At 37.5% G+C, this 72,089-nt stretch overlaps 1 long non-coding RNA gene across 1 annotated transcript; it reads left to right on the plus strand.

Moving 5' to 3' along the window:
- Window positions 1–16,397: 16,397 nt before the first annotated feature.
- LOC131075514 (uncharacterized) lies at window positions 16,398–24,538 on the plus strand. Its single transcript, XR_009113216.2, has 3 exons — window positions 16,398–18,017; window positions 18,211–18,349; window positions 18,734–24,538. It is a non-coding gene; the product is annotated as an uncharacterized LOC131075514 (long non-coding RNA).
- Window positions 24,539–72,089: the final 47,551 nt, after the last annotated feature.

The following is a 72,089-nucleotide window of genomic DNA, read 5'->3' on the forward strand; positions in this document are numbered from 1 at the left end:
GCATGAATACACATAGCCTGGCAGACACCAATTGTCATAAGAAGATATCATATCTGCCAAATTGAAGACTACACCCGAGCTGCCCAGAGCATACTAAACACAGATACCCTGCAGTGGAGTGTAAACCTGCATGTGCCAAAACATGAATAACCGGCACCAACCAAACTCCTTTCAATACTCCTGAAACACCCCTTTACCCACAAACAGGGACAGGAGAGGAGAGGATGATACATGCATGTGTGAAGGTTTGAATAAGGATATCGCTGAGTTAGTTTTTGAGCATATATACACAAACTCATATATATATATAGTATCTGTATATATATATATATGCATATTTGTGTGTGTGAAATAGTATGAATATCTATTTACACCCACCCACATACACACACACACATATATATATATATATGAATATGTATATTTGTTAGATTGTATATATATTCAAATATATGCAACATCACTGATAACTAAAACCAAGAAAAGTCCCAAACCACTGCTTTACCATTATACATGCAACAGCAACTAGTTCTAACTGTCCCCGATATAACACAGGGCTATCAGCCGGTGCAAAGAATCAAGAATGTCAGACAATAAAGATCTAGAAATCCATAGCTTGAATACACCTGGCACGGCAGACTCAATAATTGTCATAAAAGTCATCAAATCTGCCAAAGCAGACAATACCCACGCTGCCCAGGGCGTTCTAAACAATATTTAACATGCATTGGAGGGGAGACCAGCATGTGCCAGAACAAGAATAACCGATAACAACCAAACACCTTGCAATACTCCCGAAACACCCCTTTTCAGGTGAGGAGAGAAAGATACTAGCTTATATGAGTTAGTTTTTGAACATGTATACACAAACTCATATATATATAATATCTGAATTTATATATATGTATATATGTGAGAGTGTAAGTGAATGAGTATCTATTTACACCCACACACATACACACACACACACACACACACACACACACACACATATATATATATATATATATATGAGTATGTATATATATGTTTATCAATATGATTGTATATATATACATGTATCTATATATATGGATATATATATATATATATGTATGTATGTATTTGTATTAATATGAGTCTACAAATATATACATATATATATATATATATATATGTGATCATATATATATATATATATATATATATATATCTGTATATATACCAATAAATATTTGTCTGAAGCTTAGACTACAAAAATGCTGTAATAAGGATACCCTGACCGCATTTCCTAGGATATATACAAGAGGGCCAAGGAGAGGACTTGGAGAGGAGTGAAGTGAGATGTTGACATGGTCAGCGCCAAAGTATTAATCCCAGGGAGAATCCTTCCTAAAGACTGACGAGTTACCATCTGCCCCTAGATTAGCTAACTTGTCAGCTAGAGAGTTACCTTCCCGATAGATATGCTTAACCGAAGTTTCCTCAAAAAATTTGATCAGATCCAGAATACTTTTTAATTCCGATTTCAATCTCCAGTTAGTAACTTCCCTAGTCCTGACTGCATTTATAGTTAATGACGAATCACCTTCAATTTCCAGATATTTAATCTTGAGTGATTTAGCTATAATCAGACCCTCCTGCAATGCTAAAAACTCAGCCATGTTATTGGAAGCCACACCTATGGGCTTATTTATGCTAGCTATAAGATCACCGTTGTCTTGATGGATAGCACACCCAATGCCTGCTACACCCGGGTTCCCACGGGACGCACCATCAAAGTTAAGCTTAGCCCAGCCCTTTCTGGGAGGAGCCCATTTTGTTAGCTTCCTATCCATCTCAGCCTGTTTCCCACCTTTCCCAATAAACGGGGGAATTATCAGACCCAACCATTTAGATCGAAGGACCTCATCCCATCTGGATAAGCTAATGGACTTTTCCTGTGTATATCTAAGTTTATTATTGATTTTTTCCACAATTGTTGCTTCGATCTTATTTAGAAGGGATTCTACCCTCAATTTTGATTCTTTGAAGATCCGCCTGTTTCTCTCCTTCCAAATTTCCCAAATGAGGATTGCCGGGGAAATTAACCACACTGAGTGATATATATCCTTTGTGTGAGGAGGTTGCCAACTAAGCAGCCATTCTGAAATGTCCCTAGGTCTCGGCGTCAGCCATCCAAGGCTTGAGCAGAGCCAATCCCAACATCTCTGACTGAAACTGCAATTGAGAAGCAGGTGATCCGCATTTTCTTCCTCAGATTCGCAGAGAGGACATCTCGAAGGACCCAGGAAACCTAATTTTGAGAACCAGTCTGAGGTAAGAATTCTTTTTTGGAAAGCTGCCCATGAGAAGATACCAGCTTTAGGAAGACCAATGTTATTCCAGCATAGGCTAATCGGTATATTAGGATAGGTTGCAGCTCGACTGAGTTTTAAAAGTGAGTATCCTTCTTTGGCTTTGTGAATGCCAGACGAGCTACCCGCCCATATTATCCTGTATTTCCCAGAATGTAATGAAAATTGCCTATGCCTCAAATTATTCCAGAGGATCTCCTTATCAGAATTTGACAAATTCATCTCATCAAGGGGTTTCCACTCCCAACCCAAGGCGGGATCATTGGAAATAAGCTTGATATAATCCTTAACAAACCTACCCCTGATAGCTTTGCAATGTTCAATACCTTCTAGGCTAATACCAGTTTTGTCTAAAGCTGGATAGCCCCCCCAAGAGTCTTCCCAGAACAGAGCCTCAGATCCATCCGCGATATCCCAAGAAAGATAATCCCTGATCACCTTTCTACATTCCATCATAAAATTCCAAACTTTGGATCCTTTGGGTACTATTTCCGTCCTCAAAATGCTATCAGGGTTGGAATTGGTAAGATATTTAGCTTTGAGGATCCTTACCCATTTAAGATTAGGATCCGAGTACATTTTCCAGACTAATTTCGCCCCCAGAGCCAAGTTTTGTGCCCCCAAATCTTTGATGCCAACTCCCCCAAAACTGATAGGTTGGCTAATTTTGTCCCAAGAAATTAATGCGAATTTCTTTTTGTCTGAATCCATATTCCAAAAGAACTTCCTCATCTTTTTTATCATATCGAGCCGAGCTCCTTTAGGTAGCTGCTGGCAGGACATTTGATATATCGGAATAGCCGCCAAAACAGCTTTAAGTAAAGTAATCCTCCCAGCCGAAGAGAGACATTTATTCTTCCAAGAATTCAACCTGAGATCCATCTTGTCAAGGATACCTTTCCATAATGAAATTAAATTGTTTCCCTTATCCAACGGTATCCCTAAATATTTACAGGGCAGTTTCCCTCGATCAAACCCAAAAATATTACGTATATCTGTTTCTAAGTTCTGCGAAGTATGGAAGAAAAAGATTTCCGATTTATTCTTGTTTACTTCCTGACCCGAGGCTAAAGCATAAATGTCAAGAATCCTTTTGAAAGCCATGGCTTCCGACCTATTCGCACATCCCATCAGCATTGTGTCATCCGCAAACTGCTGGTGAGTAATAGCCTCCAATCCATTAGTGATTTTAATGCCTTTAATAATCTGGTTCATGCGAGCACATGAAATGATTCTCCCAAGGCCCTCTACCATTATGATGAATAAGAAAGGGGATAAAGGATCCCCTTGTCTAATCCCTCTAGATATCTAGAAGAAGCCTGCAGGAGAACCATTAATGAGTAATGATATCCTGGGAGATGAGATGCATTCGAATATTAAATTGATCCATTGTTTAGAAAACCCAAAGGATTCTAAACATTTACACAAAAATCTCCAGTCGACTTTGTCATATGCCTTTTTGATGTCTAATTTGATCATCATAGCCGCTGAACGATTTAGATGTAACGAGTGCATGACTTCTTGCGCCACAATAATACCATCAAATATGGATCTGCCTGGAACAAATCCTGTCTGTTCCTCAGAAATTATGCAAGGGAGAATGCCCTTCAATCTATTCGCTAAAATTTTTGTAAAAAGCTTGTAGATTGTGTTGCATAAGGAAATAGGTCGGAATTCATCAAAGTTTCTTGATTCCTCTTTCTTAGGAATCAAAGTTATGAAAGTATTGTTGATCTCCCTTAAAATACTTCCAGAATTTCTTACGGCTTCCAAAGCATCCACCACCTCCTTACCAATAATGTGCCAGCATTTTTGGAAAAAGCAAGCTGGAAAACCATCGGGACCGGGAGCTTTATCCGGGTTAAGTTGCCCCAATGCTAATTTTACTTCAGATTCCGAAAGTTTGTTGCAAAGTGCTTTGTTTTGATTTTCAGTTACGATCTTAGGAATATTCCTAAGCAAAGCTAAATTGGCGTCTTTAGGAGAAGATTCCGAACTGAATAAAGTTTTGAAATGGTTCACCGCTTCTGTAGCAATGTCCTTTTGATCTTCTAGAAGGATGCCATTATTGCTCATGATCTTGTGAATACTATTGGTGATCCTCCTGTTTTTTGTACTGTTGTGGAAGAACTTAGTATTCCTATCCCCATTTTGAAGCCAATTCTCTCTAGATTTTTGTTTCCAAAAAATTTCTTCTTTTGTTAGCGTATCCTCATATTTCCCGAGAAGCTCCTTTTCCTTGAGGAAGCTCTCCTGATCCATTCCAAGTCTAAACACCTTTTCATTAAGGTCTGCAATTTCTTTTTCTAATGAAATTTTGGTTTCAAAAATATTACCGAAGACTTCATTATTCCATTTCAATAACTTGCTTTTAAGATGTTTTGGTTTATTTACAAGGCAAAACATTTTTGAACCCTGAAAATTAACCTCCGACCACCACCTGGCAACGAGATCATAGAAATCCGGATTTTGCATCCACATTTTTTCAAACTTAAAGGGGCAGCACCTTGGTGTAGCCTCTCCCTCAATATTGAGGATGACAAGATAGTGATCAGATCCTGACGAAGGGAGTAACGAAGCTGAGAGGTTAATTGCTAGATCGTTCATATTTCCTTTAAAAAGGAATCTATCTAATCTCTCAGCAATTTGAGTAAAGCCTGATCTTCTATTGTACCAGGTATACATACCATTACTAGTTTCTATATCAATCAGATTGTTCAGATCTACCCACTCTCTAAAGTCTTTTAAAGATTGTGGTTCCCTGCGAATACCACCCTTTTTCTCTGATAAATTTAGGATAGCATTGAAGTCTCCTCCTAGAATAACAGGGGAAGAGGGATCTATTTCCATCATAAACGAGATTTCCGACCAAACTTTGTGTTTCCCAGCATCTGGAATCGGGCCATAGATGTTTATAAGGGTAAATGAGAGCTTACTGTGTTTGCTTGTAACCTTTCCCAATAGCCAGTTTCTGTTTCCTGCTAATGGACAGAATAATATACTACGCGGATTCCAAATGATACCTAATCCACCAGAGGCACCCCTGGCTTCCACAAATTCCCAGCTTAGAAGACCTAATTTCCTTTTAAAAGCCTCAGCTTCTACCTGGGCTAATTTAGTTTCTTGAAGGAGAACGATGTCATGTTTCCATTTTATGATGTTGCGTCTAATAAGACGCTGTTTGTTAGGGGCATTCATGCCCCTAACATTCCACGAGGAGATTTTCATTGGACCGAGGGAAGGCCCTTCCCCTTCCCAGCATCAAAGAAGGCAGTTAATTTGCCTTGATCTTTTGCATTTCCATCCTGCAACCTTAATTCGCTTAAAGATTTTCTGCCTCTACTTCTAGCTTCTCTAGCGCAGTCAGGGGTGTTTTTCCCGTCATATATGTTTGTTATTCCTAAGGGTAGTTGGGGAATTGTCACTCCTTCTCCGTCATCCTCTCCCAGTTGGGACTGAGCTGCTGTGTAGTCATTGACAGGGAGAGGGGTGATATCTCCTTCCCTATTCTCATTATTATCTCCCACATCCAAAGAGGCCAGAAGTTCCTGAATTAGAAACCTCTTCTCAGCTTCTTCTTCCGGGGAAAGATTTTCAACTTCATTATTATTAAATACCTCTAGAACAGCAGCCATTCTAGAAGACATTTCTTCTTGATCAGCCTCATTTTCTTGCCCCATGTTTACAACTGATTTTGTTTCAGAAGGAGATTTCAATGAATCCACCGAATCGGAGATTCTTTTTGACATCTCCACTAAGGCTTCTTCTTTAATGGAATTTGCCTCATCTATTATCTTATCAAGGTCATTAATATTACTAAGATTGTTTTGGTTATTTTCATCTGTATTAGTCACAGGAGGGCAGATAGCATTTTCATGGATAGAATTTAATGTGATTTTATCATTCTGTTCTGAAATAGGGTTTTCCTTGTGATCGATACTTTTAACCAGTGCCGGGCTTGATTTCAGCCAAATATCAGATTCATTTATGACCCCATCATAGAAGGTGGGATGAATGTTCCATTCCCCCCTTTTTGTTACTAGCTTGGTGGGTTCCAAGACCCGGGAGTTACAATCAAATTCAACTAAGATTTTGGTGTTTTTGTTTGAAACCATTTTTTCTAACCCTTCGCAGCCCAAAAAGGACCCGAACTGTTCCCCTAAGAATTCCAAAATTTTAAAATCCAAATATTCGATAGGTAAAGAGCCCAGATTAATCCATCTTGGGTATTTGTTTATATTCTGTGAATGTGGATCAAAATTCGGCATCCATTCACATCGAAAAAAACCAAAACCTCTATACAATTTAGCCTTACCATGCAAAATGTCATCCTTTGTTTTTTGATTATTACACAAAATAGCAAGAAAATTATTTTCCAGGATAGTAATACTTACCTGTCCCGGATATAGGGCCAGCCACCAGTCGACAATCCTTTCTATATCATCACCGAATCCAGTCCATTTTACAAAAACCCCATAGTTGTTATATGAATTGAATTGGGGTTCCATCAAATAATCCGGTATCTTGCATATACGCCTCTGCCTAATATTAGGTTTTGGCTCAAAAATTCGAACTTTCCCGAGTGGCTCCAAATTAGCCCCTGTTGCCGGAGAAAGCTTTGAAACTTTGTGTGTGCCCTTATCCATTTTTAAAGCTATATCTTTATTAATGCCCATCTTTTTCCTGGTTCTTTTCGAATGATACACTTGCCATCTTCCGTCGGAGGGAAGCGACAGGGTTTTGGCGTTTTTAGCCCTAAATTCATTATTTATCCCAAAGTCGCCCAATCTGGAGACCGAATCCTTCCTTTCATATGACACCGTTGTTTTTTTTGCAGGGATTCTCTTACAAGGCGGACTGAAAACCGAGATGCTCTTTGGGCAAGAAGCGAAAACCTGCCTGCTCCCCCCCGTCGAAAAACCTGACAAATGCGTTGGATGTCTATTTCGCATTTTCGCCTGTTCGCAGAGCAACAAATTTTTTTTTAGGAATTCATGTTTTATTAGGTTGAATATTTAATGTGGATTTTATTCTTGATGGAATATTGATTTGAAAATTGAATAGATGTGAATGTCGTAAAAGAGTGTTTTATTTAATTTTCCATCAATGAATTTGCAAGTGTTTATGATGTTGATCTTCTCAAAGATTGTCCGAGTGCAGACTTAGTGAAATTAGCTTTCCTTGCAAAGAGTTATATTGTGTTATTTCTCATCTTTGGTTTAGTCATCCTATTGTGGCGTATTTGGTACCTTTGACCAAGTGATATATGATGACTTCGTTGTCTTAACCATGTATTGTCTTTGCCTTATGGTTAACCAAGAGTCAGTATGTCCTTGCTTTGACCACTTGTTTTGGATAGTGGTGTTATGGTTGTCTACTTCGCCATAGTGTCTTCGTGGAGTGACCATGTTTTCTTAGTGTCCTTTGAGAGAGTGGCTTTCGAGTGGGGGCCATGCCCAAAGTGGTTGGCAGGATTACCCATTGAAAGTCAGATAATAAGTGATAATCTAATTATTAGGTGGGTAGTTCATAACATTAAATAAGATATTGTACCTCGCGCACAGGTGAGTGCTTATATAGGGCTCATAATGTAGTGAGAAGGTTTGGAATGGAAAAACGACCACCTTGTCTTCATGAAAGGCTGGAAGGGTCCACATGAGACTTAGTTGGAGCTAGAGGTTTGGGAAAGGTTACCAAGATAAACCTAGGATGGGGGCCGAGACCTATGGAGGCCGACCATGGTAACCATCATAAGCTATGAGATGACACTCTCTCTTTAGGTTCACTTGTGTTTTTTGATATCGAGTCACTTGTGTATTTATGACGTTGTCACCTGGAATATTATGGAGTCGTATTGTGTTGTCATGGAGTTGTATTGTTTTTTCGACCATGTCATGCTTTTGCTTGCTTGAGGGTCTTCTGCTATCTCCTAGCACGGTGGGGTTTTCCAGTTTGGGATCACATGGTCGGGTGGTAGTGCCACTTCCCATCGGATGTTCTTGTTCGTACCTTTATGCAAGGATTGGCTTCGCAAGTGTTCTTGTGGTTCGTGGCTCATGCTTTATCTCATGTTTTGGAGATTATTGTTATTTGGAGACCTATGTGGTTAATTGTATCAATGAACTTTTGTAACCTTGTTTTCGGTTAAGTTGTATCTTTATATGTATATTGAGAGCTATGTATTGGAGGATCAAGTAATCCTAGTTTGGATGTATTTATCAGCTTTCTTTATGGTTGTGTAAATGCTTATTGAAGAGAAATTATATTGTATCCTTTCAATCTTCCAATGGTGTAATCTGTTATTGCATATGGCTTAAAATGTTTTATGAGTTTTGATGGATTATTCGACTAACCTTAATTGTGGAATTTAAATTTTGATTCTATTCTTTGTTGGTAGCCCTTAATGAATTCTGGTGTAAGTCTTCCGCTTGTGTTATTATCATGCATGTTGTGTTTTATGTACTTAATATGTTTATACTTTAAAAAAAAAATTGTTTCACCCTTGTTGTGGGTATTCCTTTGGGGTTCCTGGCGGGGCATTACACATTAGACATATAAATTCACCATTAGAGCTATTCTGAAGCCTTTATTATTGAACACAACATCATATATCTTATGCAACTATAACCCACACACCCCAAAATGTATAAATCTTTAACTATTGACTCAACCTTTGGATCTAATTAAGGAAAATCTAAAACCTTGGGAACCCATTTTGCCATAAAAGTAGGCTGTAGGCTTGAAACACTTCATAGAGGACACGACTTCCTATGCATAAACACAAATGCATTTAGTGGACAATAGCATGTTATATAGGAAAAGAGCACACCATTTAAGACATGAACACATATTTAAAGACATCACTGATTATCGTTAATATAGAAACTTTAAAACCATGTTTTCATTTGAGACCTCCTTCAATAAACTTGCAATCAACTTCAACAGTCACAACTAGTAAATCAAATATATTTATTCAACTGAAACATATTTCTTTTCCTAATTTTTTTTTTGGCAAAAGCGTAAAAACTTTATTGAGAATCAGAAACAAGCATTACAAAAAGAATCAGAGCCCCGAGGCCCCCGAGAAGGACAACCAGCCCAATCAAAAATCAACTAGCTTCAAGGCTACCCATGTCCTCAGTGAGAATCATCTACAATTCCTGACAGTAATCCCCAGAGAGATGCTCCCAGCCTTCCACTTTCCACTCATTATCATGTTCCGATGCCCACTTGGCCAAACAGTCCGCCACACCATTCCATTCACAAGGAATATGGATGAAGGACACCTGCTCCATTAAAGAGATAATTTGAAGAATCTGCTAAACAATCCCTACCAACTACCACTGTATCCCACTCACTTTCTGATCAGACAACAAGTTAACAACAATTTGTGAATCTGATTCACAAATCACCTTCCTAAAACCCCTCGCCAAAGCCCGCTCAAGTGCATAAAGAATTGCAAAACCCTCCAAAAAAATTAGACTGATACCCTTTATGCACCGAAAAGAGGAAAACAACCTCCCCTCTGCTATTCCTGCCAACACACCCAACACCAGCAGGGCCTGGGTTGCCCCTAGATGAGCCGTCAGTGTTGATCTTGATATACTCATCCTGAGGGGGTGTCCACCTTCCAACCCTTCGCACCTTCCTCATAGCCTATCTACCTTTCCTGACACAAGCAGAGTCAGGAGACAACTCCTGCAATCCAAGCCTACTCACAATATCCGCCTCATCTCTACCCAACGGGAAATTCACCTCACATTTAGCTTCCACTATCTCCCGAATCATGACAATGATCCTATTCCAAACTTGTTGAACAAACAATTTGGCCTCCTGAAAGATCCTCCTATTCCTTTTGAGCCAGATATGCCACAGAATGAAAATGGGCCCAATATACCAGACCTTCTGGAGGAAGGAGGATGAAATAGGAGGTTTGCCCAAACTGCTCCAAAACTCCACCAGAGAATCCGCATGGACACAAGGATGCTTCCACACCCCCCACCAATAGGGCCAAATCAGCATAGAGAAGGGGCATCTGAAAAACAGGTGTGAGGAATCTTCCTCTCCGTTACCACATAAAACACAGATAGAAGGCCCCAAAAATCCCCGCTTGTGGATATTGTCCCAAGTTAGACATCTATTCCAAGCCAAAGTCTAGGCAAAGCAGTTACACTTCTGCCAAGAAGCATTATTCCACACCTATTTCCACCAGTTCACTTCTCCTCTCTCCAGTCTTTGACTCAACAATTCCTAACCACTAGCCATAGAAAAAACGCCCTTAGGATTTGGAGACCAAGCAAGCCAATCCCTACCCTTTAGGGAGCTACAGTGTCTATTCGCCAAAATGCCCTGCAACTCTGCACACTCTTCCTTCATCCCAACCACCGACCATTCATTGGGAGTCTTCCATCGCTCCAATTCTAGCCGACCACACTTGTAGATAGCCTTAAAGTCACTCACCCTTGACCATCCAGCTTCCAAGAACCTCTGGCCTAGGTTTCCAAGATTAGGAAACTGATCAAGAATGGGAGGGTATCCATCCCATGAATCATTCCAGAAAAGAACCTCTTCCCCCCTTCTGCAGATCCAGAACAACCCTGCCTTAATGAGAGAAGCCCCCCTCTCGAGAGTGTACCAGATCGATGAGCCCTTTCCTTCAAGAGGATATCTGGGGATTTCCTCCATCGGGATCCTCTACATATACTTGTTGGCCAAAATCCTGGCCCAGCCTCGGTCTTGCTCAACACACCACCTCCAGTACAATTTAGCAGCAAGTGCTTCCCCAAAAAGAATAGACTGCCTTAACCCGAGCCCCCAACCTGCTTTGGCCTACACACTAGGTCCCAATTGACTAGACTCCATTTGGAGGAGGTGAGATTACCAGCCCATAAGAATTTCCTTGCCAAAGAGTCCAAACCCTTCAAGAACCACTTAGGAGCCACCTGAAGCATACATCGATAGGTCGGCAAAGCCTGAACCACCGACTAAATTAGAAGAACCCTCCCTGCAAAGGATAACCATCTATGAGTCCAGTGTTCAACCTTGGAGCGGAATTCGTCCAAGATCCCCTGCCACGACTCCCTAGGGGGGTTGCTAGGAGAAATAGGAATACCCAAATACGTCAGGGGTAGGGAGCCAACTTGGAATCTCAAGATAAGAGAAATCCTCCTCTGAATAGACTCAGGAGTGTTAAAAAATAGGATGGAAGATTTATCCTCATTGATCATCTGGCCAGATGCTGCAAGATAAACATCCAGGACCTTACGCAGATTTGAAGCTTCGTTGATCCGAGCAAGCCCCATCAGGGCTGTATCATCCACAAACTGCAGGTGAGACTACAGCTGCAATTCATTCCCCCATCTCCAACCCTGAATAGAACCCCGACCCACATTATGCTTAATCAGCCTCCCCAGACCCTCAGCAAGAAGAATGAATAAATAAGGGGAGAGAGGATCTCCCTGGCAAAGACCCCTAGAAGCACCAAACAGCTTAGTATGGTCTCCATTGATGAGCACAGAGAAAGAGGTGGACGTAACACAACTCAATACCCATTGGATCCATTCATCTGCAAAACCAAAAGCCCTGAGGATCTTTTGAAGGAAGGACCACCGAACTCTATCGTACACCTTAGCCATATCCAGCTTGATAAACATAGCTTTTTCCTTGGATGTTGCCATAGAATGAATGGTCTCTGTAGCAATGACCACCCCATCTAGAATTTGGTGCCCTTCCACAAACCCACTCTGCTCCTCATAAATAATCTTCCCCAAGCACTTCTTCAATCTATTTGCTATCAGCTTAGAGATGATCTTATAAATCACATTGCAGAGGGAGATCGAGCGGAATTGGCCTAACCGATCGACCCCTTCGCACTTGGGGATTAGGGCAATGAATGTCGCATTCAATGCCCTAAGCATCTGTTTATTCCTCTGGGACTCATGGACTACTTCCAATAAATCCAGCTTAATTATATCCCAAAACTCTTGAAAGAACTCAACCGGGAACCCATCCAGTCCAGAAGCCTTTCCTTTCCTCATGTGGAAGACAATCCTCTCAAGTTCTTCCAGTAAAATAGGACACAAAAGCTGCTCATTCATCTCCCTCAAGACAAGAGAAGGGATATAATCTAGAACCTGATTCTCCTCCATTGTTTCCCCCTAAGAGTCCTCTCTAAAGAGGGACTGGAAAAACTAGAGAGACTCCCTCGACATCTCTTGCAAGGACAAGCATTGCTCACCTCTATCATTAACCAGTACAGGAATGGAGTTTCCATGTCTTCTTGCTTTCACTGAGTTGAAGAAGAAAACAATGTTCTTGTCCCCCTCCTTTAGCTAGTCAATACGAGCTCTTTGCTTCCAATATATTTCTTCCCGAAGCTCCCATTCCTCAACCACCTTGACAACCTTGTCTTCCTCTCTAAGCAGTTCCTCAGACAACCCATGCTCCCTAATTTTAGTAGTGATCTCATTCAGCGCAACTTGAGCAGCTTTCTTCTCATGAAAAATGTTCCCGAAACCTTGACGGTTCCACTGTTTAAGCTGAAGCTTAACAAATTGCAGCTTCTTGGCAAAAGAGTACATGGTAGTGCCAAAGGCTAGTCTCCCTTTCCTCCACCAATTCGCAACAAGAACCTGCAACGACGGGTCCTGAAGCCACATAAGTTGGAATTTGAATGAAGGCGAACAGGCAACCCGAGCCGAAGACGAAACCAGCTTGATGGGCCAGTGATCCGACCCTCTCCAGTAAAGAATCTCAGAACTTGTGGACCACCCCCCGCCGATCCAAAAATAGGAAACCAGAAAATGATCCAATCGTTTAGCAATCCAATTCTCTCCCACCCTCCCATTGTTCCAAGTGAACAAACCATTGCTAGGCTTGACGTCAACAAGTTGCAGCAAGGTAATACTATCCTAGAAAAGGAAAGAAGAAGGTTCCAACCGCATTACACCCCCCTTCTTTTCACTCAACTCCAGGATGGCATTGAAGTCTCTTGCCATAATCCAAGGATGAAGAGGGGCCAACCTTTGCATACCTGACACATGTGACCATAAGCTTTGCTTACCCTGAAAATCAGTGGGAGCATAGATATTCGAAAACAAGATGAATTCCCCAGTCTCAAGACTAGCCAGCACCCCAGATAAAGAGGATCTGGAAGCAACCCACCAGATAGGGCGGAACCTTAAAGGGTTCCAAAGACAGGCCACCCCTCCCGAGGAACCAGCTGCCCCAACACAATGACACTCGCCTCGCCCCCACAACTTTGGTATGAGACCCATCATACTATCCACAATAAGTTTAGTTTCTTGCAAGAAAAGGACATCAGGTGAGTGATTCCTAATCATATCCCGAACAACTTTTTGTCTAGGGTCGTTGTTCAAGCCCCTTACATTCCATGAGAGCACAATCATTTAGGAGGGTTGGAAAAGTGCGAGTCCAAAGTCTTCACTGACCCTGACTCAACCAAATTCTCACCCATCAATTTGATCTTCTCCAGATCCTTCTTTCTGCCAACCTTTGAGCTCTTCTCTGAAGCACTTTTCTTAATATCTCTTTGATGTAGACCCAGGTGAACGGCTGACTTATTACTTTTAGCCCCAACCAGATCCAATTTCGAAGCTATCGGAGAACCCTCCCCCTTAGCTAAGTTCCCCTCAATAATAGGAGCCAGGCCCACCTGAGCCCCAACTGTCTGTTCCATCTCCATCTGCTGGCTTCCAACCACTAGCAAGGCCTGGGAAGATTCCTCCATCACACTTTCCAGCACCCCTCCTGACGCATCCTAATCTAGAGAGGTAAACCCCTGGTTAACTTCTTGATGGCTCAGGTCATCTAGGGCCTCAAATCTGTTAAAGGTATCCTCGTCACGTCTCTCCTGTAAGGGTCTCTTTTGTCCTCTGTTCCTGTTCTTTGTCTTAACTGGGACAAAACCATCAGCACCCTCTACCACACCCGACATGACAACTTTCCCTTTCTTAGCCCTATCAAGGCTCGGTTCTGACTGCTGAGGTTGTCTCACTACCGGTTTGTATCTAGGGCACTTACGCTGTAAATGACCATACTCATGACACAGACGACAGCGAAATGGTAAAGTCTCGTAATCTAGCTGTTGAACCCATGAATAAGATCCTACACACATATCTATAGCATATGGCAAGGGTTTACTAAGATCTATTTCAACACAGATATGTGCATAGGTCATTACCTTTCTCCCTAGAGTTTGCGCCGAGGATCCCACTGGCCTCCCAAGTAGAGCCGCTAGCATCCGTAGCACATCCTCTCGATAGCATTCCACTGGAAGACATGGCAACCGAACCCACACCAGAACTCTATTTGGGAGCTCCTTTGAAGGATTAAACCCCACATGCCAAGGTTTGATGAATAATCCCACCTGGTTGTAAAAATATGGACCTCCTTCAAAGACCCTATTGCGATCCTCCATGTAGTTGAACATAACCATGAAATAGTTATTTGCCAGCAGCATAATCTCCATTTCCCCTTCCGGTGCCCATGTCCGCTGCGCCTAGTTTTCCAAAAACTGCAATGAAACCCTCATTCCCAATAACTTGTAGTATAGCGAGTGATTTGAAAAGTATTCAATGTCATCAGCTATGATCTTCGGAGGGATGATCAACTTCGGCTTCTCACTGCATCTCTCCAAGCAACCATTAATTTTCACCATGCGTGAGCTACTAGCACTCCCAGAGCCCGAATCAGAAGAGAATAGGTTATTGTTAAACGTCTTTACATTCTGAAATGGGGGTTTTGAGCCCACCGCAGCACATAAATCCATAGCTAGAACCATCTGCGAGGCTTCCCCACCCAAAGTCACCATCGGGGCACACAAAAATTAAAAAAACCAAGGATACGATTGAGGGCCCACACCCCAAGGTCTCCCCACAGGGCTCAGCACCCAAGACCCCTCCCCTCACCCGCACCACCAAGGAACGACCCACCTCAAACCCCAAACCCCGAGGAAAGCTTCGGCCGCAGCAACAGACCCCCACCCCCGCACAGCCCTCCCACCTCTCGGTGACCACCCCCACAGCCACCACCGATCCCTCGCACCTCCTTCCTCCTCCGTCTTCCCCCGAAACCCAACACTTCCCCCCCCGCAAACCCACACCAGCACTGCTTGCAGCTAGGGCTGCGAAACCCTAGCTCGACCTCCTGCGCAGACCCGCGTGAACGCCATATAATGCTAATCTTCATTTCTTTTCCTAATTTTAATACAAATTTATCTCTAAGATTTAATTATGATATTATAAAATCTAAAATATGCTTAAAATTATATATATTTAATAAGACCAGATTTAACATACAAAAAAATACACATTAGTAATTAAATTTAAACCATATCTTTATAATTATTATTCACTCCTTGCCCACCCAACCCTCAATTACTAACCACAAAGAAATAAAAAATATGATAACTAAAAGCCCATTGATAAATTTCACATGTACCAAAAACCTCCCAGTTGTATCCCAGTAGTTAGAATTTGTTGACTTTAATTGAAGGAGTTGTGCCACTTTAGTAGTACCTGTAGCACAACTACTTGGACATTTGTGCACAAGTATTGACAATTTTTGAAGTGGTTTTAGTGCATGGTTATTGAGGCATCTTTAAGTAGGTATCAAACGACACTTAAAAATGACCATTTCTTGACCCTTCACGCATAATGGATCTCACATGGTGCGTCGTTAGTATCCAAAAGCAAGAACAATAGCTATAAGCAGTTACACATTTAGAAACAATAGAAAAAAATCGTCAAAATCTAATGTATCATTGAAGATCTATAGATACACGAAGTTAGCTATAACAACAACTCTCCCTAATTGAAACCAAACCTTGCTACCTATTCTCTATTGTTGGAATGGATCTCTTGACTTTATTTAGCTGTGCTTTTGACTTTTGCCTAAAAACAACCATTTAAGTTGAAAATAAGAAAGAGAGAAACAAAATATCATTTTGAATTGGAAAACACATAAAATGGGCCCCACTTAGTGCGTTGCAGGCTTGGTTTTGCCTCCAGTGGTCTGTTGCTTGTCTGTTTCCTTGTCGTTGCCAGGCATTAACATCCATGCAAGTGGATCGTTTCGTTGCAATATTTTATACAAATATCTTTAGATCACATGGCTAATAAATAAGCATACCATACTGTGTTTAGAATCGTTGTTTTCCCTGTTGAATTCTGTGATCAAACCCTTGCGTGATCGGAACCCTAGTTCTCAACAGATCGAATTCAAGAACTTTCTTGATTCCCATGAGATGGAATCTAGGGGCTTATTTTCTTTTTCTCGTACCATCTTCTCTCTGTGGATTCGGGTTATTGCATTCTCAAAGAGAGATGCAGAGTCCCCTTTATGTTTAAGGGGGTTGGCTTCCAAGGTCAAGAGTATGCCTGTTTTTTATGACGTGACGCCATTCGATCTCAGCTGCCGATTGAAGTGAGTGTTTACATTCAATCCATTATGGTGTAGAGGGTATGAGGATCTGGTTGGGAACTTTCTCAAATAGTGTACTGGTTTACCTCTGTCTCTCAATTTAAAATTAATGAATGGAAGCATATCGGAGAGATCTAGAACTGAGAAGACACTTCTTATTTCCAAAGACAAATGCCTTGTTGAACTCAACAATGAATAAAAACGGATCCATATAGTTCAAATGGTACAAGATAAGTGCCTAGTTGAACTGTAAAGATGGGTGTGTGCAAATAAGTGTCTTGTTGAAATGTGAAGTGGGAAAATATCTTCTTCATGGATATTGCTTGTTTTTTTAAAACAAGCAAGATAATTTTCATGGATATTGCTTGTTTTTTTAAAACAAGCAAGATAATTTTCATGGATATTGCTTGTTTTTTTAAAAACAAGTAAGATAACTTTCATGGATATTGCATGTTTTTTTAAACAAGATGAGGACATGTTCAATAAGATTAGATTGTAAAGCTAGCAAATCTAACATTCAAAGATATTGAATGTTTTTTAAAGCAAACAAGATAAATGTCTTGTTGATTTGTAAAGTGAACAAATCCAATCTTCATGGATATTGTATGTTTTTCTAATTAAAGATTAAAATAACCTGGTTTTCACAGGTTTTCATGGGTGGATATTTCATATTTGGAATGAAAGAATAAATGGTCATAAGAGGAATTTTCATGGATATTGCATGGTTTTCGTTAAGAAATAGATATTGCATAATTTTAAAGGCAGATTTTGCATGTTTTTCAATTGGAGAATGAAAGGCCTGGTTATCAGAGGAATCTTCGTGGATATAACATTTTTTAACTTAAGGAATGATGAGTATAATGGTTTTGGACACTCTACACCACAAATATTGTGCTTAACTGGGAGCAAGTAAAAACAGATCTTCATGGACCCTTTTTGTTATTATTTAAATGAATGAGAGAAGTTGAGAGTATGACTGCATTGAGATTTGAGGAAGCATGCCTTTATTCCTCTCCTCCATATAATAAAGGAATCTTTTTGAAGCTTGCCTTTATTCCTCTGATCCGTATTATGATATTCACAATTTTACATTTTACTGGAAGTTCATTTTTTTTCGCTTGAACATATTATTTTTTATTGCAGCAACAATTAGATACACTCGCCAGTACCGATGGCCTTCGGTTTGAGGCATTTTGATTCAATTGACGCTTGAAGAGATTGTAGCATAACGCTGCAGAGGTATTTTGTTCTTCCCTACAGAAACTTAAGTCTCCCTATACTCAAGGAGGGAGTTTATGCTATGTAGTTTGGTATATTAGCTTTGGTTAAGAATGTTTATCATTTTGGTATTTTGTTGAGGTCACTTGGATACAATTAGTATTAAGTGGATTACTGATGCAGGGGCATATTTGGCATAATGTTCCTTTTTCAGCTGTCTGCAGTAGTGGGGCTGTCGGCCTTTTATTTTTGGCAAGGATTCTCTGTATTTAGAAGATACTGGGTTTGTTCCCACCAAAGTCTGAATGCTTTTTGGGCATTTTTCCCCTCTTTGATTGAGGCAGCTAGTAGAGGTTGGTAACTGCTGCCTGTTTTTAGGAATCAGCTCCTTTAAAAGGATCATGCCATGCTCAAGTTAAAAAAGGCAGAGCTGAAAAGTATCAAGGGGAGTCGGATTGGTTTTCTGGGTATTGAGAAGAGTATTCTTGTTAGTTATGACATTTGTTTTTCTGGTATTATCTTGATCGCTGTAGATGTGTGTGGTTTCTTATGTTCAGTTATGTGATACTTTGTTGCTGTGTCTTTGAGTTTATTATCATGTAATGGTGACTTTCTGTAATGAACATTTGCTGGTTTTTGATAAAAATCTCAGTCGTTATCTGCAATCTGATTTTGTTTTCATTTGAGTTCCTTAAGCTGCCGTAGTCAACCACTCTTCATTGGGTCCTTGACTGCAGGTCTGCATCAAAAGTGGTATTAGAGCAAAAGAACCCTTGGATTGGGAAGTTCTGTAAGTGTTTGAAGAAATAGTGGATACAAATGGATTTTAGATGGGTCACTGGTAAATGGTGTGGAAGAGTTGAAGCATCCAGAACTGCAGAAATAGCTCAAGGAATGAAGGAGGTTCTAGCAAGGTTAGCTGCAATAGGGACTGCCCAAAGGAGGGGAATTTATCTTGAAGATTGTAAGTGATGAAGAGGAAGAAGTGTTACAGGAAACTCAAGGCCATGAAGAAGAAGAAGTGGATGCTGCTGCTGAAAGTAGACTTCTTAGAGCCATGACGAAGATTGGGAATACACCTAAGTTAGATACACCGTGTTACAATAGGAGCTTGAATGGTGAGGAACTCATAGACTGGATTACAGAGATGGAAAGATATTTTGATTATGAATCAACAAAAGAATCCAAGAAGGTAAAACTTAGCCTAGAAAAGGTCATGCAGCCATATGGTGGGACTATGTACAAACTGAAAGGCAGAGGAAATGGAAGGAAAACATTAAAAACTGGAATAATATGGTGCCAAAAATAAAGGCTAAATTCTTACCTTAAGATTATTAGGTGAGCATATTCAAGAAATTGCAGAATTTGATACAAAAGGATATGGATGTAAATGAGTACATCGAAGAGTTCTATAAACTCACCATAAGAGCTGGACACAGAGAATATGATCCAGAAAAGATAGCAAGGTATGTAAATGGACTACAATTAAATATCCAAGACTTAATTAGTTTGTTCAACTTTAAAAGCATAGAAGAAGCTTATCAATGCACCTTAAGGGTAGAAAAGAAATTGTACAGAAGACAATCAGTTAGCTCTAGAGGAAGAGGAAGATTATCAAGGGGAAGCGGTCGATTCATTGAAAATAAGAGACAACAGAATAATGAAAGGGATTCAAGCATTTCTCACAATGAATAACATACTCCAAAAATTAGCGGTAGAGGAAGTACCTTAAGAGGGAGAGGAAGGAATTTCACCTATTATCGGTGTGGAGAGGAATCATTACTTGATTATGAGTGTCCTTGAGAATCATTTGATTATGGAAGGAACCATCTTGCCGAAGCTAATGAAGTATTACCATCACAATATAGTAGAACCCAAATATGGAGAAACCCTCGTGCTAAAAAGAATACTGACGAAGACAGAGAAGGAAGAACTTGAACCAACACAAAGAAGAAATTTGTTTCGAACTATTTGTACATCTCAAGTTAAATGTTACAGAATTTTGGTGGATAGTGGAAGCACTGATAATTTGGTATCTATAGAGATGGTAGAAAAGTTAAGATTACAAAGACTCAAACATCCAAGGCCCCACTAGATATCATGGTTACAGAAAGAGCATCCATTAACGGTAAATGAGCAATGTTTAGTTAATTTTCATATTTGGACTTATCAAGATGAAATCTTGTGTGATATAATGCCTATGGATGCTTGTTACATTTTACGTGGAAGATCATGGCAATATGATAGGAAAGCTATTCATGATGGTGACAAGAACAATTATACCATCACCAAGGATGGGAAGGAGTATATCTTACAACCACTAAAGGATAGAGAGGAAGAAGAAGCAAGGGACAAAAGGTATATCTTATTCTATGGAAGCAATTTTTAAATGGAGTAAAGGATGAAAAGGTTTGTTTTGCTATAACTTCTAAGTTTGCAAGGAAGGGGGCAGCAGCCGAGAAGAAAAAAAGAAACTCCTGTAGAAGTTCAAAAATTACTTGAAGAATATGCTGAAATCATTTCACATGAATTGCACGAAGGTCTTCCTCAAATGAGAAGCATTAGTCACCATATAGATCTAATCCCTGGAGCAAGTTTACTTAATAAGGCTGCATATAGGATGATCCCAGAATAAAACGAAGTAAAAAGACAAGTTCAGGAATTATTAGATAAGGGGTTGATCAGAGAAAGCATGAGTCCATGTGTTGTTCCAGCAGTGTTGGCACCAAAAAGGAGTGGAGGATGGCGAATGTGCATAGATCCTTGGGCCATAAATAAAATCACCATCAAATATCGGTTTCCATTGCCACAAATGGATAACCTAATGGATTGTTTGAGTGGAGCAAGGTATTTCACGAAGATTGATTTGAAAAGTCATCAAATTCGAATAAGGGAAGGTGATGAATGGAAGACAGCCTTCAAGATCAAAGATGGGTTGTAAAAATGGTTGGTCCTGCCATTTGGGCTAACCAATGCACCAAGTACATTTATGAATTGATGAATGAAGTGCTCAAACCATATGTTGGTAAGTTCGTGATCATTTATCTTGGTGAAATTTTGATTTTTAGTAAAACAAAAGAGGATCATATGAAACATTTGCAATTGGTTTTACAAAGGTTAAAGCAGGAAAAGTTGCAGATTAACTTGAAGAAATGTAGATTTATAAAGGAGGAGCTGGTATATTTAAGCTTTGTGATCTCTTCAAAGGACTAAAAATGGACCCAGAAAAGGTTAAAGCCATTGTAGAATGGCCATCACCCAAAAGCACATTTATCCATGAAAGGAAAAAGAACTGATTTAAAATGGACAGCAGCAGCAGAAAGGAGTTTTCCGCTTCTCAAGGAAAAAGTAACAGGCCAACCTTTATTGGCCTTGCCAGACTTTAACAAAGGTGTTTCAAGTAGACTGTAATGCAAGCAATGTAGCCATTGGTGGGTTCTAAGCCAAGAGGGAAAACCTATTGCCTACTTCAGTGAAAAGCTAAATGAAGCCAAAAGGAAATATTCAGTTTATAATCAAGAATTCTACGCTATTATTCAGGCATTGAAGAAATGGAGACACTATTTGCTGCCTAAGGAGTTTGTCCTATACACTGCTCATCATGCTCTACAATAGATTAATAGCCAAGGTAAGCTCAGTCAGAGGCACATGAAATGGGTTGAATTTTTACAAAGTCATTTTTTTGTCTTAAAACATAAGTTGGAAGACTAATCGAGTAGTAGATGTTTTGAGTAGAAGAATTTTCTTGTTGACTGAAATGAAAATTGAATTGAATTTATTGGATTTGAAGCAATCAAATATCTATATGAGGAAGATGCAGATTCCAAAGAAGCTTAGAGCTGCATGTAAACACCCAATGGGTCAAGATAAACCCCATGGTTGGAGTATTTTGTTCAAGAAGGTTTGCTTTTCAAAGGCAAATGTTTGTGCATACCCCGTGGATCCATGAAAATTTAATAAGAGGAAAACATAGTGGCCGTTTGGCTGGTTATTTTGGTGTAAACAAAACCTTGACACACATAGAAGAAAAATATTATTGGCCTAGAATGAACAGGGATGTTCAACACTTGGTTCAACGATGTCGAGTCTGCCAACTTGCCAAAGGAAGAAGTCAGAATACTGGATTGTGTCAGTTTTTGCCTATTCTTGAAAGGCCATGGGAAGAAGTAAGCATGGATTTTGTTTCCTTGGGTTACCAAGGACCCCAAGAGGTAATGACTCTATCTTTATTGTAGTTGATCAATTTTCCAAAATGCCTCACTTTATTCCCTGCAAAGAGACAAATGATGTTTCTTGCAAATTTATTATGCAAGGAAATAGTGAGGCTTCATGGTCTACCAAAAAGTATAGTTTTATATCGTATTACGAAGTTCGTAAGTCATTTTTGGACAACATTGTGGAAGAAGTGGGAAACTAAGTTAAATTTCAGTTCAGCCTATCACCCAGAAACAGAAGTTGGAAAGAGGCCTACCCAATGGGATTTAGTGTTAGCACACGTGAAATTCTCAATAGAAGTACAAAAAGGACTCCCTTTTAGATTGTTTATAGATATCATCCAAGGGAGGTAGATACCTTGCGAAGTACTGTTGAAGTTAGCAAAACAAGTGCAGCAGTTGAAGATTTTGTAAAATACATATATCAATTGTAGCAAGAAGTTAGAAAGAATCTGGAGAAGAGTACACAAAGATACAAGGAAGACGCTGATCACCACCAAATAAACCAAGAATTTCAGATTGGGGAATTCATGCTTGTATACTTAAGAAAGGAGAGATTTCCTCAAGGGACTTATAACAAGTTAAAGTGGGAGAAGATTGGACCATGCAAGGTCCTGAGAAAATTTTCAGCTAATGCCTATGAGGTAAAACTTCCAAAAGGCATTGATATTTCTCCAATTTTTAACGTTGCAGATTTATTGCCTTGTCATCAAGAGTCAAACCAAGACGAATGCATTGAGGATCAGCAAACGGAGTGGCTAGAGCAATTTCCTAGAAAAGAAGAGGAAGAATTCAAAGTTGTGATTTATTTCTGAACAAGCAAAAGGACACGGATTAAAGAGTATTGAAAATACTTGGTTAAATGGAAAGACTGATCAATAGAGGAGGTTACCTGGATGAAAGAATCAGAAATGGTCAAGGAATGAATACCAATTCCTGAACACCTAAAAGTTCACGAGTCTTTCAATTCATGAACGTTTCTACAAATTGGGGCACCTGATGCAGGGGCAAATTTGGCATAATTTTCTTTTTAAGCTATGTCTGTAAAGTCCAAATGTTTTTTGACATTTTTCCCCTTGTTGATGGAGGCAGCTAGTGTAGGTTGGCAATGGCTGCTGTTTGTAGGAATCAGCTCCTTTAAAAGGATCATGCCATGCTCAAGTGAAAAAAGGCAGAGCTGAAAAGTAATCAAGGGGAGTCGAGCAGGTATTCTGGGTATTGGGAAGAGTATTGGTGTTATTTATGACATTTTGTTTTTCCAGTATTATCTTGATTGCTGTAGATGTGTGTGTGGTTTCTTATTCTCAGTTATGTGATAGTTTGTTGCTGTGTCTCTGAGTTTATGATCATGTAATGGTGATTTTCTGTAATAAACATTTGCTGGTTTTAGAAAAATCTCAGTTGTTATCTGCAAGCTGATTTTGTTTTCATCCGAGTTCCTTAAGCTGCCATAGTCAACCACCTTCATTGGGTCCTTGACTGCTGGTCTGCATCAATTGCTTAGTCATGAGAAATGAGTTCCTGTGAATACTGGAGCAATGAAATTTGACTCAAAGCTAAACATAATCTCAATAAATCATTACACCATACTTGCCATAGTTAAATAGCTAACATAAAAAAATTAACTGCAAATTTCAGGTTCAATTCCAGTTGAAATAGATAGCTTTTCATGAAATCTCATTACAGGAGGCTACAAATTCACAAGAAATATTAAATTGTTTGAGAAGTACATCCCAAAAAATGTCATTTGATGGGAGTTATTTATCAGAATCCCTAGAAAACTCACCTATCCCAGAAGCTTAGGTTTGAGTAATTTCATGTTAGGTGGAAAAGTGGCTTTAACCAATAGTGACCGTAGTGGAGAGTCAAACAACTTTCGAGTCCACATGACTGTCCTTGAAACCATTAAGACAAGTTACATAAAACATGCAAATAAGGTCTGAATTAACAGGGAAAATTGTGCCAGCTTTGAGTTTCTCTACCTTCAGCGCATTGAAAATCAAATTGAAGTGGATTTAACACTAATAAAAACTCACAGTTGTCTTTGGCTAAATGGGTTTAACACTGATAACAACACGGTTGTTTTTGGCTAAGGTTCTGTAGGAAATTGAAACATGTGTATAGGTCCTGATGATATGTCAAATCTTGTAAATTTAGACATACTCAAAGCCGTTAGGAGCTTGAAGAGTTGCCAAGTACACTGCACATCCAGTTGCTTGGAGAGAATTATTTTTGAATAATTGCAGGATATAATCAGCAACGAAGAGTTGAAGAATTTCAGTATAAGAAATTTCAGTTTTTCATTAAGGCATTTACCATATTCATAATATGGTTATGTTATGAAACATTAAAAATTTAAAACTGATCTGAAAATTCACGAGTTGACATAATATGATGGAGATGTTTGTAAAACTGTAGTGCCAGCAGCTGAAAGTAATTGCTTTCTACTGGGGAAAAGTTGAGGGCAATTCTGGTAGTTATGAGAAAATCTGGGTACCCTCTTGTCATATCAGCATGCAGGGTATTACCCAGCCTTCAAGCAGAGAAGACACCTTCCAGGATCTTCGTTTGAATGACAGTCGTACGAGCACTGAGAACATGGATAATGGATCAGATGTAGTTGGTGGAACTAACGAGCTCCTAGAATCTTACAAGCCTAAGTTAGTGCAACATGAGGAAACTAATATAAATGATCCCATTGAAGGCTAAAGTAGAGTTAGGTAAGCTTTAACGTATAATACACTTAGCAAAGACGTTAATGGAAATCTGAAATGGTATCTCCAGAATATTCAGAGAAAGTAAACTGATGGACAGTTAATGATAGGGACAGAAAAGATAATTTTTTAGTGGAAAGACAGGATGCCGTCTGAAGGAAATTTTCAGAAACTTGTAAATCTCTCTGATGCATTCGATGCAGCACTATGTTACCAGAAACGAGAAACGTGAAACATGACGGCAACGGCAATGCAACGAAAAACGGAATTTAGAAAGGTTGCGCATAAGAAACGGTATTATATATATAATTCTTTTATAAAATCAAAATATAAAAAGAAATAAAAATTAAAAAATTCAAGATACAAACAAATGCTAAGTAGATATTAAATACTTTATAGAAATAAACTCATAAATCTCTAAAATACCCTAGGGCGAGGACCTCATCTGTCTGTCCAATGCTCTGCATAATCTACCAAAGAAGGGTTGTAAAAATCTATAGTGTTTGTTTGCTTAGTTCAGTTGAAAATCAACACATCATCCGCTACTTAAAAATATATTAAATCTATATGCATGACAAACTGCTGGTTAACTCGTGTAAGTGGTGAGTTAATAGCCTAAAAGGACGCAGCAGACAGTGGCAAGCGCAAAAAACTAGCAGATATTTTTGCTACAAACTCCTTCACAGCCTACTGGAACGGTCAGATGGCTTAGAAACGGCCGTTTCAGACGGGAAACCGTTTCTGCCATCGAAACGCAAAACGGGGCTTTCCCGTCGCGTTTCTGGTAACTAGGATGCAGCATCGACTGTAATGAGTTGTGTTCCAGTGGAGGATGAGGTCAAAAAATATAGAGGATGTGTCCCTGGGATACATAGATTTATACTACCAAGTGGAGATAGTTGATGGAGCTATTTGAAATGTTAAAATAAAACTTTTTTCCAATGTGAATGGTTCCCGCTGCAAATGCAATTAATGAAGTTCATATAAATGGATATCATGAGCTTAAGGCATCACAAAAAATGTCATAGTTGCCAAATGAAATCATCGTATGCAATTTGGCTCAAATTTCCTTAGATGGGAAAGCAGATTGATTCCTCTTTTTCTGAAAGAGGAAAGAGAAGAATGGATGCTAATGATATAAATAGATTATGTGTAATATTATTTTGCTGAATCATTAGCATCTGATTGTAAGGAAAAGAAATGTGTTTATGGTGACTATGTAACAGAAGCGAAGAATGGAAATTTCTACACATTCAAAATTGTTGTTGGTCAACTGTATCAATGGATGCCACATTGCACAAGGATCACTTTCACTTATTGCCTTTGACCTAAGGTTACCTTAATGGTCTTTCATGTGAAGAAGATCATGAGCATAGTAGTCTTGATTGTAATTAAATTACTTTTAATATTACCTTTCTAATACTATAACATATAGATTTTCATATAGTGTCCTATATACATACATATAAATGGAGAACTAAATCCTCAAACAGGAATATGCCAATACCCTGGTGCAACTAGAGCAGGCTTGGAATTTTTAGAGCATGTAGATTTGCAATAAGCCTACGTCAAAGGGACCTACAAATAAGACAAAAAGCAAGGCCAAATGGCAAATCAGTGGAAAGAGTTGTAACAGATATTTTGAAGTGGGCAGACTCAGAGCTCAAGAGATCAAGCAAATAAACAGAAACTGAGCAAGAAAGGAAGTTGACGAAGAAATAGACGGAACAGAAAAATATGTTAAGACCAAAGTAAGTTCTATACACAATAACGGTGCAGGTCTAACAAAACATGCAAGTCATTTGGAAACACAAATTCACAGGGAAGTGTAAATCTGTAAAGGCACAGTGGAGATAAGTCCCTTAGAGCATTACATTGTGATTTGTGGATTTTTGAGAACCGTTAGCAAGCATCCAACAAAACAGAGTAGGCTGAAATGGCCTTCACAGCGATCTCATAAGGCTCAGAACTAATTTGCATCTTCTAAGGGCAAACGTGTTCTTGAAAATAAATCTTACTGTAAAAAATTCTCTATAGACATTTCATAACACGTATCTTCTTAAACCCTTAGAGAATCCAAGGACATCAACAGGGCAACAAGTGCTTTCAAGCTAAAAATATGATGGTTGCCTACAGTAATAGGATTTACAAGTTCAGCAGCTTACCAAATATTTTGATTCATAGTCATGATTTTGAGCCAAATTTCTGATTTAACAGCTTATCTATTCTTTAAGGGCTACGTATATGGTATCTTGTAAAAAAAGTATACTCGTCATCCTTTTAAAGGACACAAAAATCTCGATCGGCATGACTTGTCTTCTTGAACAATTGAACTCTCGTTCAATCATTTTATTGCTATTAAATGTTCGAACAAGTTATCTTAAGCCTTGAGTGGCTGCCAGCACATTCTAATTCATATTAAGCCTCACCTTCAGTGGTTTATTTTGGCTAAGCATCACAACTCTTATCTCCACATGGATACACACAACACATAAAGTGATGGGAGATGTTAGTATATCTAACAGCAATTCTACTACCAACTAATAAGATATAAAGCAGAGTGGCAATGTGCAAACGATTTTCATCATTTGTGTAGGGGTTTCATGGGATGCATTGATTTGTCCAAAAGCTGTAGCCTGACTCACTCCCCTTTCAAGTGGGACAAAGTAGAACTTTCTCCTACTTTACATCAAGTAACTTTATATACATCTATTCGAATTGAGAATGAAATATGTTTTCCTCTAAAAGTTCATGCAGTTGTTCTTTTTTAAATGCAGTTGAATCCATGCTCTCTCATTACCTGGATGCAGTTGAGTCCATGCTCTTTTTGTATCTCCCGTTGCTTGTATAAAATTTTTTCACGACTACTTCCTTTCCACCTGCTAGTGAACTATATATATTTGCGACTTCTACATATGTTGAAAAGTACTGTGCATTAAATGTCGAAAATTATTCTACAGTGTGTTCCATGAATTTACTATTAGATTTGAATGGAAAGAGAGTACAATATCAAATCAACATATCGTATTGTAATAATATGATCTGTATTATGATGATTGGAAATCATTAAAAAAAATTACAATTTCATGTGACTACAATAATATATAGTTTTTTCTTCCCCTTATATATCCTAGTGATGTTTAAGGTCCAACTTTGCATAATTAGTTGCCGATCAACATTTGAACTAGGAGCTAATGACTCCCATCATTAGCCATGATATTATCCAATCCAATGCCTCCTACTTCAACTTCTATTGTACCCGCCTCTACTTGCTTTCAAAATCAATGATCTTATATTTTGTATGCACGGAGTCCCCATCCTTGGTAGTCTAATTGCTATTTGGATCATTGGCATCCAAGTCATTCACCTCATAATTATATGAGTCTTGTTGCGACCTTTTACACACATCGCCCCACTGCAAATGGGGACTCCCTGTTTTTGTTTTTTAGGGTTTTGTTTTCGTGTCGCAATTGCTAATCACCAATCTTTTTGCAATGAGGAGTTAAGAGTTTTTAGACGGTCATCCAAATTAGTTAAGCAAATCATGCTCTGAATAGTGTTTAGACACCATCAAAGTGCTCAGAAAGCCCGAAGGATGAAAAACACAACTGCATAGGTTTGGGATTCCACTTTTTTTCTTTTTTGCTTTTTGGCACTTTGGGACCAATCTAGGAAGCAGTTTTTTCACCTTTTTTTTGCTTTTTTGAAAGTTGACCTGGGATTGGGTCGCTCTGGCCTTGGCAATAGGGTTCTTGTCTTCGAAATAAAAAAATTGTATCTCCAAGTATGAAAAGCAAAGAAAATCTCTAGACAAGGCATTGATCCAAAAGTTCCAAACAAACATGAATTGTTGAGCAAGAAAACCCACTAAGTGTCTGTGCCACAGAGAAAAGTTTCTAAATGGAGATAGCAAGGTCTCAAGCCAGTACCAAGTCCACCAAGGAGGGAGATGGCAATGTCTTGGACAAGTTCAAAGTCCGCCAAGGAAGGAGATGGCAATGTCTTGGACAAGTGCAAAATTTGCCATGCATCATGAGAGGAATGTCCTAACAACACACGAACTCTGCCCATCATGGAAAGAACAATGTTCTGAGACATGTTAAAGTCTGCCCAAGAAGAGGATAAGAAAGTTGGCTAAGTGTTGATACCTTGGGGAGAAAAAATTCAAAAAATTGGCTGAGTGTTGATACCTTGGAGAATAAAATTTCAAAATTTAGTTAAGTGTCAAGGAAATTCCCTAAGCAAGAAGCAAATCTGCCCAAGGAAGATGAAGGAAAATTTGGCTAAGTGTTGGTGGATTGAAAGAAAAGTTGAAATTAGGTGCCAAGTCTGGTCAAAATGGCTTGCCAAAGGGTGAAGTCCACCATGATGGAAATGGCAATGTCTTGTGCCATCCTAAAGTCTGCCCACCTTCCTAGCAAAAATGGCTTAAGGAAGAGTAAACTCCGCCCATAGTAGAGAAAGAAACGGCTTAAGAAAGGCTAAAGTCCGCTCAAGAAAGGTACAATTTGGCCTAACTTGTGACAAGGTCCACCCCATCCAAAAAGAAATGTCTTGACTAAGTGCCAAGTCCGCTATGATGGAGATGTCACATCCCATTTAATTAGACTAGTTTAATTATTGAATTTTGTGTATTAATTGTTAAGTGAACTAAAGAGAACTAAAGACACTCTCATAGGTTGGAGAGAGAGTATCATCAAGGAAAAGGTTCTAGCTAGTGAAGGTAACCTGTCATGATGGGATCTATTCACACTCACTTAGACTCGTGTATTTAGGTTGCATGTGTGTGATTAGAGTTTAAGTTTTGGGTTTCCGCAAAGGATTAGTGGTATTACCTTGTAAATGGTGTGTATATATATTTATATAAATTTTGAGAATGAAATCTCTTAATATAATTCTAGGTTAATTAAATAATTAAGACAACTCATGCGAGTATTTCTTCTATCGGTATGAGAATAAAAATAGCATTTCCTTTTATTTAAATACTATTATACTAAAAATAATTTAAAGATAATATCATAAAAAAAATATATTATATTTAGTGAGGACATTATAACCTATTTTTATTTTAATTAAAAAAAAAAAAAAAGTAAATAAACAAATTATAAAAAAAAAGATATAAAAAGCATGTACCAAACTTATGATTAAGGAAATAAACATTGATTAAGAATATAAACATTGCCCTTCCACGTGCCTGAGGATGCTCACACAATTTGCATGTGAAGCTAACGTGGAGGAGCTCGCAAAAGGCTAAGGAATTGGCTACGCTTGGCCTTACATTTGGCTTTAAAAAAAAATTTCTGGTAAAAAATCTATGCGTAGAAGGTTGTAATAGTTTGGAAATTGAATAGAGGATCAAACACGATAAGAAGGGGAGGGAAGATAGTTTCTGGATAGGAGCTGAAGGCACCTCACAGGGTTTTACCTTGGCATCTTCAAAGGAGAATACCAATGCATTGGAGTATTTCCGGACAAGCATCAAGCAATCTATGGAATTTATAGTCTACCATGGGCTTGAATACTATGTTTGCCAGTGGAATTTTACTTATTTTCTCTTATAATTTGCTCTCATACAAATAAAAATGGCAATTAGGAGTAGGCCCTTTTTACTGTATATTGCTAGGCAATGGAAAATTTGCAGTTACAATTTTTTTCATCAGGAGTCAGATCAAAATCAATTGCTACATGATTTATGGATAGGGTATTACTCCGTTAAGGATTAGAGTGATTTTGTTTTGGTAGTTCATGATAGGTGCATCTATATATTGAGTATACTCTTATTGAAACTTACCAAAATATTGTTGCCCAACGTACCTACTTGTATCCTCTGATAATATCGGCTCATTTTTAGCTACATCGCCGATATCTCTCTCTCCTAATTTATTCATTACAGTGCATTGTGTGAAGATTAAAAACGAGCAGAGAGAAACACATAATATTAACACAACTATTTTATGGTGGTTCACCATAAAATGGCTACATCCACTTGCATACATCCATTTGCAAGCAGTACTACACATACATCGGCTGCACACAGCCATTTGCAAGCAGTACTACACATACATCGGCTGCACACAGCCAGCCATTTATACAAATGTATATAGCTATGAAATGAATAGCCATTTATACAAATGTATATAGCTATGAAATGAATAGCTAGGAGAAGGCGAAAGGTCATCTAACCGTTGGGCTTCACATAACCGTTGGGCTTCACATTCCCAACACATTGGAGCCAAAGATCTAAAAAAAATTTATTTAAATTCAAATTCTCTTTCAGAATTGGAAATATTCATGTATAGGATGTTTACCATAACCATCGCCATTTTCTTTCACTGTTTTTAAATTAAAATCGTAGCTTTTTTTGGTGAAATCTTGTATTCCAGCCATCTCATTGTTTCCTAATTGTGCCTAATCTTTAATCGCTGCATATAAAAATAGCTTGAATTTCTTCAGCAATGCGCACCCCATAGGGCCTGTAACATGTTTTTTTTTAAGCCAAGTTTGTTGTATGTCATTTTAAATGATGAAAATCCCCCTTTTTATATATAAGGTGACACCCTATTCCAAAACTCCCAATTGGCACAGGCAAGGAATGCTGACAGGAATTGGGCTTTATGCCTAACAATTGCTTTTGTTTGAAAGTTTCTAAGGCCTCTTCAACAAAATGTTGTTCTGCAATTTTTCAATCTGCTCATTCTGTACCTTGCCGTGATTCCATATTTTGTATACATGTCGAACAGAGCTTTTCCAAATGTTTTTGATATTATTTGCTTACCATTTGGTAGCAATTGCATTATTATTACTGAAGCCTTTTCACAAATCTATTTTGTGCATATTCTGCAATCATGGTATACCTTGCGATCACATTTCTTTGAGGGATTCCGTCAAACAGTTTATATGCCTCGTCTATGCTTCCACTTTTTGCATGCATGTCTAGCAGGGCACTAGTAACTACAATATCTGACAAAATTTCCCTTCTGTTATGGTTTGATGTATGTCCCTTCATTATTACTGGATATTTGATACAATGCACATTATTATAGTGCAAGCCTATTTTTTAGATTGTTTCACTTAGCATCACCAATAATCTCCACAATAACATTTTCTGTGTTTAAAATGATGAAAATGGTTCACATCTCTGAGAATAATTTTCGACATGAATTTAGATGCAGTGTACAATCAGAAAATACTTGAAGGTTCTTAACAACTCTAATAGTTGTTCCATGGTTTATGTTTAACAAACCAAATGCAATTGCTAACTTTTCACTATGGTCTTGAATCTAGAAATACCCTGCTAAGCCAATTTCTCCAACTTTGCATAGATCTCTTGTGTCTGTGGATGTTATTAAAGTCCGCCTAGAAGAGAAATGGGAAATGTCCCAAGGCATCATGAACTCCACTCAAGCATGAGGTAAAATGTCTTGATCAAGCATGAACTCTGCCCACATTGGCATGAAGACATATCAAGTCCGCCTTGACACTTAGAAGAAAGTGGCATGACAAGTGGTCAAGTCCACCCAAGAAGGTAAGTTTGGCATGAAAGCACACAAAGTCCGCCTAGGGGAGGTGGAAAAGTGGCTTGATAACACACAAACTCTGCCATGGTCATGAAAGAATGTCCTAACACATGGCAAACTCTGCCATGAATTTAGAGTTGACCAAGTTTGGAAAGTCAAGAAATTTGCCCAACACTTAGAATTATTTCTCAACAAAATTCGCCCAACACTTAGTAAAATTTCCTAAACACATGAATTTCAAAAAAAGATTCCTTGCAAATATATGGACAAGATGAGGACAAGGTGTGAATTGGAGCCAAGAAACAAGGAAGTATTTTGAAGGGATTGAGTTGCCATTTTGAGGAAGATGAGAAGAGGACTAGGTTCGATGAATCTACCAAGAATGTAAAGATGCTAAAAAGGATTGAACTTCTCAAACTTTATCAATTTCAACTTGCCATCTTCATTCTCATTCTTTCTCAGGTTTGAAAGTGAGAGCTCTCTCTCTCCCAAGTTCAAGGAAGGAAGAGTTTCAAAGACAATAAGTGGATTTTTTTTGAAGCAAGGAAGGAAAGGAATTTCCAAAGTTTGACCCAAGTGTTGGAATTTGCCAAGAAACGAAAAAATGGCTAAGTGTGGAGTTTTCCACAACAAAAGAGTCAAATTTTGACTAAGTGTTGGAAAGGAATTATGAAGAACGAAGAAGAAAAAAGAGGAAAATTAAAGATGTAATGAATAAAATCCTTGTCCAAGGATGGAGTCTGTCCTACTTAACACAAGCCAAATTCAGACTTGAAGGCAAATCCACATGCAAAGTTCGTCCGAGCATAGAGATGGCCAAAATCTTGGCTAAAGTTGAAAGGTCCACATGAAAGTGTTATAAAATGAAATTGAATAGCCAAAATTTGGCTAAGTATGGGAAATACTTCACAGAGAAAATTTCAATTTCTTCAATCCTTCTCCAAATTCAAGGCACTTAAAAGAATTTCAAGGCATTAAGAAAGAAAAGTTCTCAGACTTGGTGAAAATATACAAAAAAAGATTTAGACTTCTTGGGGGATTTCATCTACAATCCTAGACCTATTGAAGCAATCAAGGCAACTTCTTGAAAGGATTTCACCTCCCGAAGAATTGAAGACAAGCTCCCGATTAGAATCAAATGATGACAAGAAGAGTATTCCAAACAAATTTCCACACTTATACAATTTCTTGACACAAATTGGAGAATTTAGAGGAATAACATCAGTCCAGTTCAAGCAGGAGGTATTTCAAATCAATCAAGAAAGAAATTTTTTATAACTTCGCCCAAACATCTGGTCCAAGGGGGAGACTTTTGATGAACTTATAAGGCACTGAGATGGGGGGGTGAATCAATGCAAGTAAAAACAATACAAATCTGATTATCAATTTCACCAACTTAAAACTCAATAGGCATATAAGAAATAACACCAAGTATGGAATCACCACATAAATCATAAACCACATGACATAAAAGTTTATACTTGGAAAACCTAAATGGGAAAAACTGCGGTGGGAGTAGGTACCCACAAAGATCCACTATCTACAATATAGAGATTTGACTGGTTAAGGTCTACAACACCCGGTTAGGGGCACACCCTGCTAGAAGTGTTTAAGCCCAATTAAGAGCTTTACAATAAGGCATGTGAGGACCAACCCTATTAGGAGCTACTCAAGTTACTGGGATTTGTAAACACAAGTTAATGTGTCACCTGGTTAGAGGATTTAATGATCAAACCTGTTAGGATCCGACTGCACCTTGTTAGGAGTGACCTTGTAAAAGGATTTTCTTGCTACAACTGTTAGGGAGACAACAAGTACAAATGATCTCAGTATAACACTTTCAGTGTCTGATAAGATCCACCTTAGAACATTATATATACTTCATCTCTCAACTCCTCTGATCACCGCACTATCAAAAATATGAAATTCACATGATCTTTCACACTTTCAAGCTCATACTCATATATCCTTTCATACCTCATCACACATTTAAAATCATCATTAGGTTGGCTAGAACCTTGTTACAATTCCCTAGGTTCAATGCATCTAGACAATCTTACATTGCACACTTTAGTTATCTCGGTCACCAACATAACAAATCCAATTTTGTGTCGTTTTATCGATCTGAGTGTTTTTCATCACTACCGGTTAAGTCTCAGTCAGAATACTTGCTCTGTCAATCAGATCTTGTTCATCTGATCGAATCTGCACATGCGATCATGAACATAACCTCATTTACCAGCCTTCATTGCTGCTGCAAAACCGCATCATCTCATTCTTCATAGATTTCCTGTACCAGTTGTTGGAATATAATATTGTCTGTCTTTTACCTATTAAAGTCCTAAATACCGGTTCTAATAAAACTGTCTCTGCTTACCGGTTGACCTATAGGACTTAGATGACTGTAAAAACATAGTTGCCATCAATGACAACATACAAAATAGTCATTATACACCAATCTAATCAAACATGTACTGGTTGCATCAAGCAAACAAACAATTACCAGTTTAGATCAAATGATCAAATGCCAACAATCTCCCCTTTCGGCATTGATGGCAACACTTGGGAACAAAATTTGTCAACTAAGTGTGCAAGACAAAAATTGACTAAATGACATGTACTCCCCCTTAGCAATTACTCTTATTACTCCCCCTTTACATTGCATACAAAATTTTGACTGACTCTTAACTATTATGCCACCTTTGACAACAATGCCAAATAAAGAAGTAAAATACATGAAAGATATATACATTTTACATCAAAATTTGCATCAGAGCATATATAAATATAAGTCATAAAGTATTTACAAAGCAATTTTAGAAAAAGCTTCATTGAAATGAAACTTCAACTGTTTGAGATCATTATCCCATGTCTCTAATAGTGTGCCGATAATCTCAACATGTGTCTTTATATGTCTGACTAATTCCTCCATTGCATCAACTGTGCTCATCTCAAGTGTAGCCAAAATAGCCTCCGACTCCTTATGCTTGTTGTAAAATTTCAACTCTAGGAATCAGTTGAGTCTGGAGCTCCTTCAATGATCTAACCCGTTTGATCCGCTCATGTTCATACATATCCAGTTTTTGATGTAAGTCTACAACGGTTCTACCAAAAAGAATAGCCGAGTCATTTAGTGGCCTAAATGTTTCACTCAAGATTTCAAGTTCTTTCTCAGCATCTTCCCTTTTCTCCTTCAAGTCAGCACAAAACAGTGAAAACTTTGAAATAGTAGCCAAAATTTGTCCTTCGGTTTTTAGTGCATTCTTCAATAGGTCTTCATTAACTGTGAGTGCTATCTTACCTTTATATGTTCAATTTCTTCTTCACTTGCTTCTAGTTGCAGGTGCTTAAAGATATAATCAACGAATTCTTTGTCTTGGCTAATGGTAGCTTGCCACCTTGCATCAATAAGATTATACAAATAATTTGGAATCTGCCCTTGTAGCTCAATGAGGGCTCCGCTAAATTTATTCATACTGAAGATGTTGAATTTAAGATCAGAGATGTAAGCAAACATGAATGTTAAATAGGTGCTCGTTTAACCACAAGCAATGACTCAGATCTGTTGCCTTCCCAACCATAGACGATATCTTGCTATCGTCTCCTCCGAGCACAATTCTTATGTAAAGACCTACTAGTCTTGGTATGCCAGCGACTCTTCGATTATTCAATCTGCTCTGCTATTTATTTGGACTGCTCTTGTATTCAATGAATAATCAAATAGTGGAGTGAATGAGGTCACACCTCATATATATATGCATGAGTGGTAACCTTTCACAAAGGGTCGACCCTTAAGAACATGACTCATGCATTAATTAATAAACATTAATTTTATTTCATATTTAGTATGAATTGTTCCTTCAAGGTCGGCTCATCCACTTAGACATTTATCTTCTCTATGTCGGCTTAAAGGAATCCGACCATAGCTACAATAACATCAACACTCCCTCTTAGCTAGGGAGGAATCCTTCTCAATATAGTCATGAAATGACATCCACCATGGCTACTCCCAAAGGGTGGGTCCATCATGGCTGCTCCCATGAATGGAAATGCAAATGAACACAAGTGCTCATCACGGAATCACTCAACGTGACGTCATCATCTCATCATGATATTCACCATGGCTACTCGCAGAGGGTGGATCCACCATACTTACTCGTAGAGGGTGGAACAAGGGCTAGAACCTCAAACTTCTCTCACAGAGAAGAATGCACAACAAGGGTTGATACCTCAAACTTCTCTCACAAAGAAGAATGCACAACAAGGGGTGATACCTCAAACTTCTCCCTCACAAAGAAAAATGCATTTTTAAAAGATGTGGCTTCCTTTGAAGCTGAAAAGTCAAGCTCACTCTGAAGCTGAAATGTCAAGCTCCCTTTGAAGCTGAAGCGTCATGCTCCCTCTGAAGCAAATATCAAACTTCTGACCTCTTTGTCCAAGGTTACTTTTGACGATATGTCAGAGTCCCTCTAAATGTCAATTCTTCCTTTGCGAAAAATTGCAAGCAATCTTCCTTCCTTGAATGCAATTTTTGATTCGTCCAAAACATCTCAGAGAGAGATAATGCTAGTCAGGGGAAATGTCAATACATGATTCACTATTCAATGATGAAGCATGATTTAATGAACAATTCATGAACATTATTCAAACACAAAGAGTACTTATCTTTTCTAATTTCGCTCAGCAATGGAATTTCGATTCATACCAAAGCATCTAGCGAAGATCTGATGGCTGTGTGGCCTTCAGCCCTCGCCATCCCTCATCATCTATCTTCATATCAACAATAACATATATGGATCACTCAGAGCTGTCAACACAATAGATTGAATTATTCTGTGACCATCCACAGAGAATCTGCTCAGTTTTTCACTAAAGAGGATAAACTTTAAGGCCATCAGCCCTGAAAGAAGGATTCTCAAAGAACTCTTTGAAGCTCTCCATAACTTGTTCCACACCAATATTATTCCATGCGGCCAGCATATGGAAAGATGCTAACACAAAGGATTCGATGTCTTGATATATTGGAGCCCGAGGGATTTCTCTGATTTAGACAGTTCGAATTTGCCGTTGGAGTTTCAAGGAGGAGAGCCCGTTGTTCTGTGAAAATTGTGTTGCTACCTCTGTACATTCTCTATGGCTGCTGAGGGGTGTCATGAAGTGGATGACCCATGACCGCAGGGTGGCTAAGCATGCCAAGGGGTGTAACCTAAGTGCTATAGACCCCCACTCGTCGCCACTCTGCAAAGGCCACACGAAGGAGCCCCCATAGACCCCCTTCGCCTCTCTATGCAACCCGCATGGAGGAGGTGAGACATGTTGCTGCATAGAGCCGCCGACTACGACGTAGATTCCGCTTAGAGAGTGAGCGACGACAAAGACGAAGGTGAGGGTCGAGGGTGAATGTGCACAATCGCAGTCAAATGCGTAACTTGAATGCCCAACACCATTTGTTGATCACCAAAGGCATATGTGGGAGGGTCATGGATGAATGCCAGTCTGCCCTTCAAAACCCTTTGCATGGATGATGGAATGTAGGTCTGATGCAAGGTCCAAGATACAATTTGATTATCATTCATGGCTCCCAAACATCCCTGATTCCCACTCGATGAAGGAAACTGGCACCACAGAAGCTCCGACATAGATGAGATGTCTAGATTGCTTCAACAAATCTGATCAAATTTCGCAACCTTGCTTTGATACCATGTTGGATTTAAGATCAAAGATGTAAGCAAACATAAATGTTAACTCGGTTCTCGTTTAACCACAGACAACGACTCAGATCTGTTGCCTTCCCAACCGTAGACGATATCTCGCTATCGTCTCCCTCGAGCACAATTGCTATGTAAAGACCTACTAGTCTTGGTATGCCAACGACTCTTCTATTATTCGATCTGCTCTGCTATTTATTTGGATTGCTCTTTTATTCAATGAATAATCGAATAGTGGAGTGAATGAGGTCACACCTCATATATATATACATGAGTGGTACCCTTTCACAAAGGGTCGGCCCTTAAGAACATGACTCATGCATCAATTAATAAACATTAATTTTATTTCATATTTAATATGAATTGTTCCTTCAAGGTTGGCTCATCCACTTAGACATTTATCTTCTCTATGTCGGCTTAAAGGAATCCGACCATAGCTACAATAACATCAACAGAAGATGACTGTATCTTCAATCTCCCTTTGTATACTTTCAAATAAATGAACAAACAATGTATTCAAACCTTTGTATATCCCATAATCCTTGATTATTTGAACCATTTTATTGAAAGAGTCTTCTAATGTAAATGGTTTCTTAGGTGACTTGCCCCTACAGATTTCCTTAGGCTTCTTAACACTTTCTCTAAGTGCTCTTTGATCCTCCTCTGATTCAGTAGCCTCTTCATCATTTGCTGGTTTGTGGGCTTGTTGCTTCTTCCTCTTTCTGGTTTGTACTGGTTTAGCAGGTGGATCAACAACTTTCTACTTTCTCCAGAACTGAATTTTAGATGGTTTACCTCTTTGTGATTCAGCTGGTTTGTCTTCTTCCATCTTCTTCTCTGTTGCTTTCGCTTTTGCAGCTCTAGTCTTACCGGTAGGGGTACTGGTAGGGGTACTGGTAGGTACACTTGATACTTCACCTTTCTCTGCTACATACTTTTCCCTTGCTGCTGCTATCTGCTCTTTTGTAAATCTTGCCTGCTCAACAAATGCTTCTACCTCCTTATTTTCTTAGCAATTATTGGTCTCTGCAGCTTAGAGTGGACTTGTAGAGATTTTTCTTTGTAAGTCCCAAATCTTTCTGCAGTGGTATCCACCGGTTGCTCTCACAGATGATTGGCATAAACAATGAGTAGATCCTTATCTACCTCATATCCCATAGGTAATACCCATGTGGTTCTAGGGATAACTACTTTCATCATACAAGTGTCTGTATCTAGCATAAAACAAATTGTCTTCTCATACCGATTGACTACTTTTTCCGGTATACGCTCTCTAGCATGCATTTTCTTTTGAAATTCCTTGAAGTAACCCCATGAAATATTATCAAACTTGTCCTTCAGGATCCTAATTCTGTTCTTCATCTATAGTAGTGTAGGGGTACCTTCAATCCATTAAACATCTCCAATACTGAGGAAATGGTTTTGGAAATAGAAGAACAATCCCAAAATCAATTGTCCAAATTTGAATCTCAACTTCTTGTCTTTCTTTACAGCTTCTAGATTCATCATCAATTGAGTTCTTAGTGCCTCTGCCAAATCATAGTCAACATTCTCTTTTACCATCCGGTAGGCAGTATGAATAGCTGCTGCCGGTATGCTGTTCATTCTACTTGAATAATAAATCATGCACCCGATCACCATAGAGGCATATTTCACAACTGGATCATTGATGTTGTTTACTTTCATGGCTCTACCATCCCATCTTGATCCTGTCAGTTTCTCAACATCATTCTTGGGTACTGATCTAAGTAAGGGTACTTTATTGGTTGAGCAAAATCCGGTTACTGTATGGATGACTTACTTGGTTATTTTATGCGATTGATTCAACCACATAAATTGATCATGAATGCGACTAAAAAAAAATCTAACTAACTCATTATCAAAATCATTAATGAAGTTGACTGCATGATGAGACCCTTTCTCAGTGACACTCTTAAACTGTTCTTTCAGTAAGCCCTTGTTGTCACACAATGATCTATACTGTTCATAAATAACTGATACACCCATGTCCTCCAGTTCACAGTGATAAAAAGATTTGACATCTTCGACATGCAAAACTCCATATGGTACACTAAATAGGGCACCAATAGGGTTTGTTTCCTCTGATTTGAAAGGATTTCGTTTAAACTCTGGTCGTGGCCTCTTGGTCACATCAACAAAATGCAGAGTATCCATACTAAAATATGCAAAATCTCGAAGAAAAGAGTAAGATTCACTGATAAATACCTTTCCTACTTCTGAACTAGTGTTTCATACCGTCAAAACCTTCAATACTGTTCACCAATTCACAATGCACTTCTGATCACCACAAATCTCTGCTAAATACGTTGAATGCTGCAATCACAAACTTTCTCTGCTTTTCTCGCTCACCAAATGCTCTCAAGATCGCAGTGTGACAAATGAAATTCAAAATGTTCCTTTTATTTGCTTTCAAACTACTGCATTAAATGCTTTAACCGACAAAACCCTAAAATGCCTTAAAACACTCTTAAGCATATTACCGGTTGCAAAAAATCAATGATATTTACGTGTTATGATTCAAAAAGACTTATAAACATCAAAATGCATCAGAATATGCAAATTTAACTTACAGTACTTCATACAGAGGTTCACCTCAAGATTTGACAATAAGCTCACCCCAAGTTGTAGAAACAACTTAGTTTGCTAGTGATGGATTCTCCACACTAGGTGAAGAACTTGATTCCTCAACTAGTTTGTCATCACTCTTCTTTTTCCAGGTTCTATTCATCTTAGCTCTGGTTTCTTCAATATCAACTTTTTGCTTTCCTTTTCGGTCTGCAGGATGATTCACCGATTGGTTCTTCCGTGTTCTGCAAAACTTAGCAATGTGTCCCGGTTTGTTACAATGATAACATGCCATTCCAGATGCTTTCCATGGTCCTACATTGCCTCTACATGTCCTTCTTCTACAGTTCATTGCCACATGTCCAAAGTTGTTGCAGATTGAACAAATCACATTAATTATTTTCTCCATCTCATAAGGACTGGATCGGTTAACATAGGGTCTTTGCCAGTTAGTGCTTCTCTGGTAATTGAAATTCCCTCTCGAATCAACATCAGTTCTTGGATTCATATGAGGTGTTGGATAATTAGCTCCACACTTGCATTCAATAGATCTATGCCCATACATGTTGCATGTATAACACTAACCTTCAAATTTTCTAGGCACATATCTAGTATTAGGTCTATAACTAGTATTAGCATCAGATATGCTTCTACAAACATTAGCAGTATGTCCTGGTTTATGACAAATTAAAACAAACAAGTTTGTAAGCTTTCTTACCGGTAGGCTTCTGAGCCTTAGGAGTTGTTTTACCTTCATGCATGTTACTCTTGGTACTGGAAGGTTCTCCTTCCTTAAATGTATTGTATCCTAACCCAGATGTATCACCTTTCATCCTCTGAGATTGGATCTGTTCCTCCAACATGGTAGAACTCTTGTTGCATTTTTCAAACTTCTCATTAGCTTCTGCAAGCTCTTTAGTAAGATCTTCATTTTGCTTCATAAGAGTCTCTCTAAGAGACATTGCCATATCAAGATCTTTTATGACTTCTTCTTTCTCTTCTTTCTCCTCAAGCCAGTGTACATATAGAATGCCATTTTCCTGATTTACCTTATAGATTTCATGATCTTTCTCTTTGATATTGTCTTCAGCTGCCCTCCTAGCTTCAAGTTCTTGACTCATACGGATTGTAAGGGCTTCAAGCTCTCTCCTTAGGTTAAGTTTCTCACCATTTAGTTTCTCCACTTCCTCAACCAATGCATCTATGTTTGCTCCATTAGAAGAGCTTCTTTCATTGATCTCCAACAATTGTTTGGTCAGTTTCTTCCTTTTAGCTAGTGATGTCTTATACTTGCCTCTTAGGGTTTCTAGTTCTTCCTTGGTTTCTGCAAGTTCCTTAGCCATCTCTTGGTAACTCATTCCTTCCCCCATATTTGCCTTAGGATTAGAGATCCCTTCCAAGCGGTTAAGCCTTAAGGAAGTTAGGCTTTGATACCAATTGATGAACTTATAAGGCACTGAGAGGTGGGGGGGGTGAATCAGTGCAAGTAAAAACAATACAAATTTGATTATCAATTTCACCAACTTAACACTCAATAGGCATATAAGAAATAACACCAAATATGCAATCACCACATAAAGCATAAACTACATGACACAAAATTTTATGTGGAAAATCCAAATGGGAAAAACCATAGTGGGAGTAGGTACCCACAAAGGTCCACTATCTGCAGTGTAGAGATCTAACCGGTTAAGGTCTACAACACCCGGTTAGGGACACACCCTGCTAGAAGTGTCTAAGCTCGGTTAAGAGCTTTACAATAAGGCCTGTGAGGACCAACCCTGTTAGGAGCTACCCAAGTTACTGGGATTTGTAAACACAAGTTACTGTGTCACCTAGTTAGAGGATTTAATGATTAGACCTGTTAGGATCCGATTGCACCTTGTTAGGAGTGACCTTGTAAGAGGATTTTCTTGCTGCAACTGTTAGGGAGACAACAAGTACAAATGATATCAGTATAACACCTTCAGTGTCTGATAAGATCCGCTTCAGAACATTACAACATCACATATACTTCATCTCTCAACTCCTCTGATCACCACACTATCAGAAATATGAAATTCGCTTATGATCTTTCACACTTTCAAGCTCATACTCATATATCCTTTCATACCTCATCACACATTTAAAATCATCATTAGGTCGGCTAGAACCTTGTTTCAATTCTCTAGGTTCAATGCATCTAGACAATCTTACATTGCATGCTTTAGTTATGTTGGCCACCGACATAACAAATCCAATTATGTGTCGTTTTACCGATCTGAGTGATTTTCATCACTACCGATTAAGTCTCAGTCAGAATACCTGCTTTGTCAATTAGATCTCATTCATCCAATCGTCTGCACATGTAGTCACAAACATAACTTCATCTACCAGCCTTCATTGATGCTACAAAATTGCATCATCTCATTCTTCATAGATTTCCTGTACCGGTTGTCGGAATATAATATTGTTGGACTTTTACCGGTTAAAGTCCTAAATACCCTAAATACCGGTTTTGATAAAACAGTCTCTGCTTATCGGTTAAGCCTTGCCGGTTGACCTATAGGACTTAGATGACTGTAAAAAACATAGTTGTCATCAATGACAACATAAAACATAGTCTTCATACAACAATCTAATCAAACATGTACCGGTTGCATCAAGCAAACAAACAATTACTAGTTTAGATCAAATGATCAAATGCCAACAACTTCCAGACCTCAAAGATTCAACTGCAAGTGAGAAGAAGAGATCAAAATCTCGAAAGGAATCCAAGATCAAAGCTAAGGAGAAACAAGTGCAATGGACAGAGTCGTCGGCAAGTAAAGATATTCTAGAATTTAAGTATGTGGAAGAAGAACAAAGTGACCAAGGAGGACATCCAACATGCTGAGGTGAAGCCTCATCATCTTCCAACCAATCAGATTGTTCCAAGTCAACATGTCTAGGTTCAATGAGCCTAACTTATCCACGAAAGATTCTAGAAGGTACACTCCACAATGCAACAACCTTCTATTCTATTATTGGTTTATATTTAGCAAGAAGGACAAGTGTCCCCAAATGTAATTTTCTCATTGGTCGAGAGGTAGTTAGTTGTAACAAACCCTAATTACGGTTTTATTTTGTAATCTCGATCGTTGATTCGAAATCAATCCTGGTTTTCGAATTGTAATTGAAGAGCCTATAAATTGAGCTCCCCCCTCATTTGTAGAACATGGGAGAATGTTGAAAAACATTATGGAAAATTGTTGTTTATGACTACCAAAGTAATAAGTAATGCATTGTTCAAATTGATGGTGATTACTTCTATTATTTTGGAGTTTGCATGGTTCTTATCTCTCATCATAGTTTAGATTTTATTTCATGTATGTTAGATGAATGCAATATTTCATAAGTATTGATTTATGGTGAATCTTCCGCTCATACTTTTGATGAACATATGATTTTTGTTAATTGTGTAAAGTTAGTCTGAGCTTACTTTGTGGATGCTTAACTTATTTCTGGATAAATATTGTTCGATTTGATGGTAGTTATTCATGATGTGAAAATCATAAGCACATCCCTTGAAGATTGCACCCACTTTGTGTAGTTGTCCTAGCGTGGTGAAGCAAATCGTGGTTATTGGTTTCACTAAGTCAATACCGTCTCTTGAATTTTTAGGAATAGATTAGAACTTCTAAACCTCTATCTCTTTTTCAGTTTTTTCGAAGTCCATGATCCAAGACCCAAACAATAGAGCTTCATTGTCTAGACCTTCATTGTGAATTGAACGAGTTAAGCATAAGTCCCTTTGTGTACTACTGACATATTACAACGCCCATTGAGCTTATCCGCATGTCAAGACCTAACAAAAGAAACCTTGGAATCATCATATGATCTTCTTTGCAATCTTAGCATACACGGTGATTTTGTTCAAGAGAGGATAGAGTGTCTTTGGACATTTTATTCTATGTTCGGTGGGTAATAAAACACACACCAACAAGTCCTATACCATTTTTTATTGAAATAAAATGTTGTATTGCACAAAGATGAGTTCATTAAGGCAATCTTTTGTCAATCCCTAATGTTTCATCGAGTGAATGTGATCAAATTAGTTCTAGCTGCACTCACATATAGAAGTGTAACAAAGTTGGGACAAAATTCATAAGAGCTAGCTTTTCAAGCTTTTGGAGATTTGGGGTTTTCTACCCGTACCTTCTCGCTAAGTTGGTATATTATGAGCCATGACTTGGACCACATTCTACATACCAATCTCTAACACTACTTTTTCAAACATTATAGTCAAATCCTCTATATTATTGACTTTTTGGATGCATTGATGGACCTAAAGAATACCATCTCACTATTTTAAGTCACTAGAAAGTTCATGAATTTGTGATTCTTTTCATCTATCAAATCATTCAATATTATGGTCATTTTCCATTTTTTTTTAGAGCAATGACTCACCTAAGTCAGGTAGAGTAAGTGACTTGTACCCTTTTCCTACAATGGTCAAAGTTGCAACCAAATTCTCCCAATATGGAATTCTTGTCATGTTAAGGGAAAGGTTGTTGTAGTACCAAAGATGTGCATGCACATCATCTCTACTTTATCACGTTTCTCCTTGTTTTGACTTGTACCTTCAAAGAACTGTGTGATAATCTTAAAATTCAAAAAATATAAAATCTTGCTTCCACAATCACATAAGTCACCACAAGAAGACTCCAAAGGGAATCAAATGTAGTATGAGTGGTTTAAAAGATAATTTTAACATGTTTTTTTCAACATTTTCTGCTTATTTTTAGCATGTTAATCCCACAGACCATGCAAATGTGATGGTAAGTTTGAGTTTCAGAATTGCTCAGTGTCCATGATTACTTGTCATGTCAAAGGAAAGGTTGTAGTAGTACCAAAAATTTACATGCACATCATCTTTATTTTGTCATGTTTCTCCCTGTTCCGACTTCTATCTTCAAAGGAACCATATGGTAATCCTAAAATTCAATAATTATAAAATCTTGCTTCCACAATCACACTAAGACACCACAAGAAGAGCTCAAAGGGAATCAAATGTAATATGAATGGTTTAAAAGACAACTTTAACATGTTTTTTCAAGTCCCTTGGTAGGCTACTCAACTCACAGGTAGCTGACAATTTTTCAAATTATGAATAAACTACATGAACTTACTTTTTGGTCAGACATGGCATAGAAGTTTTGCATGCATCCACTATATTCTAACAATTTCAATTAATAATATAATTCTAGGCAATGGTCTTTCATGTGAAGAATATCATCACGAGTTTAGTAGTCTTTATTGTAGTTAAGTACTTTTTCATTATCTTTCTAATACTATACGATATAGTTTTTCATATAGCATCCCATACACATACATATAAATAGAGAAATAAATCCTCAAACAGGGATATGCCAATACCCTGATGCAACTAGAACAGACTTGAATTTTTAAGAAGATGTAATCTTGCAATAATCCTAAGTAAAAGGAACGGGCTACAACTGGGACAAATATAACATATGTTTTGAAGTGGGTAGACTCAGAGCTCAAGAGATCAAGAAAATAAACAGAAAATTATGCTAGAAAGGAAGTTGACGAAGGAATTGAAGGGACGAAGGAATTGAAGGAACAGAGCAATATGCTGAGGTCCCCTCACACAAAACGCTGACCAAAGTAAGTTCTACATACAATAATGGTACAGCACGAACAAAACATGTAAATGATCTTGGAAGCACAAATTCACAGGGAAGGGTATATCTGTAAAGTTACAGTGGAGATAAGGCCCTTAGAGCCTTACATCGTGACTTGTGGATTTTTGAGAACCGTTAGCAAGCATCCAACAAAATAGAGTAGGTTGAAATGGCCTTCAATCTATTAGGGCCCAGAAGTATTTTTCATCTTCTAAAGATAAATGAGTTCTTGAAAAGAAATCTTACTGTAAAAAGTTATCTAGAGACATGTCATGGCGCACATCTTCTAAAACCCTAAGAGAATCCAAAGACATCAACATGTCAACAAGTGATGTCAAGCACAGAATATGATGGTTGCCTACCGTATAGCATTTACAAGTTCAGCAGCTTACCAAATATCTTGTTTCATACTCAAGATTTTGGGTAAGCATCACAACTCTTATCTCCACATGATATACACAATCCTTGAAGTGATGGGAGATGTTAGTATCTCTATCAAAAATTCTACTTTCAAGTAATTAGATATAAAACCGAGTGGCAGTGTGCAAACGATCTTCATGATTTGTATAGGGGCTTCATGGGATGCATTGTTTAATGCATGCTTTTTTTGTATCTCCCGTAGCTTGTATAAGTTTTTATCTCTACGACTTCCTTCCACCTGCTAGTGAAGTATGTATATTTCAAGCTTCTACATATGTTGAAGAGTATTATATCAAACTTCAAAAAGGATATAACATTGAGTCTCATGAATTTAATTAATTTATTTTTATATATTGAATCAAAGCAAATATTGACTATCAAATGTATAAGAGAGCTAAAGAATAATTAAGAGAAAGAAATCATTTAATAAGTTTACAAATTCTTTGATTTTGATCAAAATTGTTCACAGTTTGAAGTTGAATAATTTGTTTTTGAAGTTGAATAATTTGTTTTTGATTGACTAAATCTTGTCCATGACATCTACCATGACATCTACATTCTTCTTGCATAAAACCTTGAGCAAAGAGAAGTCACTTGAAGAAAGATGTCAAAGTAAAGTCATAGAGTAACACTTGCTAAAAATAACATTACATCTCATTTTTCAAATGTGCTTTAAAATGAGTTGTCTAAGAGAATTAGCAATCACATTATTATACATACCAAAAACAAAAATAACCACTTTCCAAATTTAATTATGATAAAAAAACGGCTGAAAAGTTTGTAAAAATAATAGCCCATTGCTTCTTAACAAAGATGTAGTCCTAGAGAATATGTTTCATGTTTTCAATATCATGTTTTCAATAAAAGGGCAGAAAGGACAAGTAGCTAGCTGAACCAAAACATATTTCAATCTATCCCCAATGGGTAGCTTGCAATGTAAATTTTTTCAAGCTAGTAGTGGGTGTCATGTGTAGGCATCTAAAAATGGTCAACACTTGCGATGCCATACTTTAACATGTTTGTGTGACCTTATTTTAGGGTTTTTGTATTTTACTAACACTTCCTCTATGTTGCACATTTCATTTGTCAACATCGTGCCACTCTTCTTCTTTCTCCTCCTATTTAATCCTATTTAGTCGTTTCAATTTGGGTCTTATCGATGTCAATCTCAATTGTCATTTCATGGTCATGGTTAGCTATCAATTTCATATAGTCATAATTTTTAATCCTAATCAATTCCAATCATTTCTCAATGTCATGTAACCAACCATTATCAATCAATTATCATTTATCAATCATCAATCGATTTTCCATCAATCATTTATCTTCGTCAATTGTCCTTGTCATTTCAATCATTAAGATCAATCTTGAGCATTGATTTCAATAAATTTAGTTAATTTGTTAATCATTATGGGTGAGTGCAAGGTAATGGGTCACAAATTGGCGGAAGTCCGCGCATTGGAAAACACGCTCTTAGAAACGAGGGCCCGTTTTTGCTTCGGGCCCTCGAGGCAAAAATAAACGGGGATCAAAGGTGAAACTAAACAGGCCCTCGTTTTATTCTCAAATGGGGGGGCCCGCTTGAAAATGAAACGGGGTCCCGTTTTTAAAAAACAGGCCCCCGTTTTAAAAAAATGATTTTTCCCATTTTCTAGATCATTTTTAGACAATAATGGTAATTTTAGGAACGACAACGGGGGCCCATTTTGTGGAAGTTGATTCCACAATCCGCCACTTGCCTCGAGGTTAGGTCTGGGATAGGTCTGGGATGGCCACACCCGAGACATAGATTTGCAAATTCAAATCTCCATAAGTGAAAGCACAAATATGAACTTCTAAAATAGTTTACGTGCCTCTAATTAGAGATTTTTTATATGAAATTAAAACCTATTTCAGATTATACTGTCTAGATTCTAAATATGTAATTTAAAAAAAAAAAAATTGATTATTTTAACTATTTTTCATTTAATTTATACTAAATCGGGTCCATAAACTTGAAATATTAACTAATTTTGTTAATTTAATGACTTTTTTATTTTAAAGAATTTTGAAAAAAAATTATTTCATCAATCTACACAATTTTTTTGTCTATTTAAAAAAAAAATCAAAAAATGTTAAGTTTATGTCAAATTATGTGGGTCATACACGTCAAATTTTTAAAAAGATAATTACGATCATTAAAAAATTAATAAAAAAAAAATACATAAAATATGCTCATCAATCTTTAGTGTGTTACAAATCATTTCCCAAAATGGTTTGAGAAAATAATTTTAATTGTGTCAAAAAGTGTGGGTTGTATACCTACATGGTATGGTCCTGAAACAACCATTTTTAAAACATAGTTTTTTAGAACTCCATTCAAAAGTTATTTTTTGTTATGTGGGTATTAAAATAAATTACATATTTGAAAAGTAGACTCAGAGGGATATCTTTTATATTACTGACTTTTTCCAAGATTCAATCTCCAAGTATTTCAAAATTTAAGTTCAAATGAGACAAAACCTAAAAAATAAGGGAAAACACTTCCACTTTTTGGCCAAAAAGTGGACTCATCTTCTTGCACTGACCCTTATATCAGTCAAAAAATTCAATCATTAAATTATTATCCTGATTATGTCAATTATTTCATGCCATCATCTTGATTTATGTCTCTCTCTTAGGGTTTAATAATTCTTTAATTATTAATCCTTTACTAATATTTCTCTTATTTACCCTATGTCTTGTAATAATTCATTTAATTGGCTAATTAGTCTTTTATGAATTAATTAACACATGAGAATTTATTAATTAATGTCATCTAATTCCTATTTCCTAATTCCTAATTTCCACCTCATTTTCTAATTTGTTAAATTCAATTTCCACCTAATTTTCCTCTTCTAGTTGCTCTTTTTGTGCTTCCTTTGTCATAAGTTGGAAGCATGATTCTCTCAATTTGTCATAATTGTTAAAATAGAAACATTTCATACCTCTTGACATAGCAACTTGTCCTCACACCTTGCATGGGAAATTTGTCATAGTCATGACATAGAAGGTGTCATAAGCTTTCTCTTTTCAATTCAATTTTCCAATTTCAAAATCAAATTGTCTCTAATATCAATTTCATGCTACTTTTGTCCTCTCTAATTTATTTATAAATTGGACGCCTTTACTCAATCATTTTGAGGGAATCAATCACATTTTCAAGTATCCTCGTGTTGTCAAAATCAATCTTGCTTCATGCTTTTGCACTTGTAGGTGAGATCCACACAAGCCCAATTTGGAGGAGAAAGAAGAACAATGGAACAACATGGAAGGAGCATTTGTTTGGTTTGCATTTCCTTTTAATGCTTTGTTTCTATGCTTTCATTGAATGTATTAGGATTTATTTCATAACATTTTAGCTTTGTGGTTCGCTTTTATGTGTTATGAACCTTATTTCTGAATTCCTAGTTACACCATGAATTTGCATGCACCAAAAGTGGTACTTCAATTTTTGATTGATGATAAAGCCAATGTTTATGGTATCAAATTAAAAGAAAAATTCAACTACCAGGTCTCTATTTATAGCTTGGTGGCTGGCAGGTTGTCATAAGGACAACACCACTAGTGGTGGTCTTGAACTGGTGGTGGTGCTAAGGCTGTGATTGGGTGAAAATTGCACTTTAGTGGAGAATAGGTGGGTTTTTGATGACAAACTCAAACCAACATATCAAAATGGTTTTTTTTAATTTTTAAATTAGATGTTTTATTTTTTGCCCATAGGGGTTGATGAATGGCCCCACTTGATCACGAGCTTAGGACCAAGGGCTTCCCCCCACTTGATCAGGAGCTTAGGACCAAGGGCTTAACCCTCTAGCCATGGCTTGCCAAGTTGGGGCCAACCATCAATTGGAGACTAACAAACCCATATTGGTTGTTGATTGGTACTTAACTATGCATTTGTCATTACATAGGGATATGAAGTTTACGATAACCCCATCTCCAACTTATTTCATAATTTTTTATTTTTTATTTTTTTAAATTTGATTTTTTACCATAGGTTTTTAAATTTATGGTCAAATAAGGGGTGCATTTCTCACATGTGATTAAAATTGGTTGAATTTATATTAATATTTATCTCTCAGGTCTCCAAGATTCAATGATGAGATCTATTTTTTCCCATGGGGTCATCTATAAACAATTCTGACAAAATTTTTATGGTGAATGTTAGGATTAAGGTGTCTTAACCTTAGAGTCCAAACTTGCTAATTTAATTATTTGTTTTATTTTTCCACTTTGGAAGTCCTGAAGTTTTGAGAACTAGTGTCATATGTTGCTATGTTGAGTTTATGATAAATTTTCTATTCTGCTTATGGCAGTTTCTAGTTCGATGGAAGAGTCATATATAGAGAATTATATTTTGGCAGATTGCATTTATTATTTGAGTTATTTTGACAAGTGGTGTGAGGTATAGAAGGCACCTAATTGGTCATGGTAATTTCTATGTTGTACTTATATTACATTTGGCAAGATGACAGTTATGGAAGGGATAGGTGTTATTGCTTCAAAAGTTGCTATGTGCAATGTGTCTTTGGATTAGCAAGGTGTTGCTTGTGACACAACTTACCTCTTGTTCTTTGAAGTTGGTTCTAGAAACCATGTGCACATATCTCTTTGTAATGAGATCTATAAATATGTTGCCTTAGTGGTTTTGTATGAGACAAGTTGAAGGCGTTGTAATGCTGCTAGAATTATTCTCGAAATCTCTGTTGTAGCTACTCCTAAAGACCATTGGCTCTGTGCATTGTATTGTAATTATTTTGTTGTTAAATAATACAATTGAGTCCGGCTTTTGGAGTGTGGGTTTTTTCCCAAAAGGGTTTTCCCATGTAAATATGGTGTTGTGATTTTATTTGTGAAATATGATTTTATGTGTTTATCTAATTTGTAATTGTTTAAAAGTTTGTAAGAAATTTATGCATCACCTCTCCTATTAGATTTAGCTTTTGGAAGAATTATTCCACACTTAGGCTTCCTTTCAATTGGTATCAGGGCCTGGCCAACTTTGTTATTGTTGTTGGGTTGATGAGTTCTTTGTTCCGATCTAGTTTTAGTGGGAGTTTTGTAGTGGATGATTTCATAACTTTGTTGCGGGTTAGATATGGCAAGCACATCCAGAAGAATAGAGATGGATAAATTTAATGGAAGCAATTTTGAGTTGTGGAAACTCAAAATGGAATACATGCTCATGGATAGAGATCTATGGGTTGCAGTTTCTTCGAAAAAACCCCAAAATACACCGCAAGATGAATGGGATAAAATGAATCAGAAAGCCAAGGGTTTGATAAAACTCTATCTAGCTGATTTAGTGTTCATGAATGTCCATGAGGAGAAGACTATAGCTGCACTTTGGAAGAAGCTTGGTGATATTTATCAAGGGAAATCCTTGGTAAATAAGTTATTCATGAGAAAGAAGTTGTATTCTTTGAGGATGGAGGAAGAAGGGTTCGTTGCATATCACCTGAATGCATGAACAACATGTTGGTTGCTAAAACTATTTTTGGTGGTGATAAGATTGATGATCAAGAAAAATGCATGCTTCTATTATGTTGTTTGCCGGACTTGTGGGATCACCTTGTGATAGCCATTGGAAGCACAACCACTTTCAAGATGGAGGATGTGGTTTTTTCATTGCTATTTGAAGATATGCGAAGAAAGACTTCCGAGATGACTAAGGAGGCCCTGGTTGTTCATGGTAGATCAAAGGAGAAAGGAAAGAAAAAAGACAAGAAGAATAAATGAAAGTCTTCGAGGAGATCTAAGTCTCTTGGGAAAAATTCTAAGGGGAAATGTTGGAATTGCGACAAATCTTGTCATTTCCAGAAAGATTGTAAAGATGAGAAGAAAAAGAAAAACAAGAATTCCTCTGATTCTGATTCTAATAAATCCTCTTAAGATTATGTGGATGCTTTTGTCATTGCCTTGGCAATCCATGAATCAGAAGATGTATGGTTGATTGACTCAAGGGCTTCTTTTCACATGAACTCTCATAGGGATTGGTTCTCAAAATATGAAGAATATGATGGTGGGAAGGTGTACATGGGCGATGATTATCACCTGAAGGTTGTTGGTAACATAAGAGTCAAGATTCGATTCCTTGATGGTAGAGTGAAGGGGATTGATGGTGTACTGCATATCTCTGGTTTGACATGAAACCTTCTTTCAGTCAACAAGCTGAGCGATGTGGGAGTGCAAGTTGTTTTATCTCAAGGTGGATGTAAGATGACTAGAGGATCTATGGTGCTTGCTAAGGGTGTTTGGATTGATACTCTGTATAAGCTGTATGCATGCACAATTTAGTGCAATAGTGCTTCTATGAATTCCAAGAAGAGAGCTTTAGATTCTTCATCCTCACTGTCAGATCAAGCAGAAAAGATGGCTGTTGTTACAACACCTGATGGGAATGCTTTTCTAGGTACCTAAGGGTGCTAATGCTTTGGATATGAAGCTCCCAGCTGAGAAGACAATATTGTGGCACCAAAGGCTTGGCCACATAGGTGAAAAGGGCTTGTGAGCCTTGAAAAATAAGAGCCTTGTTGAAGGCCTTGATGATTGTAATCTTGAGTTTGACTTTTGCGAACATTGTGTATATGGGAAAAAACACCGTGTATCTTTTTATTCCAGTTCTCATAAGTCTTCTGGGGTTTTGGACTATGTTCATTGTGATGTTTTTGGTCCAATTAATGGGTCTTTGTTAAATAGATCAGTGTACTTTGTTTCTTTCATAGATGACTATTCTAGAAGGACATTTGTTTATTTCCTCAGAAGTAAATCTGAAGTTTTCAATCGGTTTAAGGAATTTAAGTCCTTGTTTGAAAATCAGACTGGTAGCAAAATTAAGTGTTTGAGGATGGATAATGGTGGTGAGTTTTGTTCTGTTGAGTTTGACAAGTTCTGTAAGGACCACGAGATTGAAAGACATACGACAACTGCATATACACCACAACAAAATGGAGTTGCAGAGAGGATGAATAAAATGCTGATGGAGAGGGGTAGGAGTATGTTAAGTGGTGTTGGCCTTGAACAAAAGTTCTGGACTGAGGCGGTAGCCACTGCATGTTATTTGATTAATAGATCTCCTACTTTGGTGCTTGTTGAAAAGACCCCTATGGAGGCATGGTCTGGTAAAAAGCCCTCATTGAGACATCTCAAAGTCTTTGGCTATGAGGCATATGCTCATTTCTCATGTGCCTAGTGAAAATAGATTTAAATTGGGAAACAAGGCGATAAAATGTATCTTCATCGTCTATGGTGTCGATGTGAAGGGGTACAAGCTTTGGGATCTAGTTGCAGAGAAGGTTCTCTATAGAAGAAGTGTTATCTTCTGTGAGCTGAAACCTTCCATAGTAGATGTGCAATCAAAGAAGGAAGAGAAACAAAAGGAGGAGGTAGTTCAGATTCCGCCCACTCTTGAGAGAGTTGAACTACATACTCCTGCGAGACTTGATAATGAGGGGAGCTCTAGTAGCTCAGAGAGTTTAGAAGAGGAACAAGATTCTCAACTTCATTATTTGAGGAGGTCTACACATGAAAGGCAACAACCTAACAGATATAGTTATTCACCAGAAAGGTTTGGATATTCTATGTTGGATTCTAGTTGTATTTATGCTTTGATTACTAACATTGATGAGCATAGGGCTGTTAGAGAGGCTATGGGTATGCATGATGCAAATTCCTAGATGGAAGCCATGAATGAAGGGATGGATGCATTGAAGAAGAATGCTACATGGGATCTGGCACCTTTTCGTGAAGGACGGAAACCCATTGGTTGTAAATGGGTGCTAAAGAAGAAATTTGGTCTAGATGGCAGTGTTGAAAAATACAAGGTACGATTGGTCGCAAAGGGATATTGCCATGTGGAGCGAATTGATTATGGGGAGATATTATCTCCTATAGCTAAGATGACATCCATTCGACTTTTGTTATCACTCGCAATAGTTCATGATTTGGAATTCAAGAAGATGGATGTGAAGACAACTTTCCTTCATGGTGACTTGGAGGAGGAAATTTACATGTCACAACCAGAGCACTTCGTAGAGAAAGGTAAAGAGAATCTAGTATGCAAGCTAAAGAAATATCTTTATGGTCTTAAGCATTCTCCTAGAATGTGGTACCACAAATTCGACACCTATGTGTTGTCATTGGGATTTATGAGATCTAAATCTAACCATTGTGTTTATTACAAATAGGAAAATGGCCATATTCTCATTATTGTCCTCTATGTGGATGATATGTTGTTCATTGGAAATGGGAAGAAAATTATTTTAGATTTGAAGTCTCAGTTGTCAAAACAGTTTGAGATGAAAGATCTTGGTGCAGCTAGGTACATTTTGGGAATGGAGATCAAAAGGGATAGACCTCACATAAAGCTTTGGGTCAGCTAGAGAAAGTATGTGAACTCTGCATTGGAAAGATTCAACATTAGAGATTGCAGAAAGTTAGTTGTTCCAGTGTTACAAGGGACGAAACTTTATATGGAAGACTGTCCAAAGTCTCTTACCAAGATGGAGGACATGACCAAAGTTCCTTATGCAAGTGTTGTTGGTAGCCTAATATATGCTATGGTCTGTATGAGACTAGATATTGCACAAGCAGTGGGAGTCCTTAGTCAATTTATGGCTAATCCTGGACAAGTGCATTGGGATGCAACAAAGAGAGTGTTCAGATATTTGTAGAGTACTTCTGAGTATTCCTCGTGTTTCCATGGTAATCCTTCTGGACCTCGACATTCCTTGAGTATTCATGTATATGTGGACTCTGATTGGGCAGGTGACGTTGACAGTAGAAGATCCACCAGTGGGATATGTGTTCACAATGTTTGGTGGTGCATTGAGTTGGATGAACAAGCGATAAGCTGTAGTTGCTTTGTCTACAACTAAAGCAGAGTACATGGAAACTACTCATGCTTGTAAAGAAGCCATTTGGCTTAAGAGATTATGCTCAAATATTGGTTTTTGATGCAAGACAAATTACTATTTATTGTGACAACCAGAGTGCTATATGTTTAGCGAAGAATCCTACTTCCCATGCCAGAACAAAGCATATTGATGTATAGTTTCATTTTTTTCATGATATTGTGGAAGATGTAAAGGTGAAGTTGGAGAAAATTGATACTTTGGTGAATGTTGCAGATGCACTGATGAAGCTAGTGAGCACTAAGAAGTTTAGATGGTGTACCAATTCTATGGGCCTTGGGGCCTTGAGTAGTTAACAAAGTGTTTTTGACTCTTGACAGGTCTTCGACAAGTAGGAGAATGTTAGGATTAAGGTGTCTCAACCTTAGAGTCCAAACTTGCTAATTTAATTATTTGTTTTATTTTTCCACTTTCAAAGTTCTAAAGTTTAGAAAACTAGTCTCATATGTTTCTATGTTGATTATATGATAAATTTTCTATTATGATTATGGCGGTTTCTATTTCGATGGAAGAGTCATGGAGAGTTATATTTTGGTAGATTGAATTTATAATTTGAGTTCACTTTTGACAAGTGGTGTGAGGTAAGGAAGGCACCTAATTGGTCATGGTAATTTCTATGTTGTACTTACATTGCATTTGGCAAGATGACGGTTATGGAAGAGATAGGTGTTGTTGCTTCAGAAGTTGCTATGTGCAACATGTCTTTGGATTATCAAGGTGTTGCTTGTGACACAACTTACCTCTTGTGCTTTGAAGTTGGTTTTGGAAACCATGTGCATATACATCTTTGTAATGAGATCTATAAATATGTTGATGCCTTGGTGGTTTTGTATGAGACAAGTTGAAGGCATTGTAATATTGCTGAAATTATTCTCGAAATCTCCGTTGTAGCTACTCCTGAAGAGAACTGGCTCTGTGCATTGTATTGTAACTGTTTTATTGTTGAATAATACAACTGAGTCTATCTTTTGGAGTGTGGGTTTTTTCTCGAAAGGGGTTTTCCATGTAAATCTGGTGTTGTGGTTTTATTTGTGAAATCTGATTTTATATGTGTTTATCTAATTTGCAATTATTTAAAAATTTGTAAGAAATTTATGCATCACCTCTCCTATTAGATTTAGCATTTGGAAGCATTATTCCACACTTAGGCTTCCTTGCAATCAACACCAAGAAAAAACCTAGGATTTTTATCAAATGGTTTTCAAACCCTAGATATAAAAAAATAACAACAAATCTACAAACCTAAAAACTCTAAATTTGTATTGAAATCTCTCCAACATTGCCATGACATCAAATTTTTGTTACGTTTTCTCAAATAAGGGTTAAACAAAAACATGGATATCTCACATCCCTTATCCATAACCATGGTTTTGATACCACTTAATAAACAATTATCAGGTTGATCAAACCACTTATTATACAAGCTCATGATAGAAAAATATGCATACAAACTTACATAATAACTTTAATGCAAATATCAAAGACACATCACAAGATTACATAAGATACACCTTGATTAAACCTTCAAGAGTATATAAAAATCCAACTTCCAAAAACATCTACACTCAATGTATTATCAACTAGCATACCTATCTTTAGAAGAAGATAGGTAAAGTATGCCAAAAGATATCATATTTGTTTATTATTCCACTTGAAAAATAATTATATTATTATTTTGTAATTGATATTAAATCATTATTATATTATGATATTATAATTAATACTAGTATACCTATATTTAGAAGAATATAGGTAAAATACGTTGAAAAATATCATATTTGTTCATTATTTCACTTTAGAAAAACTTATATTATTATATTGTAATTAATATTAAATCATTATTATATTATGATATTATAATTAACATTAAGATATGATAATATTGTTTTGTTTTAGTATATGTTTTTTAATTATATTTTTATATTTCCATTAAACTCTTTACAAAAGAAAAATTATATTATTATATTTCTATCAAACTTCTGACAAGGAAAAATATCTATTAAGAATGCATTATTATTATTATATTATCATACCATTATATTTTTATTTTATATTCTCATTCTTATCCTTATCCTTGAGAAAAAAGTGGATTTTATGGAGGTTTCAATTCTCCATGGTTAATAATATTATTTCTAATCTATTACACTACTATTCTCTCTCTCTCTCTCTCTCTCTCTCTCTCTCTCTCTCTCTCTCTATATATATATATATATATATATATATATATAAGAAAAAATATAAAATTTATAAAATAATAATAAAATGTTCTTTTCCTTTTTTATACATTTTTTTAAGTGTCACAAACATGTCAATTTAAATGCTTCTAGTTTTTATTGAAGGAGGTTTTTACATCCATATTGAGTGTAATATGTCTTTGGTGTAATAATGAAAAAATTAATATATATATTTATTAAACCTCTATGAATAATTTTGAAACATCAATCTCATCCAATGCATTCTCCATGTGTTCAAGCATGTAACCACAAATCCCATGCCATTTTTAGTTCAACAAGAGAGCTCAATGCAATGGTAGCCAAGCCAAACAACTAATTAGCTAACTAGCCAACAAGCTAACCCCAACCACTAAACATGTGTTTATTTTTATAGATAAAGTTAACACAAAATAACCAAGTGATAAATGTAAAGCTACGTGCTTTAGAACCATGAGTGCATGATATCCATTCTATGTTACAAAACTATGTTACCTTTGGGAAAAAATTGACAGACCATTCCATATAGGGTTGACAAGTGACAAAATATTCACGACTCAAAAATAATCATGGCATATAATTTTTTTTAATTATCTCAATGAATTAGAATGCATCCAATCTCTTACATCCTTGGATTATTTTAAATTTATTTGAATAGAGATATAAGATCATATTAAACTTGACCCACCACCTAGTATAATCCCAATGTACTCTAGATTTTAAAACATCAATCAATTGTAATCTACTCACTCTCTTGTATGTGCCTAGGATTAGTAAACTTTAACCAATTTGAGTTAATAATAAAATGAACTATTCAATGATTTGACATTTTCCATTATCTTACATGTATTACAAATTTTAAAACTCTAGTCAATTGAAATAAACTTGCTCTCTCATGTACATAGTGTGTTAACAATTTTTAATTTTGACTCAAGATTTATTATACTAAAACACATTTGCACTCTAGTATGCATTGTGTATTAATGAATTTAATGTTTAGACTTGAGATTTGTTATAAATTTTCTTTACTAGTGATGAATTTTAAAATTTTGGTCAACCATAGAGTTCATTCCTATTCTTGCAGCCATACTTAATAAGTAAGCTTTATAGTATTAAGATGATAGTATTAAGCCTTATAGAAAGATTAAGAGCCCATCATGAAGTTGGCCACACTTCAAGGAATCAACCAAGAAACAAAGCAACCACAATTGAACATGAGTAAGAATAAAAAATGGAGATTGAAATGATATGAGATGAAATTGATATTGATACAATGCACAAATGAGCCTTTCTTTTCTAGGCAAGGTGATAAGGTGAAAATGCAACTACTTGGATAAAAATATTAAATGCATGATGCACTCTATTAAATAAATGATAGATGAATCACATCTATCTAGAATGACACCAAGGATAACTAACATAGACAATATTAAATGATAGTTACATGTGACAACTAAGCAATCCTAAGTAAACTTAACTATGTGAATACAAATCCATGGAACAAAATAATCTAGATTTTAGGTCTCTAGTTAGTTGCAATGTACTCTCTCATGGTTAAAAAAATATCTTGAGTTGAGCGTAGAGTAGATCAATGCATATTGAATTCGATATAGTAGAGCTTTTATGTCATTATCCAAAAAAAATATTTAGTTTATATCCAAGATCATATTAACACAAATGTATTGGGGATTTCAAGTATGTGTTACTCTAGATTATCACCTCTTAGTTAATCAGAATATATCCACTTCCTTGTATTTATGCTTGGAAAATATATGTTTTAAAAATATTATGGGACTAATAATTTTATCAAGTTTGAATCACTAGGGTATCTAATGCATAGTTAGTACAAGTTATGTTTTCTAACCATAATAGTTAACACTAATTTTTGACAGTCTTACTACTTCTACACCACCCATGCATATAATTAAACCTAAGCAGATAACAATTAGACATGTGGATAATTTAGCTTTACTCAAAAAACATAAATTTAATATCTCTTGATATACTTTTACATTTAGATGATTGAAGCTTTAATGGTCCCACAAATATCTAAAGCATTGTTGAAAGGAATCTTTGCCCATTAGAGACTCATTTTCACCTAATTTAACTTGCTCCACTTATTTAGAGTATTTTAAAATGCTACAACTATATAAGAAAACTTAAAGCACATGGCTCAAAACACATAAATTTTATATCTCTTGATATACTTTTACATTTAAATTATTGAAGATTTAATGGTCCCACACATGTCTGTGGCATTGTTGAAAGGAATCTTTGCCATTAGAGACTCATTTTCACCTTTAACTTGTTCCACTTATTTAGACTATTTTAAAATGCTACAACTATCTAAGAAAACTTAGGGCACACAGTTCCCTTATCAACTAGATCATATACATATATCATAGTATTCAAGTATTATGTCTAGTTGTTAAAACATTATGATTTGAAGTTTAAGTTTGACTCTTGTGAGATATGAATGTATAAATTATTTATATTTAAATTCATAATCCTAATCGTAGACATACTCAAATACAATAGCATTATAATTTTCATAGTTAATATAGCCATCCAAACTCAATATTAATCTAGGATTTTAGTATATACTGTAGACACCTAAAATTGTCATGTCTAATTAAATAAATATCTTTATTTATTTAATTATTTTAAGCCTAATTCTTCTATTAATTGAATAAATCTTTATTTATTTAATTAATTCATTTATCCTCTTCTAGCCTTATTTCTCATTTAAATAAATACATTTATTTATTTAAATTATCCTTTTCCTAAATTAAATAAATACTTTTATTTATTTAATTGATCCCACTTCTTCTATTAATTAAATAAATATTTATTTATTTAATTAATTCATTAACCTTTTCTACCCATGACACATGTCATTCATCTCTTAATTCCTACACTACCTACCCTTTCATTATTTTCTTATTTTCTTTACCTACCCTTTAATCATAGCCGACCATTTATCTCTTACACCTCTCAATCTTATCCCTCCATTTCTTGTAGTGTCTTCTATATAAGGAGATGCTTCCTTCATTATCAAACCTATGCATTCAACCCCCTGGACATATACATTCTAAATAAATACGTTTATTTATTTAAATTATCCTTTTCCTAAATTAAATAAATACTTTTATTTATTTAATTAATCCCACTTCTTCTATTAATTAAATAAATATTTATTTATTTAATTAATTCATTAACCTTTTCTACCTATGACACATGTCATTCATCTCTTAATTCCTACACTACCTACCCTTTCATTATTTTCTTATTTTCTTTACCTACCCTTTAATCATAGCCGACCATTTATCTCTTACACCTCTCAATCTTATCCCTCCATTTCTTGTAGTGTCTTCTATATAAGGAGATGCTTCCTTCATTATCAAACCTATGCATTCAACCCCCTGGACATATACATTCTGATCAAGCATCCTAGCATTCAATTTTTCATATGCGATCCTACTTGCAACCACATTTCCGTTCTTTGTTGAGCTCTTGTGCACATAAAATCTGAGAGAAAATATATCAAGCAAGATCAATGGAGATAGGAAGAATGAAGATTCAAACCCTATTGGACATGTGATGGTATAATCTTTGTGATTTCATTTGATTTGCATTGTCTTAGGTAATCTTCATATGTTATGGTGGATCTTTGTTGTTGTTAGGCTAGGGTTTTGTGGTTGAATCTATTTAGTCTTTCAATATTGTTGTTATCCATTTTCACCGTATACATTTTGGCATGCCCGGTGGGACTCTTGTCTATTTTGCATTTAACATCTTTTGTTGCAGATTTCGTGTTTTTGAAGTTGCAGATCTGACATTTCCAACATTTCAACATTTTCGTATCTGAGTACCTTCGGATCATGTTTTTTATTTTCTGTCATGTCTGAGTACCTTTGGATCACATTTTTGATTTTTTGTCGCATCTGTGACATCTGGAATCATGTTTGCATCTTTGACATTATTTCACTTTTTTTTGGAGATTCCGGGAAACACGTATGTGTTCCCTATTCGCGTCTGTGAGGTCTCCAGAAGTGTCTATGTTTAGGAACCGCGTCTGTGTTCGGGAACAGCGTCTGTGTTGGATTTAACCATGTTTGTATGTTTATATAGCATTTGTGTTAATTATAACTGCGTCTGTGTTCAGTCATTGCATTTTGGCTTCTTTGATTCAGTTTTTTGTCATTTGGATTTCAGATCTGGTTTATATTGAGCTAACATCTTTAGATCTAACGAAATTGGTGCAACTTGTTTTGAAAGAAAAATCGTTTTGTCGAAGGCCCCTATTTCACAAAGTCTTTTGGGATCTAAAATTTACCTAACTTGTGTGCTTGCAGGAAGGGGTGATCATTTGAAACAATCCAAACTACTAACAAATCTTTGTTGCACGACCTTGACAAGGATTTCCTTTTGATCTTTACCGTGTGCCTTGTTTTCATAGATTAGCAAACACTTCAATTGGTGCACTAAAATTGAACCAGTGTCTTTTGTGTCTTGGGCAATAGGCTCTTTTTGTGGACATTAGGACTACTAGTGAGGTAGCGAGGAAAACCCACCTCTTCCAAACCACTATAAACAATTGTATTCATGGTGAAAACTATGGATAACGTGTGCTGATTAGCTCATACCGACACTATGTCTCCCCATAAACCCGTTTGATCAAATTTATTTGATCAGTTATAGGGCGTAACCCCTACTGACTAGGAGCCTTCTATATTTACAGAGCTGAAAGTGCCACATGTATGGCCACACGAGTGAATTCCCTTACTAGCACCTTTTTGTTTTAGAAGGCAAAATCCTTCTAGTTGTTGGGGCAGGAGGTCGGATCTCTGGAGTGGCCCACACACATACAGTTCTTAGTAGAGATACAAAGTTCACCATGGGGAGTTTTCGTGGGGATTGATGCTGGGCTGCCTCGAGAAGTGAGTGTCGAGGGTGGAGCCAGTGAGGTCAAGCATCTAAGTATCTGCTTTGAATAGCGTAGCCTCATGTGGGAATCAACAACTATTGTCCTGGCCAACCATAAGAATTGTGCTTGTCTTATTTTGAACAATCAAACATTCAAGACCAAACATCAAAACATTATGTCTTTTATGTCTTCAAGTGTATGCAAAATAATTTTATATCGAACAACAAACTTTTCTTGGAGTCATTTTGAGTCTAAACACTTGCAAACATTAAGTCCTCATCAACATTGTGTCCTCTTGTCATGGAAAATAGTCAAACATTTAGATTTGGTCACAACAAGTCACTTCACATATTAGAAAAATTGCACAAAGTTTTTCGAAACGTGTCTGTGTCTGACAGAACCGCGTCTGTGTCATCTAACCACATTTGTGAAGGGCAGAAATGCATCTGTGTTCTCTTGAGCAACATTGCACTTACAACATCTCAGAAATGTATCTGTGTCGAACAGAACCATGTCTGTGTCATTAAAGCGCGTCTGTGAGCTATACAGGCACGTTTGTGTTCAGAATTGAAAAACTTTTACAATCCAACAAACTAGAACAGTCAGTTTCAGACTTATTGAGCTTCCTAGGTTATCTCTCTGGGTTTTCATCTAGCATTCAACCTATCTTTGGGTCTCACAAAGTCCATCTTTTCTTTACACCTTGCATTACATTCACATTTGTCTAAACTTGAGTCAAAAGGTCACTTCCTTGTCCTCATCATACTTTGTCAACACACTACATACAACAACATTTTGCTAAGTGGTCCCTCATCAAGGTCTATCACCTTTGGGTCTCATTTGGTCTTACTTAGAGTCAAGGTCAACTTACCTCATCAAGAGAAACTATCATCTCTTTGGAAGTCACACCTACTCTACTACATACATATTTGGTCTTACACTTTGGACATTGCAAGTACACCTCAGATTCATTTATATTTCATCCAACTCTTGGTCTTCCATACTCTTTCCATTTTCATCTAGTCTCACACATCTTGGTCAATACCTAGTTCATGGTTGAAACCTGTTCCCAAAAATCTAGGAGAGAAGCTAAAGAGGCTCAAGAGTTCGCAAACATGAGTTCCTATGAATATGACAATGATGTCTTTTTCAATTCTGATCATACGAAATTAGCTGACATGGATTCTTATAGAAACATTCCAAATGTTGAGCACATGGACACTACAAACAACAATGGTACACACAATGACAATATGGACAACTTTTCAATACATTCAGCAGAAGTGAAAGACTCCACTATGGATCCCCGTTTCAATCGATTGGCTGAGGAAATAATGAGGAGAGATAGACAATACTTCTTACAAGTGATGGCACAAAGTGGAGCTAAGATCCCTCATGATTTTGACATGTCTCAAATAATGGAAAATTGACCTTTGCAACAACCTCTCCTCAACATGGATCAAAGGAGACCTAATAGTGGAGGCAATAGAGGACCACATATGGTGCCTGAATCACCATCATCTTTGTTTCAAAAACCAAAAGTCCCATACACACATAGTCAAGATCATGATACTCACCTTTGCAGACCATCATGGAAGTCCTATGCAGAAAAATATGCTCAATCACATACCAATACTAAGGATCAACCACCAAAGCAATTGGATATCCAAAGACATGATCAAAATTTGGACACAAGGAAACCCCGTGTCAAATTTGGGGGAAACACAATAGAACAAACTCATGACATTCCTATAGAGTATGGTATACATGGACAAAACAGACATTCCATTCCTTACCATGACTCTATACCAAGTGGTCCATATACGCAACATCATTATAGACCTCTTCCATATGAACATGTGTATGATCAATATCATCCATATATGCAACATGCTCCTCTTCCACTCGGTGGTTCAGGCATGGGGTATGGTCCAAGAAGTCGGTCTCCACCTAAGAATAATTTGGAACAACAAATCAAGGACTTACAAAAGAAAATGGAGGACATAAATACACCGAAGCCAACTTACACAATGAGAGACATATGTCCCTATCCACTTGACAAAAGCATTCCAATGCCTCCATTTCCTACACAATTTGTGACACCTAAGTTTGATAAGTACAGAGGCAAAGGAGATCCTAAGGCACATGTAAGAATATTTTTCACAACTTGCATTGAGGTAGCAACAAAAGAGACATATTTGATGAGATTATTCCCACAAAGCTTAGGAGATCAAGCTATGGAATGGTTCTCCCAACTTCCACCTGGAATTAAGTCATGGGGTGACTTAGCAGAGGTATTTATCCAACATTTCTCATACAACATAGAGACAGACATATCAATCACTACCTTGTGCAACACCAAGCAAAAGGATGGATAATCTATTTCATCATTTTTACAAATATGGAGAAATCTAGCCAGCAGATGCTCTTGTGAAATTCCACAGAAATGGTAGAAATGTTCACTCAGAATGTTAAAAAAGACATTGGTTATGACCTAAGAAAAGCTTGTTTCTCCACCTTCAAAGACATCATTGAAAAAGGCTTAGCAACAGAGGTCCTAATTGAACAAGGAGTAATTAAGATATTCAAGGAAAACAAAGAGGACTTTAAAGGAAAAGACAAGCCAAGATTTTGGAATAAAAACAAGAACACAGTCAATGATGGTGTTGTGGATGCCAATACAGTACGACCCAAAATCATTTTTTTCAGATCAATCTCTACAAAAAATTAGGGGAATACTCAAACAACTTCCAAGCCATGAAGGAAGTACACTCCATTGGGAGAACCACTAGAATCAGTTTTCAAGAAGCTAGTGGCAAACAAGATAATAACAATTCTAGGTCTACCTCCATATGAGCCAAAGGTTAAACCAAATTGGTGGAATGATGATGAGTATTGTGAATTTCATAAGAGCAAAGGCCATAAAATAGGAAATTGTCATCGACTGAAGAACATCATACAAGATCTCATTGATTGAGGGACACTCATCCAATCAAGAACATGAAATGTTTAAGGAACCATTCCCAAAGCATGACAAGGGAAAATCTAAAGCCACAGATGACCAGACCAACTATATCAGAGCATCTTATAACTATGATTCAACTGTCAATCACATTTCAATGGACAATTATGTCTCTACCATTATCATCAAGGATAAAACGCCTGAAAATTCTACCCAAAGACCCAAGATTGTCCTAAAAGGCATTGGATCTTCTTCTGAACCTACCTCTGAATGTAATGTTACAACTTGTCAAGGTAAATTCACTTTGCAAGGTGCCCCAGCTAAAAACACTGCTTTGTCATCAACCAAGCCTGAGTATGACCTTGTAGAACAGTTAGGGAAGACACCCGCACTCATATCCATCCTTGAGCTCTTATGCATATCCCCTGCACATAAAGCTATTCTTGAAAAAATCTTGAGAGACACTTCTATCCCTACTGATCTGAATGTGGACTAGTTTCAAGCCATGGTGGGATACCTTTCCGTTCCACACTCCCTTACATTCACAGAAGCCGATGATGCTTCTGTGAGCTAGCCACATAATGCACCTTTACACATTGAAGCCTTCCTACACAAACATCGAATAAAACAGGTCCTAATAGATGGAGGAGCAGGTCTAAACATTTGTACATTGAGCACTATTAAACAATTGGGATATTCAGATAAAGCTGTGAATTCTACAAACAAAATTACCATCAAAGCATATGATGATGAAGAGCATTCATCCAAAGGCATAGTCACCTTGCCTCTCAGAGTTGGGCCAATTACAAAGGATGTGGTTTGTCAAGTCCTAGAACTTTATCTCACATACAACATATTGCTAGGATGTCCATGCATTCATGAGATGAACGTAGTACCATCTACATATCATCGATGTATCAAGTTTCCACATAATGGAGTTGAAGTTACCATCAAAGCTGACCCAAACCCATTCATATATTGCAACAATCTGCGACCAAGATTAGAAATAATGATCCCAGTCAATCGAGAGGTTGTTCCTTCATCAGCATATGTGGATCCAAAATCCTTGAAAGCTTCTACATCAAAACAAGTAGAGATCAAAGACAAGTTCAAGATTAAAGACTTGGGATGTGGTGAGTATATATTTCATGTTGATCAACTCCCATTATCTCCTAAGGTATTCAATCGACAAGAACAATCTACAAACAATTTGCAATACCAAGGAACTGGGTATGAACCACCTAGTGTTGTGGCTACTAAGTCTGAATGCAAATCTCCTCCAGTGGTGTAAGAATCTCTTGATATCAATAGTCCTAAGATTGGTTCTAGCGAAGAATCTATTGAGTATATCACCAACCCTCTAGAGAACTCACATAGCTTTACTATATCATCCACTCATTCCATTTTCACTCCTCTTCTAGACTTGGATCAACAAGAATTACAAAAGCCCCTACTCATTGGGGATCAAAAATCAAGCTTTGAAAAGAAAAATCCAAAAGTAAAAAATAAAGAGAAGTCCTTCAGTCCAAATCAAAATCAAAAGCTATTGGAATTTGCAAAAATCAAGGTCAAGGATAAAAATCCTATGAAAGAAAAAGAGAAAGAGATTATCTCCCCTAATACAAAAATAACTGGGGGCAAAAGTTCTAAAATTTCAAGTCAAAAAGCATACTTGTTGAGCCTAAGTCTCCATCATGGCATCCTACTTTCACTTCTTTTTGCAATCATAAGCCTTCATAACTCATCCACTTATTCCACACATCCATTCCCTTTGGTGATACATCACATCAATGGACCTTTAATGGAACTTCCTTGAAGGACTTTGTTATCAGGGATGCCCAAACTACTTTAGGTGACACGCATATGGGCCTGCGTAGTCCACACACTAGTAAATCTATCTCAGTTCCTTTATCAAGGAAGACAGTCACTCGAGCTACACATCATTCAGTCAAGGAACAGTGCAGTTACAATCATAAGGTGAAGCCTCGTACATTTGAGGTGGGTGACTTGGTTCTCAGAGAAAATCCTAAAAATCAGCAAGACAAAGAGAAGAAGGGCAAGTTCAAACCAAATTGGCTTGGTCCTTACATCATCACAGTGGCATATGGATCTGGTGCATATCAGCTCTCAATCACAGAGGGCAAACCTTTGGAGGATCCTATCAACAACATGCACCTTCGCAGGTTTTACACATAGCTCTTCAGAGTATCCTAATTCAAAAATACAAAAAAAATTAAAAAAAATTAAAAAATACAAAAAAACCAAAAACAGAAAAACATTTTCGTCCAATGGTGAAAACCACTTCGGTGGTGCCCTGGGAAAGTACCATGTTGAAAAATGGGTCACCAACATCATGTGTAGAGACATTGCTTCTCCCTCCTTCAGGATTTAATCTCATCCCGTCACTTTGCACACACTCACAACCTATCCATCCATAACAAACTTACCCATTCTCATCATGGCTTGTTATTGATCTACCTAAGATTGGTCAGCCATTCATAATAATCCTTTCCTTTTCACCTCTTTCCATTCATAATAAATCAACTCCTATCTATGGCTAAGGCAAATCCTACGTCTAGTGATGGGTGTGGAACTGAGAGCATCACATGTTTTGAGGAGTACAGTTTCTTCCACTTTTCTTCAGTCCATGCACGCACAATCCGCAGTAAAGTAACATTTGCATCGCCAATCCGCAATAAAGTATCAGTTGCATGGATTCAGCCAATTTCAGATGAGACACACCAGCAACAATGGGCTTCAACAAATCAAATCTTTCAACAAGACTCAAACAACATATGGTTCAGTGCTATCTATCATTTTTGTGAAAGTAAACATTGTGACCACAATCAAATAGACTTATGCAAGTGACAAGAGACACTAAACTTGAGGACTACAGTGGATGTTGGTGAAAAGTCTTGGTTTTCTTTTGATTTTATCTTTCTGGTGACATGTCTTTTATCTTTTCTGGGATGTCTTTGACTAGAGATTCTATCTCCAGGATGTCTTTGACTAGAAAGGCGAGGATGGGGTGTCATTACCTATTTTTCTTTGTTGTCTATGGATTGTCTCTTAGTAATGCTATGAATTGTCCAAGGATATGAGGACACTATGAGTCTAGTATGAACTGGGGCATTCTTTGTTTGCAACTATCTTATCTCCATGCAAACAGGTACAGTGACTTTCTGGGTCGAACATATGCCTCGATTGTCATAACCTACTTGCCATAATAAAGCTCAATGATGATAACGCACAAGAAGCTCTTTCACTTCCATATCTTCTATCTTCCATCCTCTTGTCTTGATTGACTTTCATCTTCCTTCTTGAGTCCGTGTAGCCTGCTATCACATGACTGAGTATAATGACATGCCAAAAACATTTGCATTTGATGTAGTTGCACCTGCATTATCACATATTAAGTATTTCATACATACATATAGATATCGCAATCATATCACATCCTGCACACAACACATGTTAGCACATTTTAAATTTTCATCATGTCAATAGTATATGCATTATCATATTCATCTGCATTTCATACATTCACATTTGCATTGGCATAACATATAAAAACATAAAAGAACAAAAATATTGCATTTCCTCATGTATATATTTGCATCCATGTCATAAGCATCACATAGAAACATATATAAGCATCACATAGGTACACGTGCATATAGCTACCGCAAGGATGCATCTCATATATATATCAAAATCATAAGTGTCATAATACAATGATGTCAAAATACATATGGCTACAATCACCCGAAGGTGTCATCATACAAAATGGTACAAAACTGATACAAAGGGAGCCCTCTAAGGCTATGATGAACTCCCTCTCTTGGAGCTGCCTGGCCTCGACGGAGTCTGAGCCCTAGAAGGACCCGCCCCAGGATCATCTCTCTTGTCCCCTCTATCTGGTGGTGGTGGAGGACCCATAACCCCACCACTAGATGCCTGCCTCCTGTCTCTCCCTCCAGTGGCCGTAGTCCGCGACGGTCTCTGAAAGCTCCTAGCCCACTGCTCTGGTGGCACGACTCCAGAGTATAGGTCTCTCCAATAGCCTATCTCCTCCCCAGCTCATAGAACATAAGCATAACCAGCTCCTATGTCCTCTGCCGCCTGCCTCCCTGCCCTCAGTGTTGCCTCAACCTCTGTATAGCACTGGATAGCCTGATCCCTCTCCTGCTCAGTGTCCCTCAGCTATCTCCGTAGCCTATCCCTCTCCCGCTCGAGATCCTGGATCTCATCTGCTTGTCCCTGGCAGATCTCCCTCAACTCTAATAGCTCATCCTCCTCCTCTCCCCCTTATGGCTGCCCCTGCATTTGTGGCTATCCTTGTACCCGTGGCTACTCATATGGCTGCCCCCATCCCTATCCCCATCCTTATCCCTATCCCTGTACCTGTTTGGGACCCTGTGCTGCTAGCATTTGTAAAGGCAATCCACCTCTGCCTCTCACCACCCAAGCTTGTCTCTCCTCTCCACCCTCTCTCCGTGGAGCCACTCTCCTCTCCCCTATCACACCCCGCCTCCTCCGTCAGCCTCTACCTCCGCCATCTCCATCATCATCCTCATCACCCCCACCATCTCCATCTATATGCTCCCCTGGGTTTGTCAGTCATGGAAATGGATGCTCAACCCAATATGCAGTATACTCTGCATCCATCCCTGCATCCTCTATCTCTAGCCACATATCCCAAGGCAAGGAAATCAACTCTACCAGCTACATCACTACCTAATCATATGATAATAAAGGCCCGAAGTGTGCCTGATCTCTCACTGTCCGAGCATACATCCCGGAACCCCGTGGCATCTGTTAAATCCTGCCAAACTACCTACTGACCCTGTCAACCAACTGCCTCTCCAGTACATAGGGCATTCGCCCAATCAGATACCTGCTCCTGAAGGTGTATGGCAGCTCCACTGCATCATCCTCCCACTCCTCGCACTATCGGTATGGTCTCCATACCACAGTGTCAACCTCATCAATGACCCTGCGCCAGTGCTCCAGTCTCCCGATCTGTGGCTGAGATGTAATCATATCATATAAGTGAACAAAACTACGCCCATGGCCCCTACCTCTGAAATGAATTGGTCGAGTAACTGGCAGATGCTCATAAGCCCATACCTGCAATAATGTCACTCTGCAGCCCAATCCTACGGATCCATGATATACAAATTGATGAAGCTCAGAGTACAAATGTGCCAGCATGCACAGTCCCCAAGCATATCTAGTATGCTGTGTCACCAGTGTCTCCAATGTACTCCCCCAACCCACAACCAACCCTCGTGTCGCCCTATCCGGATAGAGGAACCCAGTGATCACTCCTGCCAATATTGATGGTAGTGCTAATCCTATCCATGTCATGGTATCCCATACCACATGTCTTGCTCTCATCTCCAGTCCTGGATCCAGAAACACTCGTCTCAGTGCATCCCTATCTCCATCTCGATCGTAAGGAACTAACTCCCCATTGATCGGTATCCTCAGTATCTTGTATACATCCTCTAAAGTGACTGTCATCTCACCCATCGACAAATGAAAACTATAAGTCTTTGAGTGCCATCTCTCAGCTAGCGCAGTCAGCAATCCCATGTTCGCCCGAAACTCAAGCACATACAAAAAATGTCACAGGCCCATATCCTGAACCACTGCTCTCTCCTCAACCGTCAGCTCTGATCGCAAACTCTGAGTCGATGGGAATCTCTCTCGTGACTCTAGCATAGGTAGATACTCCTGTAGTCAAGAAAATCAACTGTGTCAATCATAGTGGTACTCCCTGTTCATCACAAAGTACCACTTGTTTTTTTTTTTGCACTCCCTGTTCATCACAAAGTGCTGCTCATATTTGCACTCCCTATTCATCACAAAGTGCTACTCATATTAGTACTCCCTATTCATCACAAAGTACTATGTCTTGGTACTCCCTGTTCATCAGAAAGTGCCTCGATCTATCTTATCATAGGGCCTCTGCTTGAGTGTATCCTCTCAACAGCTTATCCAATCAACAACGTATGTTCATCACAGAACTACCGATTTGGCCTTGAAGACATACTCGCGCCCTCATGACATAAACGCGCTTGAATACAACATAAATGTGCCTAGCTTACCCAGACGTGCCTAGCACTAGCACAGACGCGCCTTAGCATTTTTGGACCTTGTTTGACATTTCCTAAATGCACATTTATTGCTCTACCTAACATGCATTTATGATAGCATTTAATGTGACAATT

This window comes from Cryptomeria japonica, chromosome 5 (genome assembly GCF_030272615.1).
Source record: "Cryptomeria japonica chromosome 5, Sugi_1.0, whole genome shotgun sequence".
NCBI classification, from domain to species: Eukaryota; Viridiplantae; Streptophyta; class Pinopsida; order Cupressales; family Cupressaceae; genus Cryptomeria; species Cryptomeria japonica.